The sequence below is a fragment of the Primulina eburnea genome, chromosome 5 (genome assembly GCF_022965805.1).
Source record: "Primulina eburnea isolate SZY01 chromosome 5, ASM2296580v1, whole genome shotgun sequence".
Taxonomy (NCBI): Eukaryota; Viridiplantae; Streptophyta; class Magnoliopsida; order Lamiales; family Gesneriaceae; genus Primulina; species Primulina eburnea.
In genome coordinates, this window is record NC_133105.1 from 25,856,029 (window position 1) to 25,928,117 (window position 72,089).

At 39.1% G+C, this 72,089-nt stretch overlaps 1 protein-coding gene and 1 long non-coding RNA gene across 2 annotated transcripts in view; both read left to right on the plus strand.

Annotated features, from left to right (window-relative positions):
* The first annotated feature begins 8,105 nt into the window (after positions 1–8,105).
* Positions 8,106–58,380, plus strand: LOC140831800 (uncharacterized). Its single transcript, XR_012117950.1, has 2 exons — positions 8,106–8,988; positions 58,147–58,380. It is a non-coding gene; the product is annotated as an uncharacterized lncRNA (long non-coding RNA).
* A 13,484-nt stretch (positions 58,381–71,864) lies between these two features.
* LOC140833132 (pectinesterase-like) overlaps positions 71,865–72,089 on the plus strand; it is a 2,400-nt gene continuing 2,175 nt past the window's right edge. The window contains exon 1 of the mRNA XM_073197575.1: positions 71,865–72,089. This exon is cut by the window's right edge and continues 1,044 nt beyond it. Within this exon, the coding sequence (XP_073053676.1) occupies positions 71,981–72,089 (109 nt within the window). The 5' untranslated portion in view covers positions 71,865–71,980.

Below are 72,089 nucleotides of genomic sequence, written 5' to 3' on the forward strand. Positions count from 1 at the left end.
GAGCTGATTCAGTTGATAATTGATTTCCATTTGTTTGCTCCATTAACTGATTGTCAAGATTTGCTTCCAATTCAGCTGGTTGATCCAATATCTCAGGTTCAGGTGTATGAAAGATATTCTGATGAGTCATCATCTTCCAGACTGATATCTGTAAATCGATCAGCTAGCTCAACTTGATCAGTTGGCTTATCGATTAGTGCAGTTTCATCAAAATCAACATGTGCAGATTCTTCAACATTCAAGGTTTTCTTATTAAATACTGTGTAAGCTATGCTAACTGATGAATATCCAAGGAATATTCCTTCTGCTGATTTGACATCGAATGCTTTTAGATAATTTTTACCATTGTTATGAATAAAACATCTACAGCCAAATATTTTGAAGTAAGTGATTATGCTTTTTCTTCCATGCCAGATCTCATATGGTGTTTTCATGTGATTTTTATTAATCATTGATCTGTTCTGAGTGTAGCATGCAGTGTTTACTGCTTCTGCCCAAAATCTTTGAGAAATACCTGAATCAGCAAGCATCGTTCTAGCAGCTTCCTTAAGAGTCCGATTCCTTCTCTCAGCTACACCGTTTTGCTGAGGTGTTCTTGATGCTGAGAACTCATGCTTGATTCCAGTATTTTCTAAAAAGTTTGAAAGTGTTTGATTGATGAATTCAGTTCCTCGATCAGATCTGATTCGATCAATCCCAACTGATTTTTCATTTAAAAGTCTTTTGAAGAGTTTAATCAGTTGTGCAGCAGTATGGTCTTTGGATTTGAGAAATATAACCCAAGTAAATCTTGAAAAGTCATCTACGACCACCAAGGTGTATTTCATTCCCCCTAAGCTCATGACTGGTATTGGACCAAAGAGATCCATGTGCAATAATTCTAAGCATCGGGATGAAGATTTACAGCCTTTGTTTTTGAAAGAGGATCGAACTTGTTTTCCATACTGACATACTGAACAAAGTTTTTCTTTTGAAAAATTTATTTTGGGCAAACCAGTTACAAGTTCATGCTTACTCAGATAGGCAAGAGATTTAAAATTTAAATGATTTAACCGTTTATGCCACAACCAGTTTTGAGATGATTTAGACGCAATAAAGCATACTGGTGTATAAGGTTGATCATTCCAGCTGACTTTGTAAGTGTTTCCACACCTTTTGCCAGTTAGAATAATCTCTTCAGTTGAGTTTTTGACTGAACAAGAGTGTTTGTCAAACTGAACTGAGAATCCATTATCGCATAACTGACTAATGCTTATCAGATTATACTTAAGATTCTCGACTAATAAAATATCATTAATGGTGAAGTTACCATGGATAAGCTTACCCTTACCCACAGTTTTACCTTTGGAATTATCCCCAAAACTGATGTTTGGACCATTGTATTTGACCAGTTGAGATAATAAGTTTGAATCTCCTATCATGTGTCGTGAACATCCACTGTCCAGATACCATATTGATCCAATGCTTGTTCCTATTGTCTGCAATTAAACACAAAATAAGATTCTGGTACCCTTTTCTATTTGGGTCCAAAGTTGATTAGTCCTTTAGGAATCCAGACTTGAATCAGTCTAACTGACCGTCCTGTTGCTGTATTCCATATGGTCCTTCTCTGTTTGTGTGTGCTTGGTGTATGGTGTGTGGATGATACAACATGTGTTTTGTCCTTTTTCAACTGATTGTTCAGCCGATATCTTTTCTGAACTGGCTTACTGTTGTAGTAGTTTGAGTAGCCATATGAATATTTTCTGCTGAGAGTTTTTGGTTGCTGATTCCATGAGTCAGTCTTACCCTTTGGATTATATCCAATTCCACATCTCATGCCTTTATTCATATTCTGAGATGGCTGTTCAATCAGTTTGCTCGACTATTCTTGATTTTGTACCATAACTGATTTTACAAAGTGAATATATTTCCCTTTGTTCATATTCAGTTTTGATTGAGTATCTTGGGAAGACAAATCATCTTTACTACAGAATCCTAAACCAGTTTTATCATCAACTGATTTCTGAGAATTCTGTATATTAGTTAAAGCTTTAGATGATTTGTTCCAAACTTGAATGAGCTCATTGAGCTTTGTATTTTCAAGCGACAATTTTTGAATCATTGATTGATTCCTGCTTCTTTCATCAGTGAGTTCAGCAATTTCCCTTCTTAGACTCAACATTTCAACTGATTCATCAGTTTTTGTTTTATCGTCTTTGGGATCATCTTGCTTTGCTCTGAGTTTTTCAAATGATAAAGCAAGCTTTTGATACTCACTGACCATGTCATGAAGAGTTGAGATGAGTTCTTCTCGTGTAAAATTAATAGAACTAAAATCAAATACCTGCTCGCAGCTTGATTGATCTTCTATGTTATCTGCCATTAGACATGTTACTTCTTCCTCATCCTCACCTGAACTGCAAGAGCTTTCTGGATCTGACTCTTCGCTGTCAGTTTCTGCCCATTTGGCTTTGCTATCTTCAGTTAGGAGTACTTCATGTTTCTTCTTGTAAGGTTTCTTTTCGTCCTTAGATCTCCTTTTGTGCTCATACATTTTCTTCTTTCTTTCAGTTGAGGTTTGATTGTCCTTTTTAGGCTTTGGACAGTTGGCAATAAAGTGACCCGATTTGCCACAGTTGAAACATACATTAGACTCTTCTCTGGAGTTGTTTCTTTGATAATTCTTCTGAAAATTTCCTTGATTTTTCCTCATGAATCTTCCAAATTTCTTAATGAATAGAGACATGGCATCATTGCTCAGTTGATCAGCAGTTTTCTCAACTGAACCAGTTGATTCATTTCTAACAGCAGCCAAGGCAGTAGTTGCTGCTGGGGTAGATGGTTCTCCTTCTCGAGTTTGAAGTTCAAACTCATATGCTTTTAGATCTGCAAATAAATCATGAAGTTCAACTTTGTTAAGATCTTTGGATTCCCTCATTGCCATAGTTTTGACATCCCATTCTTTGGGAAGTCCTCTGATTACTTTCAACGCCACTTCTTTATTTGTATACACTTTTCCAAGTGCATTTAGTTCGTTGATAATACAGCTTGTTCTTTCATCATACTCATCCATTGTTTCTCCCATCTTCATTCTGATGTTGTCGAACTTCTGCATAGCAACTGAAAGTTTGTTTTCTTTTGTTTGATCATTTCCTTCGCAAAGTTGAATTAACTTCTCCCAAATTTCTTTGGCGGTTTTGCACATTTTGATCTTACTGGACGTTACTTTGTCCAGTGTCTTATACAATATGTCTTTTGCAACGTTGTCTAGATTTGCCTTTCTCTTGTCCTCTGTAGTCCACTCATCTCGAGGCTTTTCAATTCGGTGAGGTGCCCCTTCAGTAATAGCAACAGCTGTGTTTGCTTTCAAAATTTTCATGGGTCCGTCAATTATGACGTACCACATGTCATCGTCTTGTGCAGCTAGATGAGCCTGCATTCTGATTTTCCAATCATCAAAATCTTCCCTGGAGAACATTGGAATCTTATTGAATGAAGACATAGTGATTAGATTGAGGATAGATAATCTTTGACAGGATATGCCTTGCTCTGATACCACTTGTTAGGATCGGTTATTGACTAAGGAGTGTTTAGAAGGGGGGGAGGGTTGAATAAACACTTCTAGGAATTTAAATGTTTTTCGAAAAAGGTAGTTCAGTTTTGTTACAAACTGAACTAAGTATCCGTCGGTCAATATCAATCAGTTAAACTGAATAAGCAGTTGCGGAAAATTAACTGATTGAAAGATAGAATATCTAACTGGAAATAAAAAGCTGAAATAAAGACAACACAATATGTTTCTGGATGTTCGGAGAATTGAATAACTCCTACGTCACCCCTTCTATCACAAGGATAGGATATTCACTAAAAGACTTTGATCGAGTACAACGCTTGTACAGACCCACTTCAGTTAGGACTTATCTATTGCCTGAACTGAAACTCTTAGTATAATACAATGATCTCTGTAAGTAACTGAACTTAGCACTTATCGAATTATCAATATTTCAGAGTGCTAGTTTGCTCAATGTGTAGCCTTGATTGCTACGAATAGATCTGATAAGTGTGAGCTGAGATTTTGAAAGAGTAATGGCAAGTTTGAGATTGGTAAATCGTGTCATCTGTCAACTGATCTTTAGTCATATTTATAGACTTATCTTTCAACGGTAATTTTGAATTCTCGTATCCATTGATTGCCACCTTATCATTTCTTGGACAATGTTCTTGATTGCCGCTTCATCATTTATTGTAAGACGGCGTATAAATCTCAATAGCCGAAATACGTTGTTCTATGCAGTGCGGCTTTCCATATTCAGTTGCTGTCTGATATGTCTTTTTGTCTGTTGAATGATCTTTCCCGAGGTATCTTCAGTTGAGAAGCTTTAATGTTTTAACTGATCAGTTCTCAACTGATCAGTTTGTGTCAACTGATTTCAGTTGAATGTCCAGCTGCCGAATTTGCTTTCATGTATTAGTTGATTTGATCGATTGATTTATGTTTTGTCAAACTCCAGAATTTAGTTTCCAACAACCTCGCTCCGATACCACTTTTTAGGATCATGAAAGAGTTTAGAGGGGGGTTGTTGGAACATTTCATGTTCGCAATCTTAATTTTGATGTTAACAAAATTTGCTATTTTGTTTCTAATGATTTACTTTAGTGCGCAGGTAGCTAGGAACTGATCATTTAAGCGAGGTAAAACTGAAGTTGTCGAAGACACCAACTGAAAGCATCAACTGATCAACCAAACTGAACAAGTTCAACTGATGTATCGTAAAAGAGTTCAACTGATTGTTCAGTTGATAGGTGGTTCAGCAGGAGAACCTCAGAAGCCCGGCCAGTTGAAGAAGTGTTCAACTGATGAACAACCCAACTGAAGATCAGTTCAACTGAACAAAAGCGAAATCAGTTCAATTGACGAGTCAACTAATTTCATCAGCCCAACTGAAGACCAGTTCAACTGACCAGTTCAGAACATCAGTTTGGAGCAATCAACTGCAAATCAAGACAAACTGATTTAAGTGGAATCCAGCTGTGTGCAAAGGTACAAAACATTTGTCCATTCAAAGGAAAATAGTTGTAAAGTCCAGAAATTTAATTCACGTAACCTAAATGTGCATATCTAGGATTTTATTTTAAATTATGTGTTTAATTATTTTTATTAATTTTATGCATAATTAATACATAGTAGTAATTATTTCGTAAAATTTTAAAAGTTCATGCATTAGGGCTTCTAGATGCATTTCACACTCAAACGAGGAACGGGGACCGGACCGGAGATTTTCAAGAAAACTAATTTTATTACATGATTAATTTTTATTAATTAATCTAAGATGTTTTAAAGGTATTTTTCAAGAATTGAGATTTATTGGGTATTTTTAACCGCGGGATTTTTATTTTTAACGGTACGTAAATTTTATCGAATCAAGGGAATTTTTGAGGGTTCGGCTAGTATTTTCAAAATCTTTCCAAAACGAAATATTTTTCGGGAGTGTGTTTAAATTTAATGGGCTTATTTTTAAGCTTATTGGGCTTAAAACCCCTTTTATTTTAATTGAGACTTATTAGGACACATTTTAATTAACCTAAACTACAATTAAACTAAACCTAACCTACCCTACACCATTTACCCATCCCACCATCCGAAAACCCCTCACTCCCTCATTTTTTAGGTGGTTCAGCAGCATTTCTTCTATTAAATTGCAAGTGGTTGCTTCTGTTTCCTTTATTCTTGAAGAAAAAAATATATAATTCCTCCGGTGCTCCTCTCTTCATTCCTCTTGTGTTGATACATCATAAGACACGTACTATACCATCCCTGCTGCATCATTCACGTGATATATGTCTGAAATGTTTGTATCATGCATAAGATTTTTCGATTCAACCATGTGTGTGTGAGATTTTCGGTTTCTATGTGTATTCATGAATCATACGATTTTTGTTCACGTTTTCTGAAATTTTGAGTGCAAGGGCTGCTGTCTTGAACGTCTAGGGGCTTTTAGTGGAGTCAAGATGATGGCATGGGGCTCGGGTTTGTTGCTGGACGCAGCAAGGTGAGATCGAGGGGATGTTTTCTTGGTTGCTCTCGGTTAGGGGCTGTGGGTAGGATAGGAGGAGAGCTGGTGGTGTGATGGTTGAACCAAGGCTTGGACCAGACTCTGGTGGGTCTGAGTCACAACCCAGGAAGGCCAAGCCACCGCTTGAACCACCTGAACCAACGGCCGTGAGCACTAGAGGAGGGAAGCTCGGGTGGAGTGGTTTTGAGAAATTCTTTCGATGCTGTGTTGTAGACTGCATGGGGTTGGTGGCTCAGTCATAATAGGTTCCTTAGGGTCTGTTCTAGGTCCATGTTAAGCTGGTTCATTGCTGGTACGTTGGGTTTGGCTAGTGTGTGAATTTTTGGGAAGATGAGTGTGCTAGAGTGCAAATAAGGAAGGGACCGAACTTTAGGTGGCTTTCTGGAATTTTCAGCCGTGGGTTTAGGGGCTTGGTTACATTTTTAATGAATTTTAAGTGTTTGTAAGATATGGTAAAAAGTTTGGGAAAATTCGGTTAAGTTTCGAGTCGATTCGGTTAAAACCGGGATACCGGTCCAAGTTTTAAAATGAATTGGTTAAGTTATGAAATGTGCTCAAGTTTACGTCTAAAAATGATTATAAATAAGAATTAATTGATACGTCTAGATTTAAGCTTAAAAAAATTATGAAAAATTATATTTAAGCTCAAATAATTATTAGAAGTCGAATTTTTTTAATTTGGAAATTTTATGCTAAGGTTTGGTTTAATTCGGGATTAAAATGTATTAATATGTTATATTTAATGATTAGTTTAAAATTCAAAGATTTAAGCCAAATAAAAATATGAGAAAATTCATGTAGGCTTAAATAATTATTTGGGACATGTTAGAGTCAATGAAATTAAGAAAATGTCAAAAACGTGAAATTTTACGTCTAGGGGCAAAATGGTCATTTTGCACTCGGGGTGAGATTTTGGTCCTGGCAGCGCCCTGAGCACAAATTATGATATTTTTAAATGTTCATGCATCACGTTTATGATATTTATGAAATTATGATAAATACGGTGCATGCTTGGTTTAAAGGAAAAATTACACGTATATGATGACATGAGATGACATGCTTTAATATGATATGATTTTACACGATACCATTACGTATATGATGACATGAGATGACATGATTTGACACGACAAGATTTTATAAGACACGTTTATGTTCATGTTTTTAAGATCATGAAAGATATGTTGAGTATGATACTTTTCACTGCTGTGTGCCTGTATATGTACTTGTTATTCCTGGTACAGGTGTGCTGAGTCTTTAGACTCACTGGACGTGTGTGATGCAGGTGAGCTTCATGATGAGGAGACTGGAGGTGCCGAACTCTGAGTAGGCAGTCCTGGTGCGGTGACGCGACCCGAAGACCACATGTTTTCCGCATTTGATTATGAGTGTTGTGAGGAGATGAATGTTTTTATATGTTGATGATTTTAAGATTTTATTTGTTCATGTTTACGTATGATTCTGGATAAGTTTATGATTCTGGATAAAATTGGTTATTTTAATCGGCGCTATTTTTTTATGGTTAAATATTTAAGATCATTTTTAAATATTATTTTGAAAATGTGAGTTTTAAAAAAAAAATTCTCTTTAAAAATGAGTAGACGCTACAGTTGGTATCAGAGCAAGGGTCCTGTATAGGATTGTGCCACCGCCTGCTTCTGCCGCTCAGTCTTCAAGCCTCAAGTGTGTAAGCTTTTATGTTTTAAATGTTTAAAATGATTTACTATTATCACATGCACGTTTGCATGATTCACGCTTTACAATGATTTACTGCACATGTTTAACAGCTTTTACGATTTAAGGTTTATTAAAAAATAAATTAAAAAAAATATGATAAGATTAATTTCATGATTGGTTATGTTTTAAATTGGACTGTTTTCAGATATGCCTCCCAGACGTGATCCCAATAATGATAGGCATGAAGAGATTCCTGGAGGAGGCAGAGGACCACCACCACCACCACCAGGGGACCCCTCTACCCGAGTACTTGAGGGGATAGCGAGGCTCATGGAGCTGGTCCAGCAGGCGCCTCGCCAACAGACTGATATTTTTGAGAAATTCCGTAGGCTCAACCCGAAGGAGTTCGGGGGTACTACTGATCCATTCATAGCAGAGGGATGGATCCGATCTCTGGAGCTACATTTTGAGTATCTGCAGATGGGGGATGGCGATCGGGCCAGGTGCGCCATCTATATGTTGAGAGACGATGCGTCTCTATGGTGGGAGGGAGCCGCTCATGCTGTGGACGTGGCTACCCTTACCTGGGACAGATTCAAGGAACTATTTTACTGGAAGTACTTTCCAGCCGACGTCAGGGGCCGCCTGACGAGAGAGTTTATGAGTCTCCGCCAGGGGGACTCATCTGTGGCGGAGTTTATTCGCAAGTTTGATCGAGGATGTCACTTCGTGCCTCTTATTGCCAGGGATACTGGACAGAAGCTGCGGCACTTTATGGATGGACTGAGACATACCCTTCGCCGGGATGTGATGCCGATGAGGCCTGCGAGTTACGATGAGGCCACTTCTTGTGCCTTCCAGGCGGAGCAGGCGATCCGAGACATAGATTTTGAGCTCCAGTGGAAGCGGCACCAGCCTCAGTCCAGTTTCCAGCCACAGAAGAAACAGTTTATTGGGCAACCGAGATAGCAGGGGCAACAAAAGCTCCAAAGGCAGATTAGGAGGCCACAATAGCAGCAGCAGAGAGTTCCTCAAGCGCCAGGAGCGCCTAAGCCAGATGACGGGAAGCCTTGCCCGCAGTGCGGTAAGTTTCATTTCGGTAAGTGCATGTGGGGAACCTTCAAATGTTTCGTGTGCGGACAGGATGGCCATAAAGCAACAGATTGCCCTAGGAACAAGGGCCCCACTACTGGCCGGGCTTATGTGATGCATGTCGAGGAGGCCGATGCAGCGGCAGATTCGACACTGATTACCGGTAACCATATTGTTTAAGATTTTAAATTTTCGCATGATTGCTTCGATTTAATGCTTGCTTGATGATTTACTTATTGATATTGATAACATAGAAAGAATTAGGATGCATGTTCTACCTAATAGAGGCTATGTTCTAAATTTCTGTAATTTAGAGGATTTATTAGTAAAATTTTCAAAATTTTGTGAAGTTTTGGGGTTAAATTCGAAAATAAGGTCAGGGTCGTGTTGCCATTTTCGATAATTTGAAGGATCTGGGTGCAATTTTTGAAACTTTAAGGGGTTAATTTGCAATTTTTGATTTTCTGAGGTTGAATTTCGAACTTCTGGGAATTGATGCTTGGATTAATACAGTGATTGTTCGAGGATTTTGGATTAATTGTCGATAAGAAGTTCCTTAAGTTCGACTCTATTAGATTTGATGGTATGTTTTTTCGCAGGGAGGATACATATTGCAGGTGTAGCCATGCATGCATTGCTAGATTCAGGGGCTACGCATTCGTTATGCGGTGCACGCAGATTTGATAGTGCTACCACTACCGGAATTTGACATCATATTGGGTACGGACTGGCTATCTTCTCACGATGAAGTAATAGATTTTCGACAGAGGTCAGTTTATGTTAGACCACCAAGTGGGAAGCCGTTTGTTTTTGAGGCATCTAGACATCAGCAGATGCCGCACGTCATTTCCTGCTTGTGTGCGATGAAGATTATCAAGAGAGGATGTCAGACATTCTTAGCCAGCATCGTATCAATGACGGAACGAGTCAGTCAGAGATTGGAGGATTGGATGTTGTCAGGGAGTTCTCTAGTGTGTTCCCTGACGATGTTTCAGGTATCCCACCAGACATAGAGGTGAATTTCTCTATTGAGCTTATGCCAGGGACAATGCCAATATCTAAGGCACCCTACCGATTAGCGCATGCAGAGATGAAAGAGTTCAAGAATCAGATTCAGGATCTTCTGGATAAGGGTTTCATTCGCCCTAGTTTTTCTCCTCGGGGCGCTCCGGTGCTATTTGTTAAAAAGAAAGATGGCAGCATGCGTCTATGTATTGACTATTGAGAGCTGAATAGAGTCACAGTTAAGAATAAATATCCGCTGCCGAGGATCGAGGAATTATTAGATCAGCTTCAAGGAGCCTCAGTGTTTTCCAAGATAGACCTTCGATCCGGATACCATCAGCTAAAGGTAAGAGAGTCAGATGTGCATAAGACAGCTTTTCGGACGCGTTATGGGCACTATGAGTTTTTGGTGATGCCATTCGGGTTGACGAACGCGCCAGCGATTTTCATGGATCTCATGAATCGCATGTTCCAGCCATTTTTGGATCAGTTCGTCATAGTCTCCATTGATGATATACTGATTTATTCGAAGAGCAGGGAGGATCACGGTCATCATCTGAGGACAATATTGCAAACTCTACATGATAGAAGACTTTATGCCAAGTTCAGCAAGTGTGAGTTCTGGCTTGACAGGGTGGCATTCTTGGGTCACATTGTATCTCAGGATGGCATAGAGGTCGACCCCAGCAAAGTAACGGCGGTAAGAGATTGGCCAGTTCCGAAGAGCGTGACAGAGATCCGTAGTTTCTTGGGATTGGCAGGTTATTATAGGAAGTTCATCCAGGGCTTCTCTTCGATTGCAGTACCTTTGACCGCCCTGACGAAGAAGAATGCCAAATTTATCTGGGGATCTGAGTGTCAGGAGGGTTTCGACAGACTGAAGCAGGCCTTGACCACAGTGCCAGTTCTAGCTATGCCATCAGGGCAGCGAGAGTTTGTGGTATATACAGATGCATCTAAGATTGGTTTGGGCGCAGTTCTGATGCAGCAGGACAGATTGATAGCCTATGCTTCCAGACAGCTGAGGGTTCATGAGTAGAACTACCCGACTCATGACCTCGAGCTAGCAGCAGTGGTTTTCGCCCTGAAGATCTGGAGACATTATCTGTATGGGGAGAAGTGCAGGATTTTCACAGATCATAAAAGCCTAAAGTACTTCTTCACACAGAAGGAACTGAACATGCGACAGAGGAGATGGCTTGAGCTGGTAAAGGACTATGATTGTGATATTAGCTACCATCCGGGTAAGTCTAATGTGGTTGCAGACGCTTTGAGCAGGAAGAACACTGTGATTGCCCATTTGTCAGTGCAGAGACCGCTAAAGACTGAGATTCAGATATTTGAGCTTGCATTTTATGCCAGGGGCGAGGCCCCGAATCTTGCTACTCTGACTGTACAGCCGACTCTGAGAGACAGAATCCGAACAGGGCAGACTTCTGACGAGCAGTTACAGAAGTGGAGACAGAGGGATGATCGAGCAAAACTTGCACAGTAAAATCTCCAATAAAAATAAATAAAAATTCAGGCTCGAAATAATCGCAAGTGCACGATGTCAAGTTATAGTAAAACGTATAAGAGTACGAGTATCGATCCCACAGAGATTGATTAGACAAATTTACTTTAAATTAAATTCTTTAATTAATTAAAACGACAATTGAATTACTTATTAACTAAATTAATACTAAAACACTAAATTGAAACAAACACATTAAAAATAACATAAAATAAAATAATAAATAAGCGAGTGTTAGGATCTCGGTTCACCTACCCGTCGTTAATTTGATTAATTAATATCGACACTGATTTACGCTTTTGACAGGATTTCCTAAGCAATTAACATACTCTCTCGAGCTATGCTAAACTAATTCTACACGAAAGAATAATAAAATCTCTTTTATTATTTACTAACGGTGAATTGCATGTCGATCTATGAAATCCCTTAGTTTTCGCTCTACTGGACTATGACTACCAACGTGTATCCAACTTCATATCTCTATGTAAATTGTAGATCCACGGATTATGCTACTTGTTCCTATCGCAAGTTATTCTCTCGAACTCACCCACAATATTAGATATTATTAAAGTTAGCTAGGCTTTAACAATTCAATGTAAAATAATAGCACAATCAAGAATGAATCAAAAGTCGAGAATTAAATATTCAAACAACGGTTCGGGGTCGGATCCCCTAAATCCTAACTACAATAAAAGAGTAAAGAGAAAACGCTGTTGAGTTCTTGTTCCGGTTCCGTTGAGCTATCGCCTGCTACAGTGCTCTCCCTTGCAAATCGCGGCGCCTCCTCTCGTGTATTAGGTTAGGTGGTTTTATAGAGTCCATAAAATTTGGAAACAAATCTTCTCGGATTTCGTCGCTCGCTAGGGCGGCCACTTTTGACCGCTGGGGCGAGTGGTTCTCGAATAAAAATCCTTGGCCGCGTCTTTGGTCTCGCTGGGGCGGTCACTTTTGACCGCCCTAGCGAGAGGTTCGCGCAAATACTCCTCGGCTGGATTAAAATGCTCGCTGGGGCGGTCAAAAGCGAGGCATTCTCGCTGCTCTGCATATAAAATCCCCTTTTTTGGTCCAATTCCTACAAAACAACCACAAAATACACGAGATCAGCCAAATGCTAAATAATGCTAAATGAATGCTAAATTAAACTAAAACAAACTAATATGATGCATGAATGCGACTCAAAACTAACACTAAAAACACGTAAAAACGAGTCCTATCAAGGGACGAGGCCAAAGACTAGAAACTGTATACAGTTATGGACGGCATAGTCAGATATAGGCACCGTCTATGGGTTCCTGACAGTGATTCCCTTCAAGCAGATATCTTGAGTGAAGCCCACAGCACCCTGTACTCCATCCATCCAGGGAGTACGAAAATGTATAAGGATCTACAGACTCTGTATAAGCCCACAGCACCCCGTACTCCATCGATACAAACTAACGTTCAACAACTAGCTATCAAGTGTTCAAACCCTATCTACAGCAACATCAAAGTCTGTGGTCTCCACTCTAATCATGATCTCTCGTCATCTCCTCGACCCTGATCCTGTCCCACCTGTTGTCATGCACACATACAAACACGACAACAGCCGGATAATTCCGGTGAGAATATAATCCCAGTATAAATCAACGAACATGCAATCATATAATCAATATAAAGAATGAAGCAGATATCAGATATATATCAAAGTCTGAAACATAACTAATATAAAATTATCAATCATACTCGTGACTCACGACTTAGACTAGACTCAATCCTAGTCTAGGGTTCCCGGTTTCCAGACGTTGGCATTCCTTTATCGACCAACAGTAATAGAAGAAACTCCGATTCTATCCACGTCGATATAACCAAACATCCAGTGTCTTGACCTATCCGTCAAAGACTGTGGCACGATCGCCAATACACTATCTTGTGACATCGTGCAATGTGCCCGTGGCGATCCCACCACTATTAGGCACTTCTGCCACAAGATCAATCGTCTAATGCATGCTTCCTATAAATCAATAGAACAACATATAAAATCAAATCAATGCATATAACAACAATAAGTATGTGATTTAGGGAAACTCAAGTATATCCTACTTGAGTCGATCTCCCAATACCACATTGACTTATACCTTTCGTTTGTAGTCTCGATATCAGTTCTGAACTCAAGATTGTCTCTGTAAATCTGAAACGACATATCGAGAATCATAATATCAATGTTCTATTTTCAATTCAACACTGAATCTGATTAATCTGGTTTTAAGTCAACTCAACGGCATAACGGCATAATCTCAGCATCCCCGTCAATACCATATCAACAGACATCAATTACAAATCATAACTCATATCCGATACAATCTGTAATTCATTCATAATCCAAATCTGTCCGATTTCAAATCAATATAATCAGAAAATCATAACAATTCCATAATCAATCTGACTTCGACTCTACGATTTCTAACATGTCAAGAACATCATATATGAATCATATTCAATTATTACAATAGCATAATTTCAAGACATGTCAAAACGTAATAAAACTTACGTCCAGTAGTAGCATGTATTGATAGAAACACAGTACCGAAGTCGGATTCAAAATCAGACGGTTGGATTTTTGTGAAATCTTCAAACTAGGATCGAAGAACTTGGCTCTTTCCTCTGAATTCTCTCGTTTCCTTTTTGTTTCAGTTGAAGGAAAGAATACAAATTATATATATATATATATATATATCTTGCATGCCAAAGATAGGTGGCTCATCCTACATGTTGCACGTCTCGCGCATATGCGCTACATCACTCGACGCATATGCACGAGACACTAAGTCTCGGCGCGTGGCATGCACAGCGCCTCACGCATATGCGCGCCCTCATTCGGCGCATATGCGCGAGGTCCCTCAAAATTCTTCACAACTCTCAGGTTACCTCGCACACATGCGCGGATTCACGTCGCGCATATGCGCGAGAGCTCATCCTCGCACATAATCCACTTTCCTTTCCGCCTATCCCGGTCCGATCCAATTCATCTATAATCACCTCAATTAATTAACAAATCATTTCAGATTAACAACACGACAAATCTCTGCATTACATTTCTCCCCCCTAAGATACGATTTCGTCCTCGAAATCTCAGGCAATTAATCATATCAATAAGAAGGAATGTAATTGAAACTGAATAGAAACTTACATCAGTGAAACAAGGCTGGAAATTCCTGTCTCATGTCTGATTCAGTCTCCCAAGTAGCTTCTTCAGTACCATGACGAGTCCATTGAACTTTCACAAGAGGAATAGTCTTCGTTCTAAGTTTCTTTTCCTTGCGATCGATAATCTGGATCGGCTTTTCAACATAACTCAGAGATTCATCAAGTTCGGCCTCGTCTGGCTGAATAATATGAGATTCATCAGGGAGATACTTCCGTAGCATAGATACATGGAAGACATCATGTATTCCCGATAATGAAGGCGGCAAGGCGAGTCGATAGGCACGATCTCCTATCTTCTCGAGAAACTCATATGGACAAACGTATCGTGGAGACAATTTTCCTTTCTTGCCAAATCTGACAACTCCTCGGAAAGGTGAAATCTTCAAAAATACTCTGTCTCCTGTCTCAAATACCAACGATCTACGTCGAATGTTGGCATATTTGGCTTGTCTGTCCCGCGCTGCCTTCATTCTCTTCTGAATCAGCTTCACTTTGTCCATCATATCTCTGATCATGTCAGGTCCAGTCTCAGGAACTTCAGAGATATCATCCCAATATAAATGGGATCTGCATTTCTTTCCGTACAATGCCTCGAATGGAGCCATCTCAATACTCGTCTGATAGCTATTGTTGTTCGAAAACTCGCATAGAGGCAATGCATCTTGCCAATTAGTGCTAAAGTCAAGCACTACAGCTCTCAGCATATCTTCCAATGTCTGAATCGTCTGTTCGACTGTCCGTCAGTCTGGGGATGATATACGGTACTCAAATGTAACTTTGTACCGAGAGCCTGCTGCAAACTCTGCCAGAAGTGCGAAGTAAACCGAGGATCACGGTCTGAAACAATCGACTTCGGCACTCCATGCAATCTGACTACCTCTCTGATATAAATATCGGCCATCTGATCATATCGGTACGTCATTTTGTATGGAATAAAACATGCAGTTTTGGTCAATCGATCGATCACGATCCAAATCACATCACAACCTCTGGAGGAACGTGGTAACTGCGTCACAAAATCCATGGAAATGTAATCCCATTTCCATTCAGGAATAGATAAACTCTGTAACAGTCCTCCAGGTTTCTTTCTTTCAGCCTTCACTTGTTGGCAATTCAGACACTTTGACTCAAACTCCGTGACATCCGATTTCATTTGTTTCCACCAAAACTGTGTCTTCAAGTCATTATACATTTTTCTGCCACCAGGATGAATGCTAAAACGACTGTTGTGCGCTTATGCCAGTATCCGTTGTCTCAAATCTGAAACATTCGGCACAACAATATGATTATTCACATACAAAACATTGTCACGAACCCTATATTCCGGTTGATGTCCAGCTCTGACCATAGCAATCGAATTTTGTACATTCTGATCCACTTTCTGTGCTTCTTTGATTCACAATATCAGTTCTGGTTCGGCCCGAATAGTACATAATCTCAGAGGTTGACAGTCTGTATCAAAGGCTAATCCAAACAAACAACAATCTTCTATTAAATTGGAAACACCAATCGTCAACAAAGATAAAGAACATACCTTTCGACTTAGTGCATCTGCTGCTGCATTAGATTTCCCTGGATGGTACTTGATTTCACAGTCAAAATCTTTAAGCAAATCAAGACATCTCCGCTGCCTCATATTTAGCTCGGACTGCGAAAACAGATACTTCAGGATCTTGTGATCAGAATAGATCTCGAATTTTTTACCGTACAGATAATGTCGCCATATCTTCAATACAAAGAATATGGCTGTCAATTCAAGATCATGAATTGGATAACGAGGTTCATGGGGCTTCAGCTGTCTTGATGCTTACGCGATAACATGCCCTCGCTGCATTATAACACAACCCAATCCTCGGTGAGATGCATCGCAATAAACTACAAAGTCGCCAGTATGTCGCGTGTTTTCTTAACTGCTCGCAAGCGCACGATGTCAAGTTATAGTAAAATGTACTTTTGAGTACAAGTGTCGATCCCACGAGGAGTGTGTATAAAAATGTATATCAATTCTTGTAATTAAAATAGCCAAGACTTTATCTAGAAAAATCAATAATCAGATTTGTTTGTTTAAACGAATTAATTGAAAACAATGAATTAATTAGATCACCGAATTGAGAAATGTCAATGAGAGAAAATATCTAGAGAAATGATTTCACAAAGTTTCCACGATAATTATTCATAGTTGAGTTTATATTCCTGAATTCCAATTATTTAATGACCAAGAACACTTAGATTATTTTATTCCCTCTTTCCCAAGTGACGAATAACTGTATCTATCAACTTCGATTCAATTATTCCTAATTAGAATCTAAATTTCATAGATAAATGCAAACAATGTTCTTACTAAGCCTCGCTAAAGTTATACGCCTTCCGAACGCTATAAACATTTAACGATGTGTTCTAATGATCTATAATCCTAGTCCCTCTCCCGAGTTGTAGAATTAATCAAACAACAACAATTTATGGCCAGTAAATTGCAGTGCAATAAACACATAGAAACACAAGTAAACATGAAATGGAATTCAATCTTATAAAATAACCACGTAGAATCATCGTGTCCACAAAGCTACGTCATTCTCTAGACTGGAAAGTTAGTTCATCACGAAATCCAAGAGAAAACAAGACATGTTTGTGATTCTAGACATTGCTACGCAATAAAATAAAGAAACAAAGGAAAAGATAACAAATTCGAAGTGTCGTCTCTGTCCCCAGATCCGTCGTTCTTCGTATTTGCGATGGTTCTTCGCACTCTGAATCTCTATCTTGTGTAGGCGCTCCGTTTCTTGCGTCTTTTTCTCCCTGGACGGCTGAAGATCTCCTGTGTTTCTCCAGTGACGGCTGCTAACCCCGAGTTTGACCTAGTTCGCGCAATTTATAATATTCTGGACGCGGCGCGCGCGCGGTGGCGCGCGCGGTGGCGCGCGAGTTGCTGTTCATCTGCCCGTGCATGTATGCGCGCGGTCGCGCATGAAGTCGCGCTGGCGCGCGTTGCTCTCGGGTCTGTACGCGCGGGTGCGCATGAACGGGCGCGGTGGCGCGCCAGCCACTGTCGATCATCCTGCACATCATTGCACGCGGCTGCGCGTGATCTCGCGCGAGCGCGCGCGAGGCTCTGTCCGAGGCTTGAGTGTATGTGCGCGCGACTGCGCGTGAAGTGGCGCGATGGCGCGCGCACTTCTGTCCCATGGCGTGCTCGTGGTCTTGCATTTCTTGGTTCACTTGGCTTCGTGTCCGCTATTTTCTCCATTCCTAAAATGACAACATAATCAAACCAAAAACGCGTAATTCTGTTCGAAACAAGCATAATTCAAAATGGATTCAAAGGTAAATTAAGTGCAAATCTTGCACTTATCAAACTCCCCAAACTTGAACTTTTGCTAGTCCCGAGCAAAACAGAAGAAAAGCTAATAAAGAAGGAAAAAAAATACGCAAACTACTAAAGTCATGGATGTGCAAAAAGTGATATTGACCTCCGATTCATATAATTTAATGTAATTCACGATTTCCCAAGAGTCACGTGTGTGTGTGTGATATGTCAGTGTTTGTTTACCCCATCGAATGCTCAAATAAAGTTGTAATGCCCCTTTGCCTTACAGAATCAAGAAATCCTCAGTTCAGTTCAACTTTTACATCATCAACATAAACATTTGCATTCACAGATCACATAGGACTTTTTCGGTGATTATTTGGCTCGAAAGATGATCAACACAAGTATGACAAAGATGAAATCACAAAATGAGATGCTTGCAAGCAAGTGATTAAAGTCTATACTCGTTGAAAATGAATTTCAGGTATCCATAGGCTTGACTTGAACAACTTTTCTCCACTAGTATATTGGATAAATGTGACAAGGTTAATAGGTCTTGTAGGCTTGTAACGTTAGGCCACGGCTCATGGCTACAATAAAAGGTATGGGATTCAAAATTTGAGAGAAATATTTGAACTTCATCAATTTCACTCATTTTCATTCTCTTTCCATTCACCACTCAATTACTGTTTTCTTTTCATTCATATCCTTCATTTCCCATATTTTCTTTTTCACCACTTTTGATTCACATTTTTTTTTCTTTCATTGTTTTTTTCTTTCTTTTGAACTCCTTTCAGCTCATTTAACTTTTTCTTTTCTTTTCAAGGAGTATTTGAATCATGACAACACCCATGAACTTCTTTCTCTCAAAATTAGGTAAGACAGTAAATGTATAAGCTTCATTAGGTAGTTGTTGTGGGATGTAGAATAGATACAAGTGGGGGCTAATTGTGTGTCATTGACACACACCACTTGATTTTTAGTTGGCTCAAAATGGGACACTAGGGATATATCATGTTCATTTGTGTTGCGTGTTTTCTTTAATGCTCGCAAGCGCACGGCGTCAAGTTATAGTAAAATGTAATTTAAGTACAAGTATCGATCCCACGAGGAATGTAATTTCTAAATTTATACTAATGCTTGTAATTAGAATAGTCTCGATTTTATTTAGAATAATCAAATAACAGATTTGTTCATACCAATAACTGAATTGAAAATAAATTTAATTTTAATACCAAACAGAGTTTAACAATGGAATAAAAGATCTAGATGTCCGACTTCACTCAACTATCCACCATGTGCTATTGTGTGTAGCTATGTTATAATTGCCCTTCTTATTCATTAACCAAGAATTCTATAATTATCTACTCCCTCTCTCGAATGCTAAGTAGATACTAATTATCTAACAAAAGATTGCAACGTCTCCGTCAACAATCGATAATTAAATAACACAACAACTAGCACTAAATTCTTTTTATTGCTTCAATAGCAAAATATGTCCTCTCGAACTATATAAATACCATCGATGTATTTTTTCCCTTTCTTGATTATAAATTTCCTTTTTCAAGTGATAATTTATAACATACAAATCATTCAAGATATGACCAATAAAATGAAAGCATTAAGATTGGAAAAACACAAATGAACAACAAAGACAACTTATATAGCATAAATCATGAATCTCAACACATGGTTTCTAGTTTTGTTCCATCATCCCTCTAGAATTAAGATTTAGTTCATAATAATAAAAATAAAACAACAACACATAAATATTAAACAAGACATATCAAAAATAAAAGTAAAAATAAAGAAAGAAAGAACTTAGAACAAGAGTTTTGGAGTGTATGAAGATTTTGTCCCAAGATGCACAAGAACTTGTTGAAGATGGTGATTTTGATCTTCAATCTTGTTCTTTGTAGCCTCCACCCTTTTCCTAGCTTCTCTCCATACCCTAGATGATAATAAAGAGACCCTTTTATACTCTAGACAAGATGCATCACGTAGCACACCATTTTCCCCTTCTTTTGTTCAAAGTCCACAAAGTTTCTTAATTTCCGGAATGGTGTTTGTGCATGACCGCGGGTGCAGCAGTATAAAGACCGCGGGTGCGGTGTCCTTTCACATAAAAATCTCTTGCTGCAGAGTTGACAGCGCGGGTGCGGCGCTTGCATGACCGCGGGTGCGGTCATGCCTCGGCAGTTGGCGCGGGGGCGCTCGTGTAAGCAGCGCGGGGGCGCTGTCTTCTCGGCAGGTAGTGCGGCCGCGGCGCTTGGTGTGGCGCGGGTGCGGTAGTGCTTCGTGTATCTTTGTCCCTTGCACCTTCTAATTCATCACTTTATCATTCCAAACTCTCGTTTCTAAGCTTCCAAACTACAATAACAAAAACAACAACATATCAAATAAAACCTGCTCAAGAATCACAAAATTCCAAGTTAAAAACAAGTAATAAAAGTACAATAAATTGCACTTATCAAACTCCCCCAAACTTAAGATTTTGCTAGTCCCGAGCAAAACAAAACAACAAAAACAAACAATCAAACAACAACAAACAAGTCATGAAATATTTTAAAGAACTTGGCCTCAATATAAATTCAAAATCCATCATGCATTTACAATTCAAATCAATTCAACCACTTGTTCATCCGGATAAAATCATGTGATTGGTTTGTTCTCTAACTTCAAATCTCTTCAACCATGTATCAAATCATTCTCAGTTGATGTCAAATTTTTACAAACACATATCACAAGGTCTTTTTAGGTAAAGATTGGGTTCAAATCAATATTTATTCAAGAAAGGGATACCCAATAAATGTTTGATGCAATGAGGTGTGTGAAAAATTAATCAAAATTCTTACTCAATGACAGTGTTTATCGATTGTCCATAGGCTAGATCCTCCCAATCACTCTCCACTAGTATATTGGACAACTATGACTAGGTTAATAGGATTTTCAATGGTTATAATGTTAGGCCTCGGTTCATAGCTACAAATAAAGTTTAGGAGTTCAAATAAGGGAGTAAATTGAATTTCTTCTCTTTTTGCCAACTCCAATAATTCTTTTGATCTCCATTTTTTTTTTCTTTTCTTTATTCATCTCATCTCTTTTCCTCCCCTTTTTCTCCAATCTTTAACAATGTATCATTATTCATTTTTCTTTTGTAGGAGAAAATCAATTTCTTTCGAATTCTTACTCCCTTGAGAAGGTAGGAATTAATTGTATAAGATATTCAAAAGGTTGGTAATTGCGGGATACTTGAAAAATTATTTGAATGGGGGTCTTTCACACATATTTACGTGTGCCATTCAAATTCATATAAGCTCAAAGAGGTGATAAATGATAAATTAATTTATTTGGTAGCTTGAAAGGCTCAATCGATCCAAAAATCACCTAAATCATTCCTAAATCATAATTTGTCCGTATTTCGCCTCGAGTGATGTTTGGATAGTTCTAGACAAAATCTCAATTCACCATCAAAGAGTAAAATTCTAATCATCGTGAAAATTGTGTCTCAATGCATCAACCAAATACATATATATATTCAAAAAAGAAATGTGCTTGGCTTCCAAGGAATTTCAAAAACACAACTCTTTTCTCATATAGGCTCAAAAGGGCTTCCAATGAATGTTTATGAATAATATACATGGCCCAAATGAATTCAAAGATTGCCTAAATCATTTATATGTTTGCAAAAATTTTATTTCAATGTCAAATAAAAAATCACAAAGTTTTATAGAAATTTTAAGTCTCAAACTCACCAAATCTCATGATTATTCTCTAAATTTTCACAGTGGTTAATTAACATGAATTTGATGCATGACATTGCTTTTCTAAAAAAAAAATTTCATCATTGGCCAATTCATTAAACATTTCATGACTAAAATACTACAAACACACAAAATAAACCAAAAAAATTAAACACACAAAAATACACTAAGTAAATAAACACACAAAAGCAAATAAACAAATAAACACTCTAAATAAATTAAAACAAAACACACAAAGATAAAATAAAATAACTCCCCCAAACTTAAACATTGCATCGTCCTCGATGTAAATAGGCACGATAAATAGGAAAATGCACATACACTGGGCAACGACCGTCAGTGGTCATTGCCATCATCCTCGTCGTCGTCATCATGGTGGGGTGGTTGGAACTCTGGCGGGTGGTAGACAGGTGGCCACTGTGGAGGAGGTGGAAATGGATGTCCAGAAGTGGAAGCAGAAGGGAACTGTTGAGCCAACACCGAAGTGAAATCCATCATGTAATCCATGAATGTATCGGTCCTATACCGAAAAGCATCCATCTCTTGGCGTTGTACCCGCATATCCTCTTCCAACTGATTCAACCTATTTCTCCTATGCCTTTGCTGCGGCTGTGGCTCTTGAGCTTGGGCTTGGTCACGTCTCTCTGCAGCCCTCTGATTGAATTCCCTTTGAGCTCTACGTGCTTCAGCTTGATCATTTCTGACTCCCATAAATGCCTGAGCTATCACAATAGGATTTTTCGGCTTCAGAACTTCTTCATTCGGAGCCCAAATCACTCCCGCATGTTGGCACAATATGGTGATGAGAGAGGGGTGGAGAAGTCTACTCGGAGAGTTGCCACTTGCATAATCAAAAATTGAATTCTGAAGCAATCGACTTAAGTCAATTGTTTTTCCTGTTATGATGCAAAAAATGAGGATGGCCCTCTCCTTGATAACGGTCGTTGTGTGTTCGGTAGGTTTGATTCTCGCAGAAATGAAAGAATACCAATATTTGGCCATTTCCTTGAGGTCAGACTTTGCGAGGCTCAAGTGCACATTGTCTCTCATTCGCCATTCGGCTCCCTGTATACATATAGTCTGAAGAATACTGTTATAATCAACATGTTCATTTCTGTACTCTTCATACTCGTCATGCATGATTTGAGGGAAGCCATATATCGTGTTGATTGTATGTGCATCAAATGCTACCTCTTTTCCTCTTACAAACACCGTTAACCGATCATATCTAACCTTTAAGTTAGCGTAGAACTCTCTCACCAGTGATATGACAGCATCCTGTAGCTGTCTTCCAAACTCCTCCCACTGTCGAACCCTAAGCATTTGTTCAATTTGAGTATTAGGGGCACTAAGATCAAATCCCCTCTCTTTAATAATGCTTCTATTAAAATTCTTCCCATATTGTTCCTCCGCCCTCTCATCATAAAACCGAGTCGCATCATAATTCACCCTTGATGAGGATGAAGCACCCTTTGATGACTTTCTTTTTAGTGGCATTTTGTCGAACACCTTCTCAACACAACTTTAATTCAATTCACTTCTCAAAATACAAGATTATTGCAATCCCCCAAACTTTTACTCACAATATTCACACTTCAACAATGTACACAATACTCAATCAACAATATTCCCAACATCAACAATATGCTTCACAAAATGAATAATTTCCTTCCTTAACAACAAATTTCGAAATTAGCAACAAATTTGCTAGAATTTGCTCACCTTGGGTGTGTTGAATTGTTTCTTGAAGAACAAAAACAAAGTTTTGTTCAAATTCTTGAAGAAATTTTGAATCCCCTTTTTCAACCCTAGGTTGGTTCTTGAATTTGATGGAAAGAAATGAGGTATTTGATGGAATGAGTGAAGATTTCTAGGTTGTAGTGATGAATTTGTTGAAAGAAGAACAAAATTTTAGTGTGTGATTTGTGTTTGGAGTAGGGATTTCGAAAATGGAGATGGGTTTTCTTGAGAATGAAGTTTTCGATTGTGTTTGAGGGATGCCCGATTTTTTCTTAAAAAGCAAGACCGCGGGTGCGGTATTGTAAGCACCGCGGGTGCGTTGCTTGTTCGAATTTACAGCGCGGGTGCGGTCTTAGAGTAGCGCGGGTGCGCTCTTGTATCGGCAGTTTAGCGCAGGGGCGGTAGCATATGCAGCGCGGGTGCGCTGTGTGTTCGGCAGCTACGCGCATTTCTCCATAATGCACGACCGCGGGTGCGGTAGTGTAAGCACCGCAGGTGCGGTAGTGCTTCGGTACTCCAAGCGCGGGGGCGGTAGCTTTGTGCTGCGGGTGCACTCCTGCTTCGAATTTTATTGAATTTTTAATGCACCTCAAGACTGTAATGGCACTCCTGTTTCGTCAAAATATTTTCTTCTCAAATTTTTAGTCCTGAAAAGAAAACAATTGAGATTCATTAAATTTGGGAAGATAAAATCGCACAAATAATTAAAATGCAAAACCATAAATAACATGATACAACAATAAAATCAACGCCAAAATAACAAAGCAAACAAGAAAAATTTGGGTTGCCTCCCAATAAGCGCTTGGTTTAACGTCATCAGCCTGACTTTCATCAGTCTACTTTGGTTCTTGCAGTGGGATGTTGTCCATGTGTCGCACCTCATTGCCAAAGTAATGCTTGACCCTCTGACCATTAACTTTGAATGTCTCGTCATTTTTGCATTTTAGTTCAATTGCACCATGTGGGTACACTTTTTCTACTGTGAATGGGCCAGACCATCTGGAATTTAACTTACCAGGAAACAACCTCAGTCGAGAATTGAATAATAACACCTGTTGTCCTGCTTCAAAGTTTCGTCGAAGAATCTGCTTGTCGTGCCATCTCTTGGTATTTTCTTTGTATATCTTGGCATTCTCATATGCATCATTCCTGAATTCTTCCATCTCATTCAACTGCAACAGTCGTTGCTCGCCCGATGCTACCATATCAAAATTGAGCTTTTTGATAGCCCAAAATGCCTTGTGCTCCAGTTCCAAAGGTAAATGACAAGCTTTCCCAAAAACCAACCTATAAGGTGACATCCCAATAGGTGTCTTGTATGCAGTCCTGTATGCCCATAAAGCGTCATCTAGCTTGATTGCCCAATCCTTCCGGTTTGTTTTCACCGTCTTTTCTAATATTTGCTTTATCTCCCGATTGGATATCTCTGCTTGCCCATTAGCTTGCGGGTGGTATGCCAGTGTCACCCTGTGCTTCACATCATACTTAGCCAATAGTGAGTTAAAAATTTTATTACAGAAATGTGTACCTTCATCACTGATAATGGCTCTAGGCGTTCCAAATCTCGTGAAGATGTTCCTGTGGACAAACTTAACAACAACTCGAGCATCATTAGTTTTGGTGGCAATTGCTTCCACCCATTTTGACACATAATCGACAGCAAGTAAAATGTATGATTGACCAAACGAAGATGGGAAAGGACCCATAAAATCAATACCCCAGACATCGAAGAGTTCCACCTCCAAAATATTTGTTAGTGGTAATTCATGTCGTCTAGAAATATTGCCAACTCTTTGGCATTTATCACATGACTTGACTAAAGTATAACTGTCTTTAAATAAATTAGGCCAATAGAAACCTGACTGTAATACTTTAGCTGCTGTTCTAGATGCTCCAAAGTGTCCACCGTAAAGTGAGGAATGACATTGCTCTAGAATTATACCCGCTTCTTCCTCAGCTACACATCGTCTGATTATCTGATCAGCGCATCTCTTAAACAAGAATGGATCGTCCCATAGGTAAAACTTAGCATCATGAAGAAATTTCTTCTTTTGATGATACGTTTCCGAAGGCAATTCTCCTGCAGCAAGGAAATTAGCTATATCTGCAAACCACGGATATGTAACACTTACCTTGAAAAGTTGCTCATCTGGGAATGATTCGTTGATAGCTCCACCTTCAGTTCGTTCTTCCAGCTAGTCGTGACAGGTGATCAGCCACCTGGTTCTCACAACCTTTCTTATCTTTGACTTCAAAGTCAAATTCTTGAAGTAGGAGTATCCATCGTATCAATCTGGGCTTTGCATCCTTTTTGGCAAACAAGTAACGAAGAGCTGCATGGTCAGTGAAAACTGTTACCTTTGTGCCAATGAGATATGTTCTGAATTTGTCGAATGCAAACACCACTGCTAGCATTTCTTTCTCAGTAGTGGTGTAATTCTGTTGGGCTGCATTGAGTGTACGACTTGCATAGTAGATGGCTTTAAACATCTTGTCTCGCCTTTGTCCCAATGCTGCTCCTACAGCATAGTCGCTAGCATCGCACATGAGCTCAAAGGGCTCCTTCCAATCAGGTACTATCATAATGGGTGCTGAAATCAGTGCTGCCTTGATCTTGTTAAATGCCTGCAAGCAATCATCATCAAAAATAAATGTCTAATCTTTCTCTAACAAATTACATAAAGGTCTTGTAATTTTAGAAAAATCTTTAATATAACGACGATAAAACCCGGCATGTCCCAAAAAGCTTCTGATTCCTTTAACATTTTTCGGTGGTGGAAGATTTTCAATTGCCACAACTTTGGCTCTGTCAACTTCTATTCCTTTAGACGAAATTTTGTGGCCAAGCACAATGCCTTCTGGAACCATGAAGTGACATTTTTCCCAATTCAGAACCAGATTCTTAGCCTGACATCTCTGCAAAACAAGCATTAAATTTTGCAAACAATGATCAAAAGATGTACCAAATACAGAAATGTCATCCATAAAAACCTCCATTATTTCCTCAACCATGTCAGAAAATATGGCCATCATACACCTCTGAAAAGTAGCAGGTGCATTGCATAGTCCAAATGGCATTCTCCTGAAAGCAAATGTACCGTAAGGGCAAGTGAAGGTAGTCTTCTCCTGATCCTCCGGTGCAATGACAATCTGATTGTAACCTGAATAACCATCTAGAAAGCAATAATAATGATAACCACCAACTCTATCAAGCATCTGGTCAATAAATGGAAGTGGGAAATGATCTTTCCTAGTCGCATCATTCAGTTTCCTATAGTCTATGCATACTCGCCAACCAGTCACTGGACGAGTTGAAATCAATTCATTGTTCTCATTCCTCACTACAGTTATTCCTCCCTTCTTAGGCACTACTTGTACTGTTGAAACCCACGAGCTGTCAGATATAGCATAAATAACACCAACATTTAACAATTTTAATACCTCAGCCCTCACTACCTCTTTCATTGCGGGATTAAGCCTTCTCTGATGATCAACATAAGGTGAATATGACTCCTGCATCAAAATTTTATGCATACAAACAGTAGGGCTAATTCCCCTTATATCAGCAATTGTCCATCCCAAAGCAGATTTAAATTCCCTCAACACTCTCAACAATTTCTCTTTTTCAGTAGAAGTAAGAAAAGAAGAGATGATTACCGGATATGTTGAATTTTCATCTAAAAATGCATAACAAAGGTGACTTGGAAGTTCCTTCAATTCAGGGGATACTTTTGGCACCTCTATAGTTGCATCTTCAAGTAATTCTACATTATGCACATCAATATTTTCTTTAGGCAATGTATCGAGAGCAAGTAACTCCTCTTGCACGTCCCAATCATCTTCATCTAGTGTAGACACCGATTCCAACAAGCATCTCTCCAAGGAATCTTTCGTCAACCTACCTGCACCAACATGAGATACACATGAATCAATTACATCAATACTATTACAAGTACTTACCTCATTTGGTTCCTTGATTGTGTTGTAGATGTTGAACATGACTTCTTCTCCACCTACTCTCAATGTAAGCTCACCCTTGTGCACATCGATCAAAGCTTTTCCAGTGGCCAAAAATGGCCTTCCAAAGATAAGTGGGGTGTCCTGTTCTTCTTCCATATCTAGAATGACAAAATCAGCAGGAAATATAAATTTGTCTACCTTTACCAGAACATCCTCCACTATACCCCGTGGATATGTAAGTGATCTATCCGCCAGCTGCAAGGTAATAGTGCTAGGCTTCACCTCGCCAAGCTCTAAAGTCCTGTAAATAGAAAAAGGCATTAAATTAATACTGGCACCTAAATTACACAAAGCTTTATTTATTCTAGAACCACCAATAACACAAGGGATAGTAAAACTCCCTGGATCTTTGAGTTTCTGTGGTAGTTTCCTTTGAAGTATGGCGCTACACTCTTCTGTCAATTTCACTGTTTCAAACTCATGCAACTTTCTCTTCTTTGACATCACATCTTTTATGAACTTTGCATAGTTTGACATTTGCTCTAAAGCATCAGCAAATGGGATGTTGATATGAATCTTCTTGAAGATCTCCAAAAATTTGGCAAATTGCTCATCCAATTTCTTCTTTTTAAACCTCTGCGGATATGGAAGTATTGGCTGAAATACCGGAGGTTGTTCAACTTCAGCTTCAGCTTTGGAACCCTCAGTTTCGACTTCTTCAACAGTTACCTCCTTTTCATCCTTATCATTGGAATTTTTACCATCAAGTTCTTTTCCACTCCTCAAAGTTATTGCCTTGCACTGCTCTTTTGGGTTCACCTCTGTGTTACTGGGAAATTGCCCCTTGTTCTGATCTTTTAGAGCGTTGGCCAACTGTCCGATTTGCGTTTCCAAAGATTTCATTGTGGCACCCATGTTTCCCATGTGAGTCTCCATATTGTCAAGACGAGATTCAGTTCTCGCCATCCTTTTTCGAGACTCAGCAACAAATGTACCTACCAAATCTTCAAATGAATGCTTTCCCTCCTCCTTTGATGTATTGAACCCCGGTGGAGGATTCAACACATTCTTATTATTAGCATATGAAAAATTTTCATGATTTCTCAAACCAGGATGATACGTGTTAGAGGGAGGGTTACCTCGATATCCTCCGTATCCACCAAAATTCCTATTGTTGATATAATGAGCCTCATCAGGAATATGTGGTTCTTCGGTGACAACAGATGCATTTTCAACCTCTGATGAACTAGCCTTGTTCATTGCTGCAATTTGAGTTGTTAAAGCTGAAACTTGAGCTGTGAGTGATGTAATAGGATCTATGGCATAAATTCCAGCTTGCTTCTTCACTCCTGATCTTTCAGTCGGCCACTGATAACTGTTAATGGTCTTCTGTTCAAGCAAATCATATGCTTGATCGGGTGATTTGGCAAATATCGTGCCACCAGCTGCTGCATCAACAGTGCCTCTTGTCTGTCCATTCAAACCTTTGTAAAATAATTCAATCTGTACCCAATCTTCAAAACCATGGTTTGGACATCTCCTCAACAATTCCTTATATCTTTCCCATGCTTCATATAGTTGCTCAAAATCAGTCTGCCTAAAAGTACTTATCTCGATTTTTAACTGTGCAGACTTTGCAGGTGGAAAATATTTTGCAAGAAACTTGGTTGCTAAATCCTGCCATGTAGTGATACTCCCCAAAGGAAGCGATTGGAGCCATCCTCTTGCTTGGTCCCTAAGAGAAAAAGGAAACAAACGCAATCGAATTATATCATCAGAAACACCATTTATTTTTACCGTGTCAGTAATTTCAAGGAATGTTCTGAGATGTAAATGAGGATCTGCAGTAGCTGCTCCTCCAAACTGATTCTGTTGAACCATGTTTATCAATGCAGGTTTGAGCTCAAAGTTGCTTGCATTAATCGTTCCTCGTGCTATACCAGAATAATGAGCATTCAATACCGGCCTAAAATGATCTCGGATGGGTATTGCAGGGGGTGGATTTTCATTGTCTCTGTTTTCAGCCATTGCTCGAATCTCTTCTCTTCTTGCCTTTCTTAATCTTCTTGCGGTTCTTTCGATTTCAGGATCAAAGATAAGCAAGTCAAGATTTTGCGATCTTCGCATGCACTGTCAAACAAAAACAATAAACAAATCAGTGTTTGATGTAGTATAATAAAAACAGCTCTAAATTAAAATCTAGACTAATTGGTAACAATACTAATATAAATTCAAATTTTACACTCCCCGACAACGGCGCCAAAAACTTGTTGCATGTTTTCTTTAATGCTCGCAAGCGCACGGCGTCAAGTTATAGTAAAATGTAATTTAAGTACAAGTATCGATCCCACGAGGAATGTAATTTCTAAATTTATACTAATGCTTGTAATTAGAATAGTCTCGATTTTATTTAGAATAATCAAATAACAGATTTGTTCATACCAATAACTGAATTGAAAATAAATTTAATTTTAATACCAAACAAAGTTTAACAATGGAATAAAAGATCTAGAGGTCCGACTTCACTCAACTATCCACCATGTGCTATTGTGTGTAGCTATGTTATAATTGCCCTTCTTATTCATTAACCAAGAATTCTATAATTATCTACTCCCTCTCTCGAGTGCTAAGTAGATAGTAATTATCTAACAAAAGATTGCAACGTCTCCGTCAACAATCGATAATTAAATAACACAACAACTAGCACTAAATTCTTTTTATTGCTTCAATAGCAAAATATGTCCTCTCGAACTATATAAATACCATCGATGTATTTTTTCCCTTTCTTGATTATAAATTTCCTTTTTCAAGTGATAATTTATAACATACAAATCATTCAAGATATGGCCAATAAAATGAAAGCATTAAGATTGGAAAAACACAAATGAACAACAAAGACAACTTATATAGCATAAATCATGAATCTCAACACATGGTTTCTAGTTTTGTTCCATCATCCCTCTAGAATTAAGATTTAGTTCATAATAATAAAAATAAAACAACAACACATAAATATTAAACAAGACATATCAAAAATAAAAGTAAAAATAAAGAAAGAAAGAACTTAGAACAAGAGTTTTGGAGTGTATGAAGATTTTGTCCCAAGATGCACAAGAACTTGTTGAAGATGGTGATTTTGATCTTCAATCTTGTTCTTTGTAGCCTCCACCCTTTTCCTAGCTTCTCTCCATACCCTAGATGATAATAAAGAGACCCTTTTATACTCTAGACAAGATGCATCACGTAGCACACCATTTTCCCCTTCTTTTGTTCAAAGTCAACAAAGTTTCTTAATTTCCGGAATGGTGTTTGTGCATGACCGCGGGTGCAGCTGTATAAAGACCGCGGGTGCGGTGTCCTTTCGCATAAAAATCTCTTGCTGCAGAGTTGACAGCGCGGGTGCGGCGCTTGCATGACCGCGGGTGCGGTCATGCCTCGGCAGTTGGCGCGGGGGCGCTCGTGTAAGCAGCGCGGGGGCGCTGTCTTCTCGGCAGGTAGTGCGGCCGCGGCGCTTGGTGTGGCGCGGGTGCGGTAGTGCTTCGTGTATCTTTGTCCCTTGCACCTTCTAATTCATCATTTTATCATTCCAAACTCTCGTTTCTAAGCTTCCAAACTACAATAACAAAAACAACATATCAAATAAAACCTGCTCAAGAATCACAAAATTCCAAGTTAAAAACAAGTAATAAAAGTACAATAAATTGCACTTATCAATTTGGTAGGCTCGAAGGCTCAAAACGGCTCCAAAGATCGCCTAAATCATTCCTATGTCACATGTTATCCGTATTTCGCCTCGAAAAGTGTTCAAACAAGTTCTAGACTTCCGTCAATCCATTAGTCAACTCATACACACCAATCACATGCAATTTTCAATAAAAATGATATATGAACTAGGTGCACGAAGAAAATTTAAGCATCTCAATTAACTTGAAGCTCAAAGGGCTACAATTGACAATAAGCAAAGAACACAGGCCCAAGGATATTGCGAACAATTGCCTAGCTCATTCCTATGATTGCAAAAGTGTCAATCAATGTCATGCAAGAATTACCAATAATCAGATCTCCCTCATCTGTTTAGCATCACAGGCATGCAACTTGTCTCTAAGCAACGATAATATCAACAAACACGACAGTGCAAAATAATTGTGACTCCTAAGTTATCATGAACACATATAAATTTCAGGATCGCAATTCAGTTTTCATCATCGGTCACACATTTTACTTATCTATGACTCTACCTAACAAATATAGAATGCAATAAATAAAAAAAATCAAACTAACTACTGTGCAAAATAAAAATTCAGAAAAGTTCCAACAAGCAATTTGTTACCCCCCAAACTTAAAGTATGCATTGTCCGCAATGTATGGAAATAAAGAACATGACAACACATACCTCGCACCCGAGTGTCAGAACTCGGGGCTCGAATCATCATCCCCAGATCCTTCATCATCATCGTCCATCGGCTGTGGGTACTGTGGTGGCCAGGCTGGTTGTGGTGGGTAAGGAACATCCTCGGGTCCAGGTGGGAACCGCTGGGCAAGTGCCGATGTGAAATCCATCATGTAGGACATGAAAGTACTAGTAGTCTGTCGGTGTTCGGCCTGCTGTCGGCGCTCAGCCCGCGACTCTTGTTCCAGTCGGAACATCCTATCTCGCAAACTAGAACGAGGAATCGATGGTGGTGGTGGTGGATTGCGTGCTCTGGCTCGCTGGTTGTACTCTGCCCTGGCCTCTTGCCGTTCTATTTCGTCTCCAAAGCGCGAACGTTCTACTTCACATACCAAGATTGGGCCTTTGGCTTTCAAGACCTGTTCATCTGCGCTCCATTGCACACCGGCATAAAGACATAATGCAGTGATAGTATGTGGGCAAGGGAGGCTGACGGTCATAAGTCCTGTACCAGCACGCATGATATAACTGTTAATAAGCTTCCCCAAATCCACGGTCCGCCCAGTCATGATGGCGTAAATTAACGCCACTTCGTCTTTTGTAATTTCAGTCTGATGGGAGGAGGGCATGATCCGTGAGAGAATAAAAGATGCCCAACAACGTGGTTTACGGCGTAAATCAGATTTCTTCAAAGTGACTGGGGAGCCCTGATTCAATCGCCACTCTGCACCCTCGATGCCTAAGGTCCTGATAATCTCATCGTAGTTCACATCCCCCGTGATCAACTCAGTGTACCCGTCATTTTCAAAATCCGGCAGATTGTAGATTGCATTAATAGTGGCCGAATCAAAATAGACGAGTTGCCCTCGCACCAAAACTCCGTATTCTTCATGTTTGATTCTCAAATTCGCATAAAATTCACGGACTACGGATATCACAGCGTCTGGCGGAGACTGGGCTATATCCATCCACCCTTGTCGCCCGACCTCTCTAATGAATGCACAATCGGGGTATGTCATATCTAGCCCTCTTTCTGGAATAATCGACCTAGACATGGTGCTCTCATATACCCGAAAGGCTTCCTCGTTCCAAAATTTGTGCGCATCGTGGGAACGAGACGAGGAAGCCCCATCCTTTGATTTTTTTCGAGGCGGCATAATTATCAACACTATCCCCACCAATAATCAACAAATAACGATCACAATGCCACCACAAAGCTTTATTTCTCCGATTAAGCTCAAACAATAATAAGGTAAAGGAAGTGGTACCCTTGAGCCAAAAATAGAAGATGACACCAGCGGTAGGAGAGAAAGGCGGCGGCGGCGGCTGCTAGGACGGCGCGGCGGCGGCGCTAGGACGGCGCGGCGGCGGCGCTAGGTGGTGTTGTTGGGTGAGTGTTTGGTAGAGTGGTGTTGGTAGGATTTGTTGTGAGGAGGTGAAATCTTTGGAGAAAATTGAAGATTGGAAGGGAAGTGATTGAGTTGGAGGTGATTTGTGAGAGAGGGCGGCGGCTCTAGGTGGTGTTTGAGAGAAGAGATGTAGGGTTTGAGTGAGTGGGTATGAAGGAATCGGGATTTAAATGGGAAGTGGGTACGCTGCGCGCGGTCGCGCGAGAAGTCGCGCTGCCGCGCGGCAGCCACTGTCTCGGAACAATGATTGAGGCGTGCGGTCGCGCGAGAAGTCGCGCTATCGCGCGTGACCTACTGTCTTCGTCGAAATTTTCTGTGCGCGCGATCGCGCGTAACATGGCGCTGGGGCGCGAGAGCTTCTGTAAATCCGAGTGGTCCTGAGCGCGCTGCCGCGCGAGATGTCGCGCATGGGCGCGCATGCGTCTGTCTTTCTTTCTTTTGTTTTTTTTTTTTGTTTTTTTTTTAAAAAAAAATTACCTGCAAAAGAATAACAAAATGCAAATTAATACTTAAATATAGAAGATTAAAAAATATATTAACTATGAAATTGAAATGAAATAATGAGGCAGAGCGAATGCGAAAATAAATAAATGCGGGTTGCCTCCCACACAGCGCTTGGTTTAACGTCATCAGCCCGACTGTACCCCTGTCTGATCAGATCAACTTGTAATTGTCGATATTCCTTACTTCAGTTCCATAGTAGGGCTTAACCCGCTGTCCATTTACTTTGAAGGTTCTTCCATCATTGCACTTTAGCTCGACAGCTCCATAGGGTGACACCGTTTCCAAAACAAATGGCCCCGACCATCGCGACTTTAGCTTACCAGGGAACAACTTCAGACGAGAGTTGTACAGCAGTACCTGTTGTCCTGGTTTGAGCTACCTTCGAACTATGATTTTGTCATGCCACTTCTTAGTCTGTTCTTTGTAGATCTTGGCATTCTCATATGCATCATTTCGGAATTCGTCCATCTCGCTCAATTGTAGTTTTCTAACCTCGCCAGACGCTTTCAAATCAAAGTTCAACTTCTTCACAGCCCAAAATGCCCTATGCTCCAACTCCAATGGTAGATGGCATGGTTTTCCAAACACCAGCCGATAGGGAGACATCCCAATAGGCGTCTTGAATGCAGTCCGATAAGCCCATAGCGCATCATCCAACTTCATAGCCCAATCCCTCCGGTTTGTGTTGACAGTATTTTCCAGTATCTGCTTAATTTCCCGGTTGGATACTTCAGCTTGTCCATTCGACTGCGGATGATATGCTAGTGCCACCTTGTGCTTCACATTATATTTGGCCAATAGTGAGTTGAAAATTCTATTGCAAAAATGCGTACCTTCGTCACTTATGATGGCTCTCGGTGTTCCAAACCTGGTGAAAATGTTTTTCTGTACGAATTTCGCTACAACATGAGAGTCATTAGTACTGGTGGCGATTGCTTCCACCCATTTCGACACATAATAAACAGCTAACATAATATAAGAGTAACCAGAGGAAGGGGGAAAAGGTCCCATGAAATCTATGCCCCAAACGTCAAAAAGTTCCACTTCCAAAATATTTGTCAGTGGTAATTCGTGACGCCTAGAGATGTTTCCTAACCTTTGGCATCTATCACATGATTTTACTAAGGTATAGCTGTCTTTAAACAAAATAGACCAATAAAAACCGGATTGCAATACCTTAGCCGCTGTTCGTGACGCTCCAAAGTGTCCACCATATGGTGAAGAATGACACTTCTCCAAAATTTGTTGTGCTTCAAGACCTTCCACGCACCTCCTAATCACTTGGTCAGCACACCTCTTATACACGAACGGATCGTCCCAATAGAAGAACTTTATATCATGGACGAACTTCTTTTTCTGATGGTAGCTCATATCTGGGGGAAGGGTTCCACAAGACAAAAAATTCGCAATATCAGCAAACCAAGGAAGTACAGAGTTTACCTCAAAAAGCTGCTCATCTGGAAATGTCTCCTGTATGGCTCCCTCTTCTTCCTTCTCTTCTAGCTCAAGTCTTGACAAGTGGTCAGCCACTTGATTTTCGCATCCCTTCCTATCCTTTACTTCAAAATCAAACTCTTGGAGCAACAAGATCCACCTTATCAAGTGTGGCTTTGCGTCCTTCTTGGCAAATAAGTATCGGATAGCTGCATGATCAGTGAAAACGATTACCTTTGTACCTACCAAGTAGGGTCTGAACTTGTCAAAGGCGAATACTACTGCAAGCATCTCCTTTTCGGTAGTTGTGTAGTTTTGCTGTGCCGCATCCATGGTACGACTTGCATAGTAGATTGATCTAAAGAATTTATCACGCCTCTGGCCCAACACTACACCTACTGCATAGTCACTTGCATCGCACATCAGCTCAAAGGGCTGCTCCCAGTCCGGCACTACCATAATTGGTGCAGTCACCAATGTCATTTTTATCTTCTCGAATGCCTGCAAACAATTATCATCAAATATAAAAGTCGACTCCTTTTCAAGTAAATTGCACAGGGGTTTAGTGATCTTAGAAAAATCTTTAATGAATCTACGATAAAACCCCGCGTGTCCAAGGAAGCTCCTTATTCCCTTGATGTTCTGTGGTGGAAGAAGTTTTTCAATGACAACCACCTTGGCTCTGTCCACTTCTAATCCCCGAGACGACACTTTATGTCCAAGGACTATGCCCTCTTGGACCATAAAGTGGCATTTCTCCCAGTTAAGAACTAAGTTCTTTTCTTGGCATCTCTGCAAAACAAGGGATAAGTTATGTAAACAATGATCAAATGACGAGCCAAATACCGAGAAGTCGTCCATGAAGACTTCCATTATCTCCTCCACCATGTCTGCAAATATGGCCATCATACACCTCTGAAAAGTGGCAGGTGCATTACATAGCCCAAAAGGCATCCTCCTAAAGGCAAACGTGCCGTAGGGGCATGTGAATGTTGTTTTCTCCTGATCTTCCGGAGCGCATCTGATCAATAAAAGACAATGGAAAATGATCTTTTCGTGTGGCATTGTTCAACTTTCTATAATCAATACATACTCGCCAACCAGTTACGGTTCGAGTAGATATTAATTCATCATTTTCATTTTTTACCACTGTCATTCCACCCTTTTTTGGTACTACTTGTACAGGAGATACCCAGCTACTATCAGAAATAGCATAAATTACACCAGCATTTAATAGTTTCAGTACCTCATTCTTCACAACCTCTTTCATTGCTGGGTTCAACCTCCTTTGGTGATCCACATAAGGAGTATACGACTCCTCCATCAAAATTTTATGCATGCATATAGTGGGGCTAATTCCCCTAATATCAGATATCGACCATCCTAAAGCAGTTTTGTATTCTCTCAGCACTCTCAATAATTTATCTTTTTCATCACACGAAAGGGAGGAAGAGATAATTACCGGATACGTCGACTTCTCACCTAAAAAAGCATAACACAGGTCTCTTGGCAACTCTTTCAACTCAGGGGAAGGTGGTATTACCTCTAGTTTCTCATTTACATCCAACTCCTCGTGCGGTGCATCTTTTCTCTTTTCTTTTTGTAGTGCTTCAAGAGCCACCAATTGCTCTTTCACTTCCCAATTATCTTCATCAACAATTCCTGCCGCACCTATCAGACAGCTCTCCAAGGGATCCCTCAATCCTGCACAATCAAGAGACATACATGAGTCTATAACATTAATGCTTTTACAAGTGCTTACCTCATTCGATCCCTTCATGGCGTGATAGATGTTAAAAATAACTTCTTCTCCACCAACTCTCAAGGTGAGTTCACCCTTATGAACATCAATCAATGCCCTTCCAGTCGCCAAGAATGGTCTCCCAAAGATCAATGGAGCATCATGATCTTCTTCCATATCTAAAATCACAAAGTCAGCAGGAAAAATAAACTTATCCACTTTTACCAGTACATCCTTGACGATCCCACGCGGATACGTGAGACTTCTGTCTGCAAGTTGTAGGGTGATGGTAGTTGGTTTAACTTCTCCAAGCTCCAATTTCCTGAAAATAGAAAATGTCATCAAATTAATACTTGCTCCTAAATCACATAAAGCTTTACTACAATGAGAACCACCAATAAAACAAGGAATAGTAAAACTCCCTGGATCTTTCAATTTTTGTGGTAATTTCTTTTGTAGGATGGCACTGCACTCCTCAGTAAGCTTCACTGTCTCAAACTCTTGCAGCTTCTTTTTTTAGACATCACATCCTTGATAAAATTTGCATAATTCGGCATTTGTTCCAAAGCATCAGCAAATGGTATGTTGATGTGTATCTTCTTGAAAATTTCCAAGAACTTTGCAAACTGATCATCTAAATTCTTCTTCTTGAATCTCTGAGGATAGGGTAGAGTCGGCTTATACACTGGAGGTGGTTCAACTTTGATTTCAGCCGTGGATCCCTCCACTTCACTTTCTTCAACTGTCTTCTCACTGTCCACTCTCTCTTTGGGACTCTGTACCTCTAAGTCCTTCCCACTCCTCAAAGTGACTGCCTTGCACTGCTCTTTCGGGTTAACTTCGGTGTTACTAGGAAATTGACCCCTATTCTGATCTTTTAGAGCGTTGGCCAACTGTCCGATTTGCGTTTCCAAAGATTTCATTGTGGCACCCATGTTTCCCATGTGAGTCTCCATATTGTCAAGACGAGATTCAGTTCTCGCCATCCTTTTTCCAGACTCAGAAACGAATGTACCTACCAAATCTTCAAATGAAGGCTTTCCCTCCCCCTTTGATGTATTGAACCTCGGTGGAGGATTCAACACATTTTTATTGTTTGCATAAGAAAAGTTTTCGTGATTTCTTAATCCAGGATGATAAGTGTTAGGGGGAGGGTTACCTCTATATCCTCCATATCCACCCTGATTTCTGTTGTTGATATATTGTGCTTCTTCAGGGGTGGATAGTTCTTCAGCAACCATCGATGGAATCTCAGTTTCTGATATGCTCACTTTTTTCATAGCTGCGAGTTGTGTGGTCAGTGCTGATACCTGTGCAGTGAGTGAAGTAATGGGATCCACAGCATAAACTCCAGCTGTCCTTTTTACTCCTGCCCTTTCTGACGGCCACTGGTAGCTGTTTATTGTCATCTGTTCGAGCAAGTCATAAGCTTGCTCAGGAGATTTGGCAAAGATTGTGCCACTAGCTGCAACATCCACTGTTCCTCTTGTTTGCCCATTTAGACCGTTGTAGAATAACTCAATCTGCACCCAGTCTTCGAAGCCATGTTTTGGGCACTTTCTCAACAGCTCCTTGTATCTTTCCCATGCCTCATACAATTGTTTGAATTCAGTCTGCCTAAACGTGCTGATCTCAATCTTGAACTGGGCAGATTTTGCAGGGGGAAAGTATTTCGCTAAGAATTTTGTGGCTAGCTCATGCCATGTCGTGATGCTTCCCAAGGGAAGCGATTGTAGCCATCCTCGTGCTTGATCCCTGAGAGAAAACGGAAACAAACGCAGTCTAATAATATCATCAGAAACATTATTAATCTTTACCGTGTCCGTTATCTCCAAGAAAGTTCTCAGGTGAACATGAGTGTAATGCCCAAGATTTAAAAACACGTTAGTTTAAGATATGAATGCAACCAGATTATGTTGAGATTTAAAAGTTAAATATGTAAATTTTTAGGCGAAAGTGACTCGCCCGGGCGGACGTTTTTGACCGCCCGAGCGAGGCTGCTGGAATGGGCGAAGGCCGAGAGTTGTTCGCCCGGGCGGAAGTTTTTGCTCGCCCGAGCGAGCGTGTACAAGTAGTCCAGGGCCGAGAGTTTCTCGCCCGGGCGGCAACTTTGGACCGCCCGAGCGAGAGCCGTGTACACCAAAGGATGTGCCATGTGTCTTGAAACATGCAAAGTATATATACTAAATGCACGATTTCTTCTTCATTCAGCAGGGAAAAGGTAGACTTCAGAGGAGAAAAGCTTCATTTCCTTTAGCTTATAATTTGTGCTTTTACAAGATTTAGCCATCCAACCTTAAATCTGACTTCGGTTTTGAACTCCTCTCGTTAGTAGCTACAAAGTGAGGTAAGTTTCATTCATTTCCAGCAAGTTTCGAAATTCAGATGATTGGGAAATTAGATTATGATAGTTATATTGTGTTCTTGAGATGGTAGATATTGTAGGACCGTAAACGGATCGAAGAACGGATATCGTATGTTATTATTATGATTTTTCAGCATGTATAGAAGGAAGTATATGCAGATTTTGAGATCTTGTCTTGGATATGGTGATGATTATGAATTGAGGAATGATACAATTTTGATTAGGGAGAATTGGATTGACCGGTATCGAGAAGTACACCGTTATGCCGTCAATGGTGTTGAAATGTACTAGTGAATTGATAGTATATGTATTGATTGGGTTAGGAATTGATGAAACACATATTACATTGCTATTTCAGATTGGTGTCGACGACTTTGACATCGAGTAATTGGCATCGACAGATAGTGTGCGACGAAAGGTATAAGTCATGTTTTGTTTGGGGAGATGTAACTCAAATAAGATATTATTTGAGTTTCCCAACCAAAATCACATACGAGTATTATTAAATATTTTGTAACATGTTTATGAATTGTGTATAGCATTATATTCAATCTTTTAACATGTTATGCTTTGATTTCAGAATTGTATTCAAGCATGTATGATCAGTATGATATTCAGCCATGAATATGATTATACGTTGTTTACATATTGATATTCATTGCATTTGAGATAGGAGAGTCTTTGACAGGCATTGTCAAATATCTAGACGTTTCGGTGTATCTCAGCATAGGAGTAGGCATTACTCTTATTGCCGCCGTTGATACAGCTCAGACCGAAGTCTAGGAATGAGACGTACATTACCCCGATTGGAGGGTAGGTAGTGACGTCTTATTCACCCCGGGATCCCTAGAGTTCTAGTCGAGTCGAGTCCAGACATGGTTTGATTCGCATTGCATTGCATGTGCATATGATGTCATTCATGATAACATGTTTCCTGTTTAATTGATTATATGCATGTATACATGTTTATACTGGGATTTGTTCTCACCGGTTTTCCGGCTGTTGTTATGTCTGTATGTGTGCATAACAACAGGTGGGGCAGGATCTGGGTCAAGCAGAGGATGAGAGATGGACATAGCGTGGTGATCTCGGGCATAGCAGATGGCTAGTAGTTGTACTGTATTTTATTACTAGTTGTTCAGAGTAGTTGGAACAAGACATATTGTACCTTATGTTTGTATTTTAAATAAGGCATGTATGTTGTTTATATACCTTAGATTTAATATTAAAAAGCGAAAAATTTGACCCACTTTTTATATTAATGATCCGTTTTAATTCCAAAGAAAAGAATTAGAGCCCGGGTCCCCACAACAGGTGGTATCAGAGCCTTAGGTTCTGTAGACTGAAATAGAGTATGAGCGGGGTAGATTGAGTCATCTTCCTTGCTTTTGTGTGCTAGCATGATTATTGCTTTCCTTATTATGTGTTGTATTGTATCTGATGTGATTACAGCATGTAATAAACTGAATCAGAACCGATTCTAGATCAGAGGTAACTGACTAGAGGAGGGCTGAGATAGTTGTATATCTTGTATTCTAATCAATTGGATTATTAGATACATGCCTCCTAGAAGAGCAGTTGTGCCAGTACGACCACCAGCGCCAGAGCAGGGTAGCACATCCGGAGATACGATGGATGTCACTGCTACGCCCATGGAGACTCTATTAAAGCGATTCCAGTCATTCCGACCACCGACCTTAAAGGGGACAGAAAATGCAATTGAATGCGAAAGCTGGTTGGAGGATATCGAGATGTTGTTCGAGTCTCTAGGGTACAGTGATGAGAAGAGAGTGAAGCTCATTGGCCATCAACTGCAAGACGTGGCTAAGTATTGGTGGGTGAATATGAGAAGAGCACTAGAACAGCGTGGCACTGAGATTACATGGAAAGTGTTCAAGACTGAGTTCTATCAGCGATTCTTCCCTGTATCCTACCGGAAAGATAAAGGCGCTGAATTTGCAAACCTGAGGCAAGGGCAACTGAATATCGAAGAGTACGTTGCTAAATTTTCTTCTTTGCTTCGTTTTGCACCTCACGTTTCCGGTAATGATGAGGCCATGGCGGATCAGTTTATAAATGGCCTAAATCCAGATATCTTTACGTTGGTCAATACTGGGAGACCCGATAATTTCTCGGATGCATTGAATCGTGCCAAAGGAGCAGAAGCAGGGTTGCTGAGACAACGAAGTGTTCCGTATGTGGCTCTGAGTCCGAGACCGCCACTACCTCCATCCCAAGTTCCTCCTCCTCGATTCGAAAGTGGTGGTAGCAGTAGCGGACGCAAAGTCCAGTTGAAAGCAAAGGGTAAACAGTTTAAGAGGGCAGGGAGCAGTTCTTCGAGCTCCAGCGGGTCAAGACAGAGAGGTTTTGGCCAGAGTCTAGAGGTGGCAAGTGGATATTGCAGTACTTGTGGAGGTAAGCATGCCACAGAACAATGTCAAGGTGTAGTGGGCAGGTGTAACGTATGCAAACAACAGGGGCATTATGCCAAGGTCTGTCCTCAGAGGAGTGGTGCATCAAGATTCCAGGCTGCAGGATCGTCTGCCTCCGTGACTCAGCCTGAGAGGCAAGCTTCATCTGTTCAATCATTTCAGCCGCCACCTGCACAAACCCAGCCTCGAGCCAGAGGTGGCCAGCCAGGGAGTCAGCCTCAGAGACAACAGGCTCAGGTGTTTGCCTTGACTGAAGAGCAAGCACAGGATGCCCCAGATGATGTCATTGCAGGTAACTGTTTCCTTTGCGGTTATCCTGCTTATATATTGATAGATACGGGTGCATCGCATACATTCATTTCAGAGCGATTTGCATTGTTGCATTCTTTGCCTGTTGAGTCTTTGCTAGATGTTGTGTCTATTAATTCTCCGTTGGGAAGTGGATTGATATCTGTAACTACGGTTAGACATTGCATTCTACAGTTTGAGGGGCATGAGATTGACCTAGAGTGTATAGTGTTGGGTCTAGCTGATTTTGATTGTATAGTTGGTATTGACATGCTAACGAAGTATCGAGCCACCGTGGATTGTTTCCACAAGATTGTCAGATTCAGACCCGAGATGACAGACGAGTGGAAATTCTACGGGAAGGGTTCCAGATCTAGGATTCCCTTGATTTCGGCTCTTACTATGAACAGATTATTACAGAAAGGAGCAGACGGTTTCTTTATTTATGCTGTAGATATGCAGAAGTCGAGCCCGGCGTTGGCAGAAATACCAGTAGTGCGGGAATTTGCTGATATTTTTCCAGATGAAATCCCAGGATTACCTCCGGTTCGTGAGGTAGATTTCAGTATTGATCTTACACCAGGTACCGTCCCTATTTCGAGAGCTCCATATAGGATGGCACCCATCGAACTCAAAGAACTGAAAGCACAGTTGGAAGATTTGCTAGCCAAGGGATATATCAGGCCTAGTGTATCTCCTTGGGGTGCTCCAGTGCTATTTGTGCGAAAGAAAGATGGATCGATGCGGCTGTGTATCGATTACAGGCAACTGAATAAGGCCACGATAAAGAATAAATATCCATTGCCTAGAATTGATGATCTATTTGATCAACTACAAGGATCGTCTGTATATTCCAAGATTGATTTACGATCCGGATATCATCAGCTTCGAGTTCGAGATGTAGACATACCGAAGACAGCATTTCGACCCAGGTATGGGCATTACGAATTCATTGTTATGCCTTTTGGTTTGACAAATGCTCCGGCGGTATTCATGGGCTTGATGAATCAAATCTTTCAGAGGTATTTGGATGATTTTGTTATTGTCTTTATCGATGATATTTTGGTGTATTCTAAGAACAGGATTGAGCATGCCGAACATCTCAGAATTGTGTTGCAAACACTGAGAAATGAGAAATTGTATGCCAAATTGTCAAAGTGCGAATTTTGGTTGAACCGAGTTGTCTTTTTGGGACATATCATATCGGGAGATGGTATCTCCGTAGATCCGAGTAAAGTGGAAGCTGTGATTAGTTGGCCGAGACCGACATCTGTACCTGAAATACGCAGTTTCATGGGTCTCGCGGGATACTATAGACGATTCATCCAAGATTTCTCCCGTATTGCGAAGCCAATTACGCAATTGACACAGAAGAATGCACCGTTCTTATGGTCTGAGGAGTGTGAGTCTAGCTTTTTGGAATTGAAGAAGAGGCTGACCAGCGCACCTGTCCTGATGATTCCTTCAGGTACGGGTAATTTTGTTGTATATTGTGATGCTTCTCACAGAGGTTTGGGATGTATTCTTATGCAGCGAGGGCATGTGGTTGCATATGCCTCGAGACAATTGAAGACTCACGAGACGCGATACCCCATTCATGATCTTGAATTGGCGGCTATTGTATTTGCGCTGAAGATCTGGCGCCATTATCTTTATGGCGAGAAATTCGAGATCTATTCAGACCACAAAAGCTTAAAGTACTTGTTTTCTCAGTCGGAGTTGAATATGCGACAGCGTAGATGGCTTGATCTGTTAAAAGATTTTGATTGCGAGATCAAATATTACCCGGGAAAGTCAAATGCAGCGGCAGACGCCTTGAGTCGAAAGGTATGTGCCTTATCCTTATCGACGATAGGTGTTACGAAACTCGTTGAAAATTGCTGTTTTGCTGGATTAGAATTTGATACAGATAGGAAGCCACTACGACTTGCTACTATTCAAGTCGAGCCAAACTTGATCAGAAGAATAAAAGAAGCACAAAGAACAGATCAGAATGTGCAGAGATCGATTCAGATGGTCAGAACAGGACACGTATCAGAATATCGGGTGCGTGAGAATGTGTTGTACGTAAATAACCGTCTGGTTGTGCCGGATGTTTCAGAGTTGAGACATCAGATTATGTCTGAAGCACATTGTAGTCGGTTTAGTATTCATCCTGGTGGCCGAAAGATGTACAATGATCTGAAGACACAGTTCTGGTGGAAGCAGATGAAGTCAGACATTGCGGAATTTGTATCTAAATGCTTGAATTGCCAACAAGTGAAGGCCGAAAGGAAGAAGCCCGGAGGGTTACTTCAGAGTTTGTCTATTCCTGAATGGAAATGGGACCACATCTCCATGGATTTTGTGACGAAGTTACCCCGATCTTCTCGAGACTGCGATGCGATTTGGGTCGTTATCGACCGACTGACCAAATCAGCTTGTTTTATTCCGTATAGAATGACTTACAGACATGATCAAATGGCGGAGATATATGTTCGAGAGGTAGTCAAATTACATGGTGTACCGAAGTCTATCGTATCAGATCGTGATCCACGATTCACTTCACACTTTTGGCATAGTTTACAGCAGGCCTTAGGTACGACTTTACACCTGAGTACTGCTTATCATCCTCAGACAGACGGACAGTCAGAGCGGACTATCCAGACATTAGAGGATATGTTGAGAGCCGTAGTACTAGACTTTGGTACTAGTTGGCAAGATTCCCTACCTCTTTGTGAATTCTCCTATAATAACAGCTATCAGACGAGCATTGAGATGGCACCGTTTGAAGCGTTATATGGCAAGAAGTGCAGATCTCCGCTATACTGGGATGATATCTCAGAAGTACCAGAACTGGGGCCAGATATGATTCGTGACATGACAGAGAAGGTGAAACTCATTCAGAAGAGGATGAAGACAGCACAGGATAGGCAAGCCAAATACGCCAATATCAGACGTAGACCGTTAGTATTTGAGGCAGGAGATAGAGTATTCTTAAAGATTTCTCCATTCAGAGGCGTTGTTCGATTTGGTAAACGCGGGAAACTATCTCCTCGATACATTGGTCCTTACGAGATTCTTGAAAAGATTGGCGATCGAGCTTATCGACTTGCCCTTCCTCCTTCTCTATCCGGAATACATGACGTGTTTCATGTATCAATGTTACGAAAATATATGCCAGATGTTTCTCATGTCATTCAACCTGACGAAGCTGAACTTGATCAGACGTTGAGCTATGTGGAACAACCGATACAGAATCTTGATCGGAAAAATAAGCAACTCAGAACGAAGATTATTCCACTTGTGAAAGTTCAGTGGAGTCGTCATGGCATTGAAGAAGCGACTTGGGAGACAGAAGCCAGCATGAGACAGAAACACCCCGAGTTATTTCAATGATGTGAGTATTTATCCAGTTTTAGATGGTAATGCTGTTTTAAATACTTTAATTGATTTATATCAAGTTCGAGGACGAACTTATGTCTTAGAGGGGGAGACTTGTAATGCCCAAGATTTAAAAACACGTTAGTTTAAGATATGAATGCAACCAGATTATGTTGAGATTTAAAAGTTAAATATGTAAATTTTTAGGCGAAAGTGACTCGCCCGGGCGGACGTTTTTGACCGCCCGAGCGAGGCTGCTGGAATGGGCGAAGGCCGAGAGTTGTTCGCCCGGGCGGAAGTTTTTGCTCGCCCGAGCGAGCGTGTACAAGTAGTCCAGGGCCGAGAGTTTCTCGCCCGGGCGGCAACTTTGGACCGCCCGAGCGAGAGCCGTGTACACCAAAGGATGTGCCATGTGTCTTGAAACATGCAAAGTATATATACTAAATGCACGATTTCTTCTTCATTCAGCAGGGAAAAGGTAGACTTCAGAGGAGAAAAGCTTCATTTCCTTTAGCTTATAATTTGTGCTTTTACAAGATTTAGCCATCCAACCTTAAATCTGACTTCGGTTTTGAACTCCTCTCGTTAGTAGCTACAAAGTGAGGTAAGTTTCATTCATTTCCAGCAAGTTTCGAAATTCAGATGATTGGGAAATTAGATTATGATAGTTATATTGTGTTCTTGAGATGGTAGATATTGTAGGACCGTAAACGGATCGAAGAACGGATATCGTATGTTATTATTATGATTTTTCAGCATGTATAGAAGGAAGTATATGCAGATTTTGAGATCTTGTCTTGGATATGGTGATGATTATGAATTGAGGAATGATACAATTTTGATTAGGGAGAATTGGATTGACCGGTATCGAGAAGTACACCGTTATGCCGTCAATGGTGTTGAAATGTACTAGTGAATTGATAGTATATGTATTGATTGGGTTAGGAATTGATGAAACACATATTACATTGCTATTTCAGATTGGTGTCGACGACTTTGACATCGAGTAATTGGCATCGACAGATAGTGTGCGACGAAAGGTATAAGTCATGTTTTGTTTGGGGAGATGTAACTCAAATAAGATATTATTTGAGTTTCCCAACCAAAATCACATACGAGTATTATTAAATATTTTGTAACATGTTTATGAATTGTGTATAGCATTATATTCAATCTTTTAACATGTTATGCTTTGATTTCAGAATTGTATTCAAGCATGTATGATCAGTATGATATTCAGCCATGAATATGATTATACGTTGTTTACATATTGATATTCATTGCATTTGAGATAGGAGAGTCTTTGACAGGCATTGTCAAATATCTAGACGTTTCGGTGTATCTCAGCATAGGAGTAGGCATTACTCTTATTGCCGCCGTTGATACAGCTCAGACCGAAGTCTAGGAATGAGACGTACATTACCCCGATTGGAGGGTAGGTAGTGACGTCTTATTCACCCCGGGATCCCTAGAGTTCTAGTCGAGTCGAGTCCAGACATGGTTTGATTCGCATTGCATTGCATGTGCATATGATGTCATTCATGATAACATGTTTCCTGTTTAATTGATTATATGCATGTATACATGTTTATACTGGGATTTGTTCTCACCGGTTTTCCGGCTGTTGTTATGTCTGTATGTGTGCATAACAACAGGTGGGGCAGGATCTGGGTCAAGCAGAGGATGAGAGATGGACATAGCGTGGTGATCTCGGGCATAGCAGATGGCTAGTAGTTGTACTGTATTTTATTACTAGTTGTTCAGAGTAGTTGGAACAAGACATATTGTACCTTATGTTTGTATTTTAAATAAGGCATGTATGTTGTTTATATACCTTAGATTTAATATTAAAAAGCGAAAAATTTGACCCACTTTTTATATTAATGATCCGTTTTAATTCCAAAGAAAAGAATTAGAGCCCGGGTCCCCACAATGAGGATCAGATGTGGCTGTTCCAGCAAACCAGTTTTGCTGAACCATATTGATTAGAGCGGGCTTCAATTCGAAATTATTGGCGTTGATTGTCCCTCTTGCAATCCCAGAGTAATGATTGTTGATCACTGGTCGGAAGTGATCTCTTATAGGAATCGCCTCTGGTTGGGCGTGTCTGTCATTTTCTCTGTTCTCAGCCATTGCTTGGATCTCTTCTCTTCTTGCTTTTCTTAATCTTCTCGCAGTTTTTTCGATCTCCAGATCAAAAATAAGCAAGTCAGGGTTTTGCGATCTTAGCATACACTGTCAAGCAGAAAAAATGAAAAACTCAATCAATAAAAATAATAAAAAATAAAAGCTCTAAATTAAAATCTAGACTAATTGGTAACAATATTGATATAAATTCAAATTTGACACTCCCCGGCAACGGCGCCAAAAACTTGTCGCGTGTTTTCTTAACTGCTCGCAAGCGCACGATGTCAAGTTATAGTAAAATGTACTTTTGAGTACAAGTGTCGATCCCACGAGGAGTGTGTATAAAAATGTATATCAATTCTTGTAATTAAAATAGCCAAGACTTTATCTAGAAAAATCAATAATCAGATTTGTTTGTTTAAACGAATTAATTGAAAACAATGAATTAATTAGATCACCGAATTGAGAAATGTCAATGAGAGAAAATATCTAGAGAAATGATTTCACAAAGTTTCCACGATAATTATTCATAGTTGAGTTTACATTCCTGAATTCCAATTATTTAATGACCAAGAACACTTAGATTATTTTATTCCCTCTTTCCCAAGTGACGAATAACTGTATCTATCAACTTCGATTCAATTATTCCTAATTAGAATCTAAATTTCATAGATAAATGCAAACAATGTTCTTACTAAGCCTCGCTAAAGTTATACGCCTTCCGAACGCTATAAACATTTAACGATGTGTTCTAATGATCTATAATCCTAGTCCCTCTCCCGAGTTGTAGAATTAATCAAACAACAACAATTTATGGCCAGTAAATTGCAGTGCAATAAACACATAGAAACACAAGTAAACATGAAATGGAATTCAATCTTATAAAATAACCACGTCTAATCATCGTGTCCACAAAGCTACGTCATTCTCTAGACTGGAAAGTTAGTTCATCACGAAATCCAAGAGAAAACAAGACATGTTTGTGATTCTAGACATTGCTACGCAATAAAATAAAGAAACAAAGGAAAAGATAACAAATTCGAAGTGTCGTCTCTGTCCCCAGATCCGTCGTTCTTCGTATTTGCGATGGTTCTTCGCACTCTGAATCTCTATCTTGTGTAGGCGCTCCGTTTCTTGCGTCTTTTTCTCCCTGGACGGCTGAAGATCTCCTGTGTTTCTCCAGTGACGACTGCTAACCCCGAGTTTGACCTAGTTCGCGCAATTTATAATATTATGGACGCGGCGCGCGCGCGGTGGCACATGAAATGGCGCGGTGGCGTGCGAGTTGCTGTTCATCTGCCCGTGCATGTATGCGCGCGGTCGCGCATGAAGTCGCGCTGGCGCGCGTTGCTCTCGGGTCTGTACGCGCGGGTGCGCATGAACTGGCGCGGTGGCGCGCCAGCCACTATCGATCATCCTGCACATCATTGCGCGCGGCTGCGCGTGATCTCGCGCGGGCGCGCGCGAGGCTCTGTCCGAGGCTTGAGTGTATGTGCGCGCGACTGCGCGTGAAGTGGCGCGATGGCGCGCGCACTTCTGTCCCATGGCGTGCTCGTGGTCTTGCATTTCTTGGTTCACTTGGCTTCGTGTCACCTATTTTCTCCATTCCTGAAATGACAACATAAACAAACCAAAAACGCGTAATTCTGTTCGAAACAAGCATAATTCAAAATGAATTCAAAGGTAAATTAAGTGCAAATCTTGCACTTATCACAGTACCTGAGGGAATAGTCAACACCGGAGCACTGGTCAACCTTTTCTTCAATTCTAGAAAACTGGATTCACAGTCTTCTGACCAAACAAACGGTGCATTTTTCTGAGTCAACTGTGTAATTGGCTTGCCAATGCTGGAGAAATCTTTGATAAATCGACGGTGGTATCCTGCCAAACCCATAAAACTTCGAATCTCGGGTACAGATGTCGGTCTCGGCCACGAAATCACGGCTTCAACCTTACTGTTGTGGGGACCCGGACGCTAATCAAGTTCTTAATCATCATTGAGACTAATTAATCAATTATAAACAGGGTCTAAAAATTTTTCTTTTAATATACAAAGCGGAAACGTAATGTAATTCAATTCAAATTACATATTAAACATAAACATACACATCCTGTATGATCTACAAGTATTCAACTAGGTTCAACTACTACAATCAAGTAATAAAACCTATCTATGTCCAAGTCCGGAATCACCACGCTAATCTCGATCTTTCTTCACCTCTGTGACCCTGAACCTGCCCCACCTGTTGTCATGCACACATACAAACAAGACAACAGCTGGATAACTCCGGTGAGATATGAATATCCCAGTATAAACAATGTATACATGCAATCATATAAAAACATATATAAAAGCATATAATTAACATTCATAACATGTATCAAATCAGAAACATAAATCAATAACAAGTAATGAATCACACTCAGACTCAAACAACGCGTCGTCTCACTCGACTCAACTCTAACCTAGGGATCCCGATATCTGGATATTGAGAATTATATCGAATCTCCGTCGATAGGAATGACTCAACCCTAAACGGCATCGATATAATTCCTATATCCAGTGTCTGGGCGAAACAGCCACAGAATTGACGAATCAGTCAAGAATTAAGCGACTCAGCTATAGTTTAGACGAATCAGTCAAGATTAAGCGAATCAGCTATAGTTTAGACGAATCAGTCGATAACTAGACGAATCAGTCAATAATAAAGCGAATCAGCCAATAGGTAGACGAATCAGTCAATAACCAGACGAATCAGCCAGTGACTAGGCGAATCAGCCAATGACTCAACAACTTAGTAATCAATACATGCAATAACTATAATCAATAGACAACAACGTCAATCTTATCAATTACAAATCTCAATGTAATAATCTAAGTATGTGATTTAGGGAGACTCGAGTCAAACCTTACTCGAGTTGTGCAATCCCAACTCAACATTAATTTATACATGTCGTTCTGTTATTCTGACTTTGTCGAAGTCTTGAACCCCAAGCCTGTCAATACTCAATCTGACAAGAACAATATCGAGGAGTATAATATCAATACACCACTCGAATCAAATCTGTTCTGCTCATACTTAACCTAATTCAATATCGATGGCATAACGGTATATTATAAATATACCCAACAATACCACATCAATCTGATATTAATTCTAACATCTCATACTCGATATAATACCATTCTGATATCAATTCAACTTCAAAATTCATAACAATTTCATAATCAGTCCGTTTCGTAATCTGACTTCGATTCTATGATATCTAACATGTCAAGAACATCATATATGACGTGTATTCAATTTCAACAACATCATAATTCCAAATCATATTAAAACGTAGTAAAACTTACGCCCAGTTGTAGCCTACGTTGATAGGAACTCGGTACTGAAGTCAGATTCAAAATCAGACGGACAGATTTCTCAAAAAAGGCGTAAGGATTTTCCACTCCTTTCCCAAACCCTTTCCTCGATTTCTTCTGTTCCTTTCCTTCTGAAGACTCATGTATATATATATATAAATACATACACGTACATGCACGAAGCCAAGTGGCTCAATTTCAGGCTGCATGCCGCGCGCATATGCGCCACTCTTCTCGTGCATATGCGCTGAACCTACTGTCCCTCCCGCGCATATGCGCCCTCTACGTCGCGCATATGCGCCGATCCTTCTGGACAGGTCGCGCATATGCGCGACTTATCTCGCGCATATGCGCCGAGATGTTCGGCCGAACATCTTGAGATGTTCGGTTGAACATTTTCGCTTATAATGTAACAATGCCCGGCTTCTTCATTTGAGTTCCTATAACCTCAATCATTTCAATTGATCAATAAATCATTCCAGATTAATCTTAAATTACGGTAATTATACCCAAATCATTTCAGATTACGGTAATTAGATTCTTGGGCCTTACAACTGGGATCCACTGATATACCGTCTCCGGATATAATATGCCCCAGAAATACCACATGTCTCAGCCAAAACTCTCATTTTGACAGTTTGGCATACAATTTCTCAGCTCTCAATATTTTCAACACAGTTCTCAGATGTTCTGCATGCTCAATCATTTTCTTGGAATAAATCAGAATGTCATCAATGAATATGATTACAAACTCATCAAGATATCTTTGAAAGACACGGTTCATTAGTCCCATAAATGCATCCGGTGCATTCGCCAAACCAAATGGCATGACAATAAATTCATAGTGTCCATACCTGGTTCTGAATGCTGTCTTTGAGATATCAGAATTCCTGACTCTCAGTTGATGGTATCCAGATCTCAGATCGATCTTGGAATACACTGAAGAACCCTGCAACTGATCAAACAAATCATAAATGCGAGGCAAGGGATATTTATTCTTTACTGTTGCTTTGTTCAGTTGCCGGTAGTCAATGCAGAGTCTCATTGAACCGTCTTTCTTCCTCACAAATAAGACTGGATCACCCTAAGGGGACACACTCGGTCTGATATACCCCTTGGCCAGTAAATCCTCCAACTGTTCTTTCAACTCTTTCAACTCAATTGGTGCCATTCGGTATGGAGCTCTAGATATTGGAACTGTACCTGACATCAACTCAATGCTGAAGTCAATTTCTCGAATCAGAGGCAATCCAGGAATCTCATCTGGAAAGACATCAGCAAATTCACACACCACTGGCAAGTCTGCCAATGATGGACTCGATTTCAGTAAATCAACTGCATAGACAAGGAATCCATCCGCTCCTTTCTGCAATAATCGAGTCATATTCATAGCAGATAACAAAGGAATTCTGACTCGAGAACCCTTACCATAAAATTTCCACTCATCAGCCATCTCATATCCGAATCTTACAATCTTGTGGAAACAATCGACTGTAGCCCTGTACTTGGTCAACATATCGATATCGATAATACAATCAAAGTCAGATATCCCAAGCACAATACAGTCTGACTCAATTTCATGCCCATCATACTGTAGTATACACGATCTAACAGACTTTACTGATATCAAACATGTCCCCAACGGAGAAGAGACAGACACTACCGCAGACAATGACTCAATAGGCAATGCATGACTCAATGCAAATCGCTCAGATATAAATGTATGTGATGCACCAGTGTCTATCAATACATATGCAGGATAACCATAAATAAAGCAGTTACCTGCTACAACATCATCAGGTGCATCCTGTGCTTGCTCCTCAGTCAAAGCGAACACTCAGGCCTGCTGTCTCGGAGGCTGGCTCACTGTCTGTCTTCCTCCTGGCCTCTGCTGTGACTGAGTAGACGGTGCTGGCTGGAAAGAATGAACAACAGATGGTCGTCTCCCTGTCTGAGCCACTAATCCAGATGACTCTGCAGCCTAGGATCCCTGGGTACCTCTCTGTGGACATACTCGGGCAAAATGTCCCTGCTGTCTACGAATACGACAGCTGCCAAACACTCCTCGGCACTGCTCTTTGGAATGCTTCCCTCCACAGGTGCTGCAATAGGGTCCTGTATAGCTCTGGCTCTGTCGAGGACTCCTAGAGCAAGAAGAACTGCTTCCTGACTTCTTGAATTGCTTCCCTCTAGCTTTCAAGAAATCTTTCTTTCCACTACCACCGCCACTCTCGAATCGAGGAGGTGGTTGTTTTGGTCTCGGTGCTGGAGGCACAAACGAAGCTCCTCTCTGTCTCATCAGACCGGCTTCAGCTCCCTTAGCTCTATTCAAAGCATCAGTAAAATTGTTTGGCCTCCCGGTATTCACCAAGGTAAAGATTTCAGGATTTAGGCCATTAATAAACTGATCAACAACGACCTCATCATTTTCAGCCACATGTGGAGCAAACTGCAACAAGGTCGAGAACTTGGCCACATATTCCTCAATGTTTAGCTGGCCCTGTCTCAAATTAGCAAACTCGGCCCCTTTATCCTTCATGTACGACACTGGAAAGAATATATGATAAAATTCAGTTCTAAACACATTCCAGGTAATAGTCGTACCTCGATGCTCCAATGCCTTCTTCGTCGTGATCCACCAGTTCTTTGCAATATCGTGCAACTGGTGTCCAATTAATTTCACCCTCCGCTCATCATTATAGTCCAGGGACTCAAACAACATCTCGATATCGTCTAGCCAACTCTCGCAGTCCACTGAAGTGTCGGTACCTTTCAGAGTTGTTGGATGAAATGACTGAAATCTTTTCAATAGTGTCTCCATAGGAGTGGCTGTAACATCCATTGGAGGATTCGAAGTGCTACCCTGTTCCGGTACTCTTCTCGGAGGCATATTTGATAATCAAATGGATTAGTAACCAAATACAACAACCGATTTTAGTCCTCCTCTGATCATCTTACTGCTGATCTAGAATAGGTGCTGATCCATTCTCAATAAAACATATTATATATCAAATCATATAAGCAAGTAACATGTATTAAAGCAGTAAGACATGCCTGCAATTAAAAGCAGGAAAGAAAACCTCAATCTACCCTGCTCACTAGCTTCTATCTCAATCTAAAGGGTCTATCTCTCTGATACCACCTGTTGTGAGGATCCGGACGTTAATCAAGTTCATAATCATCATTGGGATAATTTAATCAATTATACTAAACATGGTCTAATTTTTTTTTAAAAATGAGGAACGTAATGGAAATCATACTAGTATACATATCAGTATAAAATAAGGTACAAGTCATGTACAGCATACATTCAATAAAAACTAAGGTTCAACAATTAGCTATCAAGTGTTCAAACCCTATCTACAGCAACATCAAAGTCCGTGGTCTCCACTCTAATCATGATCTCTCGTCATCTCCTCGACCCTGATCCTGTCCCACCTGTTGTCATGCACACATACAAACACGACAACAGCCGGATAATTCCGGTGAGAATATAATCCCAGTATAAATCAACGAACATGCAATCATATAATCAATATAAAGCATGAAGCAGATATCAGATATATATCAAAGTCTGAAACATAACTAATATAAAATTATCAATCATACTCGTGACTCCACGATTCAGACTAGACTCAATCCTAGTCTAGGGATCCCGGTTTCCAGACGTTGGCATTCCTATATCGACCAACATTAATAGAAGAAATTCCGATTCTATCCACGTCGATATAACCAAACATCCAGTGTCTTGACCTATCCGTCATAGACTGTGGCACGATCGCCAATACACTATCTTGTGACATCGTGCAATGTGCCCGTGGCAATCCCACCACTATTAGGCACTTCTGCCACAAGATCAATCGTCTAATACATGCTTCCTATAAATCAATAGAACATCATATAAAATTAAATCAATGCATATAACAACAATAAGTATGTGATTTAGGGAAACTCAAGTATATCCTACTTGAGTCGATCTCCCAATATCACATTGACTTATACATTTTGTTTGTAGTCTCGGTCTGAAGCAATATTGGTTCTGAACTCAAGATTGTCTCTGTAAATCTGAAACGACATATCGAGAATCATAATATCAATGTTCTATTCTCAATTCAACACTGAATCTGATTAATCTGGTTTTAAGTCAACTCAACGGCATAACGGCACAATCTCAGTATCCCCGTCAATACCATATCAACAGACATCAATTACAAATCATAACTCATATCCAATACAATCTGTAATTCATTCATAATCCAAATCTCTCCGATTTCAAATCAATATAATCAGAAAATCATAACAATTCCATAATCAATCTGTTTCTCAATCTGACTTCGACTCTACGATGTCTAACATGTCAAGAACATCATATATGAATCCTATTCAATTCTGACAATAGCATAATTTCTAAACATGTCAAAACGTAATAAAACTTACGTCCAGTAGTAGCATGTGTTGTTAGAAACACAGTACCGAAGTCGGATTCAAAATCAGACGGTTGGATTTTTGTGAAATCTTCAATCTAGGATCGAAGAACTTAGCTCTTTCCTCTGAATTCTCCCGTTTCCTTTTTGTTTCAGTTGAAGGAAAGAACACAAATTATATATATATATATATATATATATATATATATATATATATATATATATATATAAATATATATATATATATCTTGCATGCCAAAGATAGGTGGCTCATCCTACATGATGCACGTCTCGCGCATATGCGCGACATCACTCGGCGTATATGCGCGAGACACTAAGTCTCGGCGCGTGGCATGCACAGAGCCTCGCGCATATGCACGCCCTCATTCGGCTTATATGCGCGAGGTCCCTCAAAATTCTTCACAACTCTCGGGTTACCTCGCGCACTTGTGCGGATTCACGTCGCGCATATGCACGAGGTTCTCTGGACATCTCACGCATATGCGCCCGACTGGGTCGCGCATATGCGCAAGAGCTCATCCTCGCACATAATCCATTTTCCTTTCCGCCTATCCCGGTCCGATCCAATTCATCTATAATCACCTCAATTAATTAACAAATTATTTCAGATTAACACAACAAATCTCGGGCATTACAATTTTTGAGGGTTCGGCTAGTATTTTCAAAATATTTCCAAAACGAAATATTTTTCGAGAGTGTATTTAAATTTAATGGACTTATTTTTAAGCTTATTGGGCTTAAAACCCTTTTTATTTTAATTGAGACTCATTAGCACACATTTTAATTAACCTAAACTACAATTAAACTAAACCTAACCTACCCTACACCATTTACCCATCCCACCATCCGACAACCCCTCACTCCCTCATTATTTAGGTGGTTCAGCAGCATTTCTTCTATTAAATTGCAAGTGGTTGCTTCTGTTTCCTTTATTCTTAAAAAAAAATATAATTCCTCTGGTGCTCCTCTCTTCATTCCTCTTGCGTTGATACGTCATAAGGCACGTACTATACCAACTTTTCTGCACCATTCACGTGATATATGTCTGAAATGTTTGTATCATGCATAAGATTTTTCGATTCAACCATGTGTGTGAGATTTTCGGTTTCTATGTGTATTCAAAAATCATACGATTTTTGTTCACGTTTTCTGAAATTTTGAGTGCAAGGGCTGTTGTCTTGAACGTCTAGGGGCTGTTAGTGGAGTCAAGATGATGGCATGGGGCTCGGGTTTGTTGCTGGACGCAACAAGGTGAGATCGAGGGGATGTTTTCTTGGTTGCTCTCGGTTAGGGGCTGTGGGTAGGATAGGAGGAGATCTGGTGGTGTGATGGTTGAACCAAGGCTTGCACCAGACTCTGATGGGTCTGAGTCACAGACCATGAAGGCCAAGCCACCGCTGGAACCACCTGAACCAACGGCCGTGAGAACTAGAGGAGGGAAGCCCTGGTGGAGTGGTTTTGAGGAATTCTTTCGGTGCTGTGTTGTAGACTGCATGGGGTTGGTGGCTCGGTCATAATAGGTTCCTTAGGGTCTGTTCTAGGTCCATGTTAGGCTGGTTCATGGCTGGTACGTTGGGTTTGGCTAGTGCGTGAATTTTTGGGAAGATGAGTGTGCTAGAGTGCAAATAAGGAAGGGACCGAACTTTAGGTGGCTTTCTGGAATTTTCAGCCGTGGGTTTAGGTTCTTGGTTACATTTTTTATGAATTTTAAGTGTTTGTAAGATATGGTAAAAAGTTTGGGAAAATTCGGTTAAGTTTCGAGTCGATTCGGGTTAAAACCGAGACACCGGTTCAAGTTTTAAAACGAATTGGTTAACTATGAAATGGGCTCAAGTTTACATCTAAGAACGATTATAAATATGTTTTGGGACATTTTTAGGAGTTTGGTAAGATTCGGATAAAAATAATGAGTTTTGGAATTATTCGGAATTTAATCGCCGCACGAAAGGGTAATTAAAGAATTAATTGAAACGTCTAGATTTAAGCTTAATAAAATTATGAAAAATTATATTTAAGCTCAAATAATTATTGGAAGTCTAATTTTTCTAATTTGGGAATTTTATGCTAAGGTTTAGTTTAATTCGGGATTAAAGTGTATTAATATGTTATATTTAATGATTAATTTAAAATTCAAAGATTAAAGCCAAATAAAAATATGAGAAAATTCATGTAGGCTTAAATAATTATTTCGGACATGTTAGAGTCAATGAAATTAAGAAAATGTCAAAAACGTGAAATTTTACGTCTAGAGGCAAAATGGTCATTTTTCACCCGGGGTGAGATGTTGGTCCTGGCAGCGCCCTGAGCACAAATTATGATATTTCATCAAGTTTATGATATTTATGAAATTATGATAAATACGGTGCATGCTTGGTTTAAAGGAAAAATTACATATATGCATGATTTTATTAAGTGATGATATGATGACACGTTTTGAAGGAAGTGATTTAGTTGTGACTAATACGATGACACGATGACATGATGATATGATTGGAGATATCATGAGGGAAAAGGCCCCAGAGGGAGCCCGTTTACGGGAGAAGGCCCCAGAGGGAGCCCGACGATTGTATTTCCATTGACATGATATGATGATATGATAGGCTAGGGCTCAGTTGACGGGTGAGAGTGTCGCTGATGTCCCCGCCGACCGGTACCATGGTTACACGTAGATGGATCCATCGACTGACATGATGACATGATGATACGAAATTCACAGCTAATGAACTGAATTCAATTAAAAAATTGTATACGTATATGATGACATGCTTTAATACGATATGATTTTGAACGATACGATTACGTATATGATAACATGAGATGACATGCTTTGACACGACATGATTTTATACGACACGTTTATGTTCATGTTTTAAGATCATGAAAGATATGTTGAGTATGATACTTTTCACTGCTGTGTGCCTGTATATGTACTTGTTATTCCTGGTACAGGTGTGCTGAGTCTTTAGACTCACTAGGCGTGTGTGATGCAGGTGAGCTTCATGATGAGGAGACTGGAGGTGCCGAACTCTGAGTAGGCAGTCCTGGTGTGGTGACGCGACCCGAGGACCACATGTTTTCCGTATTTGATTATGAGTGTTGTGAGGATATGAATGTTTTTATATGTTGATGATTTTAAGATTTTTATTTGTTAACGTTTACGTATGATTCTGGATAAGTTTATGATTATTGATAAAATTGGTTATTTTAATCGGCGCTATTTTTTTATGGTTAAATATTTAAGATCATTTTTAAATATTATTTTGGAAATGTGAGTTTTTTTTTAAAAATGAAATTAAATTTCACTTTAAAAATGAGTAGACGTTACAATAATGGACGTTGCATCAGAGCATTAAAGACAAAGCGCTCCAGAAGGGCAGTCAAAAAGACGAGACACAAAGTCCAAGGAGCCGATTCAAATTGCAACGGATACATTAATGAGTCTCACTGAACGATCGAACTTCGCGCCTATAAATAGAAGAGAAGATCAGTGAAGACTCGGCGAGAAGAAGCAGAAGAAAAAGAATGACATACAAAGCAAAAAGCTTCTTCAAGAGAGAAAAGAAATGGCACGCTCAGTTGCATATCAACTTTCAGAAGCACTTAAGCCCAGAGGGAACTCTTCATCGTTGTATCAACTTAGAATAGAAGCCACTTTCCCTCAGTGTGTGAGAACATCATTGATCAGTTCTTACACACAAATTCTCTTAACCACTCAAATACAGTTTTGCACAAAGACGCTTGTGTATGTAGTCTTTCTCACATAGACGTTAAAGAAATTTTGACTGAAAGATGTTGTCTTCAGTCTAGTCTAGGAGTTCAGTTAAGGTAGTGGGTAAGTCTTAAGCTGGGTGGGTTTGTATAAGTTGTTGTATAGATCAAAGTCTTCTAGTGAATCCTACCCGAGGTGGTAGAAGGGGTGACGCCGGAGCAATTGAAGTCTCCAATCATCCATAAACATATCTTGTGTATTTAACATTTTAACTATTGTTTTCAAATTGATTTAACTAGTTAGAGCATCCGTTGGTTTAGTTCTCGTCATAACTGAATTAATGAATGCAAAAACTAATCTAGTATTTTGGTTATTCAGTTACACAAGATATACAAATATATCGGTGTTTCTTAACGAATGATTATTTCGAGTGCTTTCCGCTTGGTTCTATACAAAACTCGATCTAATTCATCGGTGTAAACATTCTTAGAACACGAGCTATTGCAGCTGTGGGGACCCTGGACGCTAATCAAGTTCTTAATCGTCATTGGGACTAATTAATCAATTATAAAACAGGGTCTAAATTTTTTTTTAAAAATACAAAGCGGAACGTAGTGAAATAAAACATATATACATCTCAGTATAAAAGTACATGTCTTGTACTACATACATTTAATCAACTAAGGTTTAACAACTAATATCAAGTGTCTAACCCTATCTCTAATCCAAGTCCGGAGCCTCCACGCTATCTAATCTTCTCTCATCCTCTTCTTGACCCTGATCCAGCCCCACCTGTTGTCATGCACACATACAAAACAAGACAACAGCCGGATAACTCCGGTGAGAAATACATCCCAGTATAAACAATGTATACATGCAATCATATAAAAACATATACAAAAGCATATATCAGTTATCATTAACATGTAGCAATTCAACAAACATGAATGATATAAAGCTGTAAATCAACATGTCATATCAGACTCAACTCAACCGATGCGTCGTCTCAGACTCAACTCAACTGACGCGTCGTCTCAGACTCGACTCAACGCTATCCTAGGGATCCCGATGTCTGAATATAGGTAATTATATCAAATCTCAGTCGATAGGAATGAATCAATCCCTAAACGGCATCGATATAATTCATATATCAGTGTCTGGGCGAATCAGCCGCAGAATTGACGAATCAGTCAAGAATTAGGCGAATCAGCCAATAACCAGACGAATCAGCCTGTAATTAAGCGAATCAGCTTAAGTTTAGATGAATCAGTCCATAACCAGACGAATCAGCCGGTGACTAGGCGAATCAGCCAATGACTCAATGACTCAGTAATCAATACATGCATTCAATATCTAAGCAAATCAATCAATGACTAGCGAATCAGCAGTCATTACATGCAGTGGCTATAAATCAATAGACTACAATCATAAGTCTCATCAATTGCAAATATCAATGCAATAAATGACAGTATGTGATTTAGGGAGACTCGAGTCAAACCTCACTCGAGTTGTGCAATCCCAACTCAACATTAATTTATACCTTTCTTTCTGATACTCTGACTCTGTCGAAGTCTCGAACTCAAATCTGTCAATACTCACTCTGACAATAACAATATCGAGGGTACAATATCAATACACCATTCAATCAATACTGGATATAATCAGAATTCAATCAAATTCTGTTTCAACAACATAACGTCATAGTCTCAATATACCCAGCATTATCATCTCAGTCAGATATTAATTCTAACATCTCATATTCGATAACAAGTCCATTCTGATATCAAATCTCAATCAACTCAACTCCAAAAATCATAATAATTTCATATGGTATCTGTTCGTCAATCCAGTTTCAATTATACGATGTCTAACATGCCAAGCACATCATATATGAATCATATCAGATTCTAACAATACCATAATTTCAAAGCATATCAAAACGTAGCAAAACTTACGTCCAGTTGTAGCCTACGTCGATAGGAACACAGTACCGCAGTCGGATTCAAAATCGGACGGACGGATTTCTCACAAAAGGCGTAAGGATTTTTCAATTCTTTTCTCAAACCTTTTCTCGATTTCCTCTTTCTGATTCTGAAGAATTCGTGCCTCTATATATATATATACATACACGAACGCATGTAAGGCAAGTGGCTCGCCCCTTTGTGCTGCACGTCTCGCGCATATGCGCGACATCATCGGCGCTTATGCGCGAGACTACAATCTCTCCGCGCGTGTGTCTCGGCAGCTTCCGCGCATATGCGCGCCTCCAGTCCGCGCATGTGCGCCAATTGTTCTGCCATGCTCGCGCATGTGCGCCGTTCCCGTCGCGCATATGCGCCAATCTCTCTGGAGTTCTCCCTAGGCATTTCACCTACCTCGCGCACATGCGCGCCCTGTCTCGCGCATATGCGCGAGAGGTTCTGGACAATCCGCGCATGTGCGCGCTTACACGCCGCGCATGTGCGCAAATGCACACCCTCGCACATATATTCCGCGTCGGTTTTCGTCTTTCCCGGTCCACTCCGTTCCGTCTATAATCATATCAATCAATCAATAAATCATCCCAGATTAATCTAAGATTACGGTAATTATACCCAAATCATTTCAGATTACCGTAATCAAATTCTCGGGACTTAAAGCAGCTCTTGGAGAATATTTTGTTTGAAGCACCTCAAGGTGCTCTGCAATAGATCCTTCAATTGGTATCAGAGCTAGTTGTTCTAAGAAGGTCATTTGAAAAATTATATTTTAAAATTTTTTTAAAATGTTATTTAAAATGGATTTCAAAATCCTCTTAAATATTTTATGCGTTTGTTATGAGGAGAGAGAAGGTTCCTAGCTCAGCAACTACCATTGTAGCCACTTCTCTCGACTCATTAACTTTGTTGTTTTAAGTAGCTTGCAGGGTTTAGAGTTCAACTGACAGCAATTCAACTAAACTGCTCTAAAGACAAAATTTCAGTTTCAAGTCTACCGGTCCAACTGATCAACAAACGAAACCCAACTACCAGCTGAAACTGATGAGTTAAGTGGAGCTTAATCATCAGCAGTACCGCCGCTTCATTGCCATGTCAGATTAATTACAGATGGTCAATGTGGTCCAGCGCCAATTGAGTCCAGTTTGAGTCAGCTCGACCAATTAGCCAGCACAAAGATCAAGTCCAAGGCAAATTAATTGATCTTCTGGAAAAAGAAACTCAAAATCTTTGCAGCATTCGAAGTATTCAAGGCCACCAGTTGTTAGTATATTCAGTTCTATTATGTGTAAAATAACTGATGTTGGATGTTATTTAAAGTCTGCTAGTGGAGTAACAATTTCCCTTACATTGGTTGATATACGCAGATATATAATACAAGGGACGCTTATTTGTTTAAATAAATATCTTGTTCATCCAGTTAGCATTTACATAACTGAACTGTTAAGATTTGTTGCCTAAAGTGCTTGATTGATACTAAAACCTCATTAATCGCGTAAAATGATTATATTTGAAGGGGAGTTTTTAATTCAGTCTCTGAGGGGGAGTTTTGTTTAGAATTATCCCTAGAACTGAAAAATTGTTTTCAAATTATTTCATTCAATTGTTAAGGGAGAACATTTTTTTCTGCTATTCCTTGAACTGAAAAACTTTCCTTTAAAAGCTTTTCTTCATTTCTTTGATTCTCTCAAAGGAGAGAATTTCCTTTTAGCTTTAAATTGTTCAAGTTTTGTGATCATCAAAAAAAGGGAGATTGTTGGAAAATTTCATGTTCGCAATCTTAATTTGATGTTAACAAAACTAGCTACTTTGTTTCTAATGATTTAGTTTAGTGCGCATGTAGCTAGGAACTGATCACTTAAGCGAGGTAAAATTGAATTTGTCGAAGACACCAACTAAAAGTATCAACTGATCAACCAAACTGAACCAGTTCAATTGATGTATCGTAAAAGAGTTCAACTGATTGTTCAATTGATAGGTGGTTCAACAGGAGAACCTCAGAAGCTCGACCAGCTGAAAGAGTGTTCAACTGATGAACAACCCAACTGAAGATCAGTTCAACTGAACAAGAGAGAAATAAGTTCAACTGACGAGTCAACTGATTTCAACAGCCCAACTGAAGACCAATTCAACTTACCAGTTCAGAACATCAGTTTGGAGCAATCAGTTGCAAATCAAGACAAGCTGATTCAAGTGGAATCTAGTTGTGCGCAAAGGTACAAAACATTTGTCCAGTCAAAGGACAATAATGGACATTGCATCACAACATTAAAGACAATGCGCTCCAAAGGGGTAGTCAAAAAGACGAGACACAAAGTCCAAGGAGCCGACAACATATACATTAATAAGTGTCACTAAACGATTGAACTTCGCGCCTATAAATAGAAGAGAAGATCAGTGAAGACTCAACAAGAAGAAGCAGAAGAAAAAGAACGATATATAAAACAAAAAGATTCTTCAAGAGAGAAAAAAGGGCACGCTCAGTTGCATATCAACTTTCAGAAGTACTTAAGTCCAGAGGAAACTCTTCATCGTTGTATCAGCTTAGAATAGAAGCCACTTTCTCTCAGTGTGTGAAAACATCTTTGTCCAGTTCTTACACACAAATTCTCTCAACCACTCAAATACAGTCTTGCACAAAGACGTTAAACTTGTGTATGTAGTCTTCCTCACATAGACGTTAAAGAAGTGTTGACTGGAAGGTGCTGCCTTCAGTCTAGTCTAGGAGTTCAGTTAAGGTAGTGGGTAAGTCCTAAGTTGGGTGGGTTTGTACAAGTTGTTGTATAGATCAAAGTTTTCTAGTTAATCCTACCAAAGGTGGTACAAGAGGTGACGTAGGAGCAGTTGAAGTCTCCGAACATTCATAAACATATCTTGTGTATTTAATTTTTTAACTATTGTTTTCAAACTGAACTAATGAATGCAAAAACTAATCTAGTATTTTGGTTATTCAGTTACACAAGATATACAAATATATCGGTGTTTCTTAACGAAGGATTATTTCGAGTGTTTTCCGCTTGGTTCTATACAAAACTTGATCTAATTCATCGGTGTAAACATTCTTAGAACACGAGATATTGCAGCTCTTGGAGAATATTTTGTTTGAAGCACCTCAAGGTGCTCTGCAATGGATCCTTCAGGGGTGAATAAACTCTTTAAAAATATTTTCTTTTGAAAATCGGTTTTCAAACGTTTTTAGGCGGTTGAAAATTTTTTTTGAACGGTTATAAATATTAACCACTTGAAAAGTGCATAAAACATTTCACAATTTCTAATGATAGCTTCAACTGCTTGTATGTCTTGTTAACAAGAGACGGTTCGAAAAGTAAGTGCACGCGAAAAGTAAAGACGCAAGATTTTTATGGATGTTCGGAGATAAAAACTCCTACGTCACTCCTTCTTCCTCTTTAGGAAAGACTCCACTAAAAGATTTTGACTTTACAAGTTTTTTGAACAGCCCAATCCAATCAGGTCTTATCACACTGCTTGTTTTGTAACTCTTAGTGATCACCTTACACTTCTGTATTTTAAGAACCCTCCGTTCAGTAGACAACACAATCAATCAAAGACACACTGTATGTTTCGAGTGGCACGAAATTGATCCTTGAATGATAAGATATCTTTCTGCTGACTGCGTGATTAATGAGCGATGAAGTATATGAACTTTAAGAATGCTCATATATTTGAGTATGCACGCTTCAGTTGTATGTCAATCGCGTGGTTGGAAAGCTTAAGATTGATCGAACTTCTATCTGCATTCTTCAGCTCTTCTTTTATAAGCTATCATACCAACGGTCGAAAAAGATACATAATATAAACCTATAGCGTTGAAATAATTTGTCACTATCAGCTGCAATTTCATTAAATGTTCTTCAGCAAATCATTTAATGTTCTCTTTGCTTGCACAACTTTGAATCCCGTTCCTTGAAGAGTTTCTGTTGAGCATCCTTTTACGGCAATTGTTATTAACATCAGAACTTGTAGGAATACAAATTTAAGGGGTGTGAATTTACAATAAACCAGACTCTCTTTAAATAATTATTAAATAAATAAAATTAAAATGTAAAATATCATAACATATACCTAGCAAATTGATCATGACTCTCGATCATCCTTTTACCATATAATATGAAATATTATATTAAACACATAATATCACATCTACCAATCATGTATCTAGTAAATTTATCACTAACCGTAATAATTAAAAATACATTAACAAATAAAATAAGAATTTTTATTTAATTTTAATAAATTTATTAATAATTAAATTTTAAAATTTTATTTTACTATAAATAACTAAAATCCAATTTTGTTTATTTATTTTAAAAGAAAAATCCTTGATTTTATCAAAAAAATATTTTCAAGGGTAAATTTGATCAAAATTTCATAAAATATAAATTTGGCCCATGATTTTTCAAAAATTAGGAAATCACACTTGAGCCCGATACCATATCGATCCCGTGGGCTAAAGATTTCTCGAGTCCAAATTGGGCATTCCTAGCCCTTGCGCCCCCACTGCTTGAACTCATCGGGCAACAACGAAGGCTAGGCTATTCCCGATGGTAGGTTTGTGCGAATAGCCATGCCCATGCCCATTTTTATGTTTGAAAATGTTCAGTGCCATACTGCCCGCAAAGGGGGTTGTGAATTTTAAATAATGAAAACAAAGAATCCTAATTCAAGTGGGATTCTTGATGTGATCACGAATTAAAGTCTATTGATATTTCATTAAAGATTATATGAAATAAAACAACTTTTGTACACAAAATTTTCCTCTTTCTCTCCTCCCTGAAAGTAATTTTCGACCACTTCAAGTCTTTAAAAGAAAAATTTAGGCCACCTTAAACCACTGCACCGCCACACCTCCGCCGGATTTTTGAATTCCGGTGACCTATTATCGACGCAAAATCTAATGTGATCTATATGAAGAGTGAATTCCCGAGTTGTAGACTTGATTAGATGATCAAAGGAGGAAGATCTGTTCGTGGGGAATTACAAAAAAAATTATCTCCGCTTAAAATTCTAAATAGTTTGGTGTCCATTGTTTAGAACACAAAGTAAATATTCTTAACGCCCTATGAGTGTTTTGATTTCATACGATGCCAAAGGAACTTTATGAACGTCTAAAAAAAAAAACTTTCGCTGCGTCTTAGTTGCGAGAAAATGGTACTTAAATATTCATTTCTTATGAATGATAGTGACCGAGCTGGATGAACCCGGGTTGGATGGTCTACACACTTGGAAACAAAAGACTTTGATGGGGCTCTAGAAGTATTTTTGACGTGGTAACTACAACACTCAAGTCAGTGAAGTTTTCATGCAAAGGAAAGAAAGTGCTTTTAAGTGAATATAGATAGTGTTTGTGAGTATGAAAGGTAAGCTCTCTTATTTTATCTCTGCTTATAGGGTACACTAGTAGTGATTGCTCTGAAATGCTCAGGTAATGGCCACGATGTGAGGACGTGGCCCACGTCTTTGCTTCAGCATGACCTAAGAACGTGAAGAGGAACAAGCCCTATGATTATCGGTGAATATGGTCCATGATCAATTGACTTTGTCTTCTTGTGTTAATCAATTGAGGCCACGAGCCCGAGCTTATACAAGTTAGTAGTAGTCTGATAGGTTTCTTGCGTTGATGCATACCCTGGGTGCTTTAAACAGTGTGTTCTTTCTATACGTGGGCTGGGTTCCACCTGTTCTCCTCTTGACTTCTTGGGACCAAGTCTGAACTAAACCTGCTTTTTTCCTTTTTCCGTAGAACCCGGGTCCTTTCCAGGGCATATATATTTTGTTATATCGGATTTTGGTCTATATAATCTCGTCACTCAAATAATAACATCACATTGTTCTTTTTTTAACTAGCTTTGTTAGCTAGAGTACACTAGCTAGTAGTTAAGAAATAGTCAAATAAAATATATGATTTTTACTAAATCAAATTAAATAAACACTTATCGGCAATGTCTTCAGCACCCCGATAGGTCATATCGTTGAAAAAAATAGGCAATCAAAATTTTTTATAAAAGAAAAAAGAAACATTTTTCAAAAAAAGTAAATGAAACTTGTGTATTTTAACGTCAATCCACTTATTTTTTTAATAAACCGTAAACATTTACAAATAAATAATATGTACAACTAAAGTTCTACATAAGCGCCATGTAATTTGAATGTCATCAAAAGTTGCATTTTTTTCAAAAAAATATATATTTGAATTTTACAATATTTTTTTTTTGAAAGATAAGACTGCTAATGTAATGCCCAAGAATTTGATTAACGTAATCTGAGATGATTAAAGTAATCTGATATGATTATAGATGCATTATGCCGAGACCGAACAGGGCCAAGTAGATGAATTATATGAATCACACAATTTTGGACAGAACTAGTGGCGCCCGAGCGGTAGTTTTTGACCGCCCGAGCGCCATTGTTCAAACAAGAATGTGTTTCGGGTAGAAGATGTGGCGCCCGAGCGGTAGAATATTACCGCCCGAGCGCCAAAGTATAATAAGATAGGTATCCGGACAGAAAGTGCCGCGCTCGAGCGGTACTTTCTTACCGCTCGAGCGCGAGGCATGCGAAACGAAAATTTGACGTTTGGCTTGTTGCATGTTACGTGTATATATATATATATACAAACGAATTCTTCAGCATTAAGAAGAAAGAATCGAGAAAAGGTACGGAGAAAAGAATTGAAAAATCCTTACGCCTTTTGTGAGAAATCCGTCCGTCCGATTTAGAATCTGACTGCGGTACTGTGTTCCTATCGACGTAGGCTACAACTGGACGTAAGTTTTGCTACGTTTTGATATGATTTGAAATTATGGTATTGTCAGAATCTGATATGATTCATATATGATGTTCTTGGCATGTTAGACATCGTATAATCGAAACCGGACTGAGGAACAGATACCATATGGAATTGTTATGATTTTTAGAGTTGAGTTGATTGAGAATTGATATCAGAATTGAGTTGTTACCGAGTATGAGATATTAGAATTAATATCTGATTGATATGGTATTGTTGTGTATATTGATATTATACCGTTATGCCATCGATATTGAATTAGGTTAAGTATTGAGCAGAACAGATTTGATTCGAGTGGTGTATTGATATTATACTCCTCGATATTGTTCTTGTCAGATTGAGTATTGACATATTTGAGTTCGAGACTTCGACAAAATCAGAGTATCAGAAAGAAAGGTATAAATTAATGTTGAATTGAGATTGCACAACTCGAGTGAGGTTTGACTCGAGTCTCCCTAAATCACAAACTTTCATTTATTGCATTGATATTTGCAATTGATGAGACTTATGATTGTAGTCTATTGATTTATAGCTAATGTATGATAAGATTGATAATTGTAGCCTATTGATTTATAGCTACTGCATGTAATGATTGCTGATTCGCTAGTCATTGACTGATTTGCCTAGATACTGAAGGTATGTATTGATTACTGAGTCGTTGAGTCATGGGCTGATTCGCCTAGTCACCGGCTGATTCGTCGGGTTATTGGCTGATTCGTCTGGTATTTGACTGATTCGTCTAAACTTAAGCTGATTCGCTTAATTACAGGCTGATTCGTCTGGTTATTGGCTGATTCGCCTAATTCTTGACTGATTCGTCAATTCTGCGGCTGATTCGCCCAGACACTGATATATGAATTATCTCGATGCCGTTTAGGGATTGATTCATTCCTATCGACTGAGATTCGATATGATTACCTATATCCAGACATCGGGATCCCTAGGATAGAGTTGAGTCGAGTCTGACACGACGCATCAGTTGAGTCGAGTCTGAGATGACACGTCGGTTGAGTGGAGTCTGATATGACATGTTGATTTACATTGTTTAGACCATTCATGATTATTGAATGTTTGATATGGATTTATGTTTCTGATTTGAGACATGTTATGAATAATCCTTGTATGCTTTCGTATATGCTTTTCTATGATTGCATGCGTACATTGTTTATACTGGGATATTTATATCTCACCGGAGTTATCCGGCTGTTGTCTTGTTTGTATGTGTGCATGGCAACAGGTGGGACAGGATCAGGGTCGAGAAGACGATGAGAGAAGACGAGGTTAGCGTGGAGGCTCCGGACTTGGTTTAGAGATAGGGTTAGACACTTGATATTAGCTGTTAAACCCTAGTTGAATAAATGTATGTTGTACAGGACTTGTACTTTTATACAGATATGTAATTTGCGTAAATTACATTACGTTTCCGCTTTGTATTTAAAAAAAAAATTTAGACCCTGTTTTATAATTGATTAATTAGTCCCAATGATGATTAAGAACATGATTAGCGTCCGGGTCCCCACAGCTAAATTGGAATCCGGATCCCCTGAAGTGTTGAGTAAAACTAGGGTTGAGCCAGATTTTGGTTAAACCGAATTAACCGACTGAACCGAGCCAATTCGGAAATTCGGTTAAGTTATTTCGGAAATTCGGTTTTCAAATTAAAAAAATTCGGTTATATCGGTTAATTCGGTTCGGTTACGGTTTTCAAAAATTTTAAATCGGTTAACCGAATTAACCGATATAATAAATATTATTATTTAATAAAAAAATTTATTTATCAATTTTTATAAATATTTTAATTTTTAATTTTAAAATCGATATAATATGTATTAATTTTATTCAAATAAAACTTATACATTTGTGATGTGTGTGATTTTATGTTTTTATGCATTTGTGTAAACTACAGTGTTAAAAAAAATTACATATATAATTAAAGTTAAATCACAATTTTTTTTAAAACTAATCGGTTAATTCGGTCACCGACCGATTTAACCGATTTTAATTCGGTTTGGTTTTCATCGGTTATGAAAATTAATTCGGTCGGTTCGGTTATGGATAAATAATTCGGTTCGGTTCGGTTATGGCTAATTCGATTCGGTCGGTAACCGAACTAACCGAATGCTTACCCCTAAGTAAAACAACAAATGGTGTTGTGTGCCTACATGGCTAAATGGCAATTTTCAACCTTTGACAATTTTTTTCAATGTTGTTTTTTTTTAAAAAAAAAAATTCTTCTTTTTTTTTTCAACTTTTTTCCCTCTCTTTTACTCTTTTATCTTTCCTCTATTTTCCTCCATTTCTTTTATCTCTTCCGCAAACAATAACGGACAATTTTATATGAAATAATATAAACATTTTAATTTTTTTTGTCAAAATAATAATTTTATAATTTATATTTTTACTTGTGAAAAACCAAATCATTTTTTTTCGAATTTGATGAGTGTTATTACTTTTTTTCAATGAATATATTTTTTAGCAATATAAAACTATTAACATTCTAATGCTTAAATTAAAATTTAGAACATTTCCATAATGCAATATCAAAAACTAAAATTCAACAGCACATTTCCGTAAAAAATAAATAATTCATACGTTTTGAGACTTCATTTCAATTAATAATGTAAATCGGCTATTCTTTTAAAAAAAAAAAAACTACTTAAGAGCATTATTGGATATATTTCTATTGAAATCCATGGCTTCAAGAAAATAGTGAGGATGATCAAATTATGCCTATATTAAATAAGAATAAATATTATAAAATCAATTTTATATATAAGAATTAATATTTTTTTAGCTTATCCACTAAAAAATTTCTAAATATCATTAAAGTTCATATAATCAGTAATTCAGTGAAATTGAACTAACTTCCAATTGTTTGAAGACATGCATGAGGTACCAGAGGTGTTGAACAAGATACGGGTAATTCATCATGTGTTCTGAATGTCCTAATTGTAAAAATAAGAAATCTAGATATTTTTTGTTTAAAAAAAGTATTAAAAGTATTTAATTTACCTCGACTCTCAAATTTGTTTTCCTTCATTTTGCTTGAAGTCCTACTCAACTCTTCGATCTTATTGACTTTTTGCATACCATTTCTTTTTCTTGAAACCTTTTGCTTGTATCATAGAAGGTCCTATAGATGATGTTCTTACACCACCATTGTTTTCATGACTCACTTCAGTCAAACGAATTTCCATGATTTGGTTAGATTAAATACCGAATTATGCACCAAAGAGAAAGTTGATGAGTGGACGGAGGCTTTGGTTGCCAGTCTTACGAGCATCATATATACAAAGTTTTCTATACCGTTCTGTACTTTTTCGTTTAGGATCTTCTTCGATTTCATTGCTCATACAATCGTGTGCCACTTCACTCCTAGCTTTTCTCGTCCATCTATTCAAGATATAATGTTCTGACAGTTTTTTAACGTCTTGCACATCATATATCTTCACGTCACAACACAATAAAAAATAAAAATAGTAATAAAATTGAATGAGAGAGAAAAAACGAGAAAAATAAGAAAATGAATAAAAAAAGACGAGATGAAATACCCGAGAAAAAAAAAAATCAAACCTAAAAAACTTGTTTAAAATAAATTCAAATCAACATAGCCCATTAAATATCAATGGCACCAAATGCTGTGGTCGGCCAGATCCGCTAAGTTCTTGTATTGTCTAGGAATTTTCTTTGACGATTAGAATATACCTACATTTCCATCAAAATATTTGATATATATATATATATATATATATATATATATATATATATATATATATATATATATATATATATATATATATATATAAATATATATATATATCGGCAGACAAAATTTGTAACGTCCATTAATAAATCAATTTTGCATGGCTCTTCCCACGTAAAACTTGTGCTAATTTATTTGCAAAAAAGAAGATAACGATCAATTACAGAAAAATAATCTTTCTTCCTTATCATAATCGATCGGCCTGAATGCATGCATGCATGTCCATTGAGGTAGCAGCTGCATTAATGACAGAGATCTCTTATTCATCCATGCCACCTTTTGTATCTCAACCATTATTTCCTCATAAAATTCGAACAACCTTCCATTTTTTCTATTCTTTTCTATTTTTAGCAACGTCAAATTGCAACCTTAAATTCCTCGACAGATCGATCTTAGTTTCTACGCTTATAAATAAGACTCTTTTTCCATAGACAAAGATCAATCCATCCCTTAGGGTTCTGGCTAGGGGATTCCGAGGTTCTACCTTCTTAAAACCCAATCCAGGGCTCTGAAAAATACCATTTTCAAAATTTTTGTTGTATATATAACAAAAATTATTGGGTTGAAAAAAATGGGAAATTTTTCTGGAAGCAAGAAGAAGTTGGCTATTGCCGGCCTTGCCTCCATTCTTTTGGTTGCGATGGTGGTTGCGGTCGCTGTCAACGTCGCCAACAAGAAAG